A 66,329-nucleotide genomic window follows, 5' to 3' on the forward strand; every position below is an offset into this window, starting at 1 on the left:
ATGAGAGCTCCAAGACAGGAGGTGGAGGATGGAAGGATGGATGGATGGATGGATGGATGGATGGATGGATGGAAGAGTGGATGGATGGATAAGCAGGCTCTGTGGCTGCCAACCTCTCCTTCTCACACCACAACTCCCTCAGTCCCAGGCACCCTAAGCTTCAACATGCTCCTGAACACGTGACAAGTAGAAGCTGGGCTGGGGGCCAGGTCCACAGCTGGTGTTGACCATTGCAGGTCTGGGGACACATCCCCCACTAGTATAAATGAGGGCAGCCTCTCAGCTGGAGGTATCACCGGATCACCACTGCGGTCCTTGAGGGTTTGCGGATTTACACCACTAACCTCCAACTAGTGTCGGAGGGAGGAGCCCTCCTCACCATTCTGGTCAGACACACTGGTTATTTCGGGAGAAGGGTGAGCCCCCAGTTTGGGCTCTCCTAGCTTCTCTAACTTGTAGCCCCAAGCCGGCTCCTCTGAGATCAGGTGAGTGCCTGAGCCACCACCACCCTGGGAGCACCCTGGCTGCAGGACCTGCCCGGCCAGAGACAATGTGGCTTCTCCTTCCATCTAAATAAGGCTTCCCCTCAGCTTTACCTCACCACTTCTCCAAATATTCAAGAGTCCTGTCCACCCTGTCCTTCCTCTTGGTGGTTCATGGGATGCAAACCTGTTTGGATGTTAGCAGGATGAGTTTTTTGTAAGAAATATAATCCAGGTAACCTTTCTCAGGCTCACTGGGGCGAAGCCTCCTCTGCCTTGGACTTCCACCCGCACTGGTCAGTCAACCTGAGCGAGCTTGCAGGGCGTAATCAAATGCAGAGGAACCAGCCCTTTGGCTATAATTAGTTTTGCATGATTGTTGGGAGAAGAAATCCATTTTCATAAACAGAAAGGATTTATGCTGCTCCTTCTTGCCTTTTTTTCCCCCTTCCTGAGTCCCAAAGCACTTTGCTCAGGGCTAGCAGGGAGTAATTTTATGAATGGTTTAGATTGAGCAATGCATTATTAATAACAGCCAATCAAGCAAGCAGCATATTATATATCATTTCAGGAGATTCGCTTAATTCAGTAAAGTTATTTATTGCTCTAAAAAAAACAGAGATTCTGATTCTTCCTTATACCTCTGGCTTGAAGGGGCATTTTCATGGGGTGCCTGTGGGTGGAAGGGAGGTCCAAGTGGGACTGTGTCGAAGCTGCCTGTTGGAGGTGGAGGCTGGTGGGACCTTTGGGGAGCCCTGAATCCACAGGGGTACCCCAGCTGCAGCCCTTTTCTTCAGGGCAGGATCCTGTTGGGTGCTGCTCTGCTCATCCCGCAGTGACAAACCCTTTTCTAGCCGGATGAATGAGCTTTACGGCAGCTCAGGGCAAAGAAACAGCTAATCTGGCTCCCGCAGCCCATTGACTTCGCTATTGTTTTACAAGACTTTGATGAGGCCGGTGACAGCAGACAGATGGGCTCTGCTCTCCTCCGGCTGTGCCCCTTGTAGAGGCTGCTCCCCGCGCACAGCCCTGTAGCAGACACCGGGGAATCTGCAGGGTGAGGCGGCATTGTCTGAATTTGGTGACAGGCCGTGTGGTGGCGGGGGTGTCCTTTGGGATCGCTCCCTCTAAACCGCTGCACGGTGCTGGGCCTGTCCCGGTTCTTCCCCCACCCGGGGCGGGCAGCAGGCAGGGCAGGCAGGGGAAGGAGCCTGCTGCCTGCCCGCGCTTCGCTGGCCCGGACGCGGCTCCAGTAGTTCACAGCTGTGTCCAGGCCACTGCTTGTTCCTGGGGGGTCCCCAGAAGATGAGGGCGTCACGTTTCCCCCCAGTTTTCCAAGCCTGGCAGCTCCCACCACACCCTCTCGGTGAGGAGACCTTCAGCACATCCCTTTCCTGCTCACCTTCACCCACCTCGACCCACCCAGAGGACCCCTCCATCCCCCCCCCTCCCCCTTGTGCCCAACACGGCAGACCAGACGCCCCGGTGACGGTCGCTAGTAGCTCCCAGGTACCAGAGGGACAACCGGTGGGTTCCGGGGATGCGTGTGCGTGTTCACCAGTGGGGGTGGGTGCTCACCAGTGCGGGGTGGGTGCTCCGGTGGGGGGGTGGGTGCAGCCGTGGGGGTGCGTGTGTGCGCACAAGCCGCTCGGCTGCACAAAGGGGACCCCTGGTGGTGCGTCCCCCTCACTGCCTTGTCGCCCGCTGTCCCCGGGGGGGGGGGACGGGGAGCGGGCAGGGTACCTGGTGCTGCCCGGGCAGGGCGAAGAGCACCCCGAGGATCTTCCCTCCCGCCTGGCTGGGAAAAGGAGGAGTGGAGACTCCCCAGCAATTCACACTGGCCTGTGCTGTGTGATTTATTTTAAAAATATATTTGATTGAGTTCTGGACATTTTAAGCCCCGTGCTGGGAGCAGGGAAGATCTGTGAGTTCTGTTTGATGCCGTGACGAGCATCCTTGAATTCCTGAAGAGTATCCCTGCATCCATGACCAGCATCCCTGGAGAGCATCCCTGGCACAGTTAGTCTGAGACCTGGCCAGCTCAGCTCACCCCACAGTCGTACTTATACCTCTTCCAGCTCCCAGAGGATGAGGTTGCGCTGGGCCAGGATCTTGGCCGCCCTCTTGCTGAGCAGCTTCTCCTGCACCAGAGGCCGCAGGATGGTGTAGCTCTGCAGGTTGCAGTGGGTGAACATCATCCCCACATCAGCACAGGTGGGGAGTCCCAGGGCTCCCCAAAGATCCTGCAAGGCCTTGGCTGTGGCCAGCGCGCTGCCCTCGTTGAGCTGCTGCTGCAGGTGTTTTCTCAGCAGGTTCTTCAGCTTGTAGGAAGGGGCCTTGGGCATCTTTTCTTTGATCAAGGACAACATATCCACATAACCACCCACAATGCGGCAGAAGTCCACTTTTCTACCCGTAGCATCCAGGGCCTTAAAGAGAGTGGGCAGTTCCGGTGCCCAGAAGTTGTAGACGATGAGGTTGGGCCTGGGGAGCGGGGAGAGGTACCAGAGGAGGTGCTGCATCCCCACCTCCATGGAGACACCCTGGGAGAGCAGTGCCAGCACCGACTCGGGTGTCTGAATCAGCGTCTTGAAGGTGTGCTCTCCATTGGCTGCCGCCATCTCTGTGATACGCTGGGCTGTGGAGGGGAAAGGATGGGGCTGGAGTAAGTATTTGGGGGTGCCCTTCTCTAGCCCCCAGCCCCCTGTGCCTGGGGAAGGCAATGCTCACTTTTCTGGTCAACCTTCAAGCTGAGGAACACCAAGGTGCTCAGCTCTGACCCATCATCCCAGGGGCTGGTGGGGCCAGTGCTGTGGTGGGGCGAGGTGCCGCTCCCGGACCACGTAGGGCTGGAGGGCTTCTTGACATCCTTGGGCTTGCTGGGAGCCTGCAAGAGATTGGAGAAGGTGGCCAAGTCCTGTCTGCCTGTTTGGACCAGGCTGGGAAGGTGTGAGGAGCACCCTTGGGTGTGTTACTGGCCACAGACAAGGACCTGGTTGTGTGCAATGCTATGAAACCCACAGGGTCTGATGTCCCAGCACTGCCAGGGATGGGTTGGGTATATGCTGTGTCTCAGGAGTGGGCTGGCCATGGGGAGCCCCACTGAGAGCCCAAAACCATGTCTGAGACAAGTGAGCAAGAGCAAAGCCCTGAATGCCACTCATCATAAGCAGGGGGCAGGAGGAGGGAGGATCCAGGCAGCGACCAGAGAGACACAACACACGGGTCTGGGGACTCGCTGTTCCTTTCTGCACACCTCATGTGGATGCAGCTCATGCAGGGCCATAAACGTGGCTGAGCAACCTCACCCCACGAGATACTTTTAGACTTAAAGATCTGGTTGGTGTCTGGAGGAAAAGGGGACTGAACTGGGCCAGAAAGAGGTTTGATGCCTCTCCAGGCTCAGCAGGTCCAGTGCCTACAGCAGTGCTTCCCATGGGTGAGTTAAAGCAGCCACAGCAACTGCCCCCCGCCCAGCCTCTGCAGGGATGGACATCCACAGCAAATAGCTCCCTATGGGAAGAGTAGGACAAAAATACATCCAAGAGCCTCTAAGCTTGGTTTTTCCTCCCTCTTTCCCTCACAGACAGTCCTGCACCCCTGGCCTGGGCACACTGCAGTGGTGGGGCGTCCATCTCCCTCCACACCTGCTCTCTGCATCTTCACCCGCAGCCCAGGAGTGGTGGAAATGTGGCTGGACCGATGTCTGCAGGCATGTGAGTAAAACCAAGTGCTCCCCAGCTCAGGAGATGTGGGATTGCTTAAATGCCGCGTTAAAATTAGGTGTTTGAAGGGCACATGGGGTTCCTCTGTCTGGGAAGGGACAGAAGGACGGTACTGGTGGTGGGGTGGTGGCAGTGCCCCATGTCCCCATCACCTGGCTGTGCTTGGAATGACACAGCTGCCCTGAAGGGAGTTAGATGAACCAAACTTGGCAACAAAATGTGATTGCAGATGCTCTTGTTACCCAAACCAGCAACATGAAAACTGAATTTCTATGCAAAAAGGTTTTATTGAAGAGTTAAGCAAAGAGGAAGGAAAATCACCCACGCAGAGACACATGCTCGTAGCACCACAGTGGCTGTGGGTGATGGGTCCAGGCAGAGGTGGGCACTGGCGATGCTCTTGCGGCTTCAGCTTGGTTCGCAGAGCAAGACAGTCCCCAGATGAGCCCACAAAAGTTCCTCCCCAGCCCCAAAATCTCCTTTTAGATGTCCAAGCCTCTAGGTAGGTCCTCAGCCCTTGCCCTATACCCCCTGAAGGCCGCAGGTTCCCTGGGCTGCATCCTGCTGTCTCATCCCATTGCTCCCTGTTTTCTCACTCAGCTTTTCCAGGCTTTAAAACGATTTTTCCCAGTTCTCAAGGTTGCACTTTTCTAGTGCCCAGCACCAGACTATCAGTGAGATGTTTATGCTCCTGGGATCTCTTTTAGCCTGCACCTTTGCTACACCCTTAAAAGCATGTTGTGCCAAAGGACATCTGATTCATGCAGGGATTTCTCACAGCAAGCAGCTAATCTCCCAAAAAGCTCCCCTCACTTTTTGGCACTAGCAGGGAGCGGGGACACGGTTTTAGCCCCACAACTCTTTTTTTTTCCCCCTCTGTTAGAGATGAATCAGGAGAGCAAGGAAAACCAGCAAAGGAAAAAATTAATAAAGAAGCCAGCAGTGGCCTGGGATTGTATATGGGAACAGCTTTATTGAAGAGTAAGAAGAGCTTCTGCATGAGTTTATACAAAAAAAATGGGGTTGTTAAACCCTCATTAAGCCAGCGCTGGAAAACCAGTCCTCCCCCCTGATCCCAAACTGGCCATGCTTGCTTCCATTTCCAAAGGGATCCCCTGCTCATGATGGTGACGGAGTGTCTCAGTAGGATCCCATGCCCTTGGTTCATCTAACCACCTCAGCCAGGGCCACTTGGTTGCAACACACCAGTTTGCAGCATCAGTGCTATGAAATGTCATCACAGGGAGCTTGGAAATGTCACTTTTGGAGATGCTCTGGTTGCTCCCATGAGCTTCTCAGCCTGTGTAGGCACAGGACAGATGAACTCTCATGGAATCACAGAATCATCAGGGTTGGAAAAGCCCTTGCAGCTCCTCCAGTCCAACCATGACCCTTCCCCTGACCGTTCCCAATCCACCAGATCCCTCAGCGCTGGGTCAGTCCGACTCTTCAACCCCTCCAGGGATGGGGACTCCCCCCCTGCCCTGGGCAGCCCATTCCAACGCCCAACAGCCCCTTCTGCACAGAAATCCTTCCTCAGAGCCAGCCTGACCCTGCCCTGGGCAGCTTGAGGCCATTCCCTCGGGGCCTGTTGCTGGGTCCTTGGCTCCAGAGACTCATCCCCCCTCTCTGCACCCTCCTGGCAGGGAGTTGCAGAGGGCCAGGAGGTCTCCCCTCAGCCTCCTCTTCTCCAGACTGAACCCCCCCAGCTCCCCGAGCCGCTCCCCAGCAGACCTGTGCTCCAGACCCTGCCCCAGCTCCGTTGCCCTTCTCTGGCCACGCTCGAGTCATTCAATGGCCTTTTTGGGGTGAGGGGCCCAAAACTGAACACAGTCATCGAGGGGCGGCCTCACCAGTGCTGAGCACAGGGGTAAGATCCCTTTCCTGTCCCTGCTGGCCACGCTGTTGCTGACACAAGCCAGGATGCCATTGGCCTTCTTGGCCACCTGAGCTCACTGCTGGCTCCTGTTCAGCCAGCTGTCAATCACCCCCCCAGGTCCCTCTCTGACTGACAGCTCTCCAGCCACTCCTCCCCAAGCCTGTAGCGCTGCTGGGGGTTGTTGTGGCCCAAGTGCAGCCCCCGGCATTTGGCCTTAGTGAAACTCCTACAGCTGGCCTCAGCCCATCACTCCAGCCTGGCCAGATCTCTCCAAGCGTGGTTGCTACATTCAATTCACAGACTTGATTTTTATATGAACATTGATTTTTTTTTTTAAGCTGAGAAAAACCCTCCCAGTGAGGCAGAAAGAGAGGCTATAAGGACCAATTTGAAAAGATGGTCTTGGGGGATTGGTTGGTGAGGGATCCCACGCCAGAGCAAAGCAAGGTGGGGTTTGCTGCCTGGGAGAGAGGACCCTGGCTTCTCCAGAATCCCAGGAGATACCAGCAACAGAGGACTGGATTTGGGACGGCACAGATGCCGTGCCACCTAGAAACAACTGAAGGGGAAGAGAAAGACGCAAGCAAGTCTCTGACTGATGCAGGGAAGGGAGAAGGCTTGCGGCTGAGCATGGCTGGCGGAAAGGGAAAGGCAGCCCAGACATGATGGGGTGCAGCTGCCTCTTCTGCCTGCAGCGTGGCTCAGCAAGGAGGGAGGTCTGGACTCACCGCCGTGTCTTCCAAGCTGTCCTCCGAGCTGGAGATGATGATGCTGTTGTCTTCTGCGGAGGGAACAGGGGGATGTGGTAGGTTCAAGACTGATTTTGGATCACACAATTTTTCCCGTGCGAGGACTGATCTTATCTCCTGAGTCTTGCAGCTTCTACCAGGACCATTAACACCCAGCCCTTGGGAGCTCTTGGATGTACCCCAAGGTGGAGCCAACCTCTTCAGTGTTGCTTCACGCCATGGACCCTGTACCAGACTCTCCAGAAGATGCATTTCATCCTCCCTCCTGTTTGCAGAGCTGAGCCCAGGATCCCTTGCTGCAGGATGCTGCAGCAGGCTGGAGTGGGGCTGGGTGAACTCGGAGAAGAAAATGTGTTTTGCTAAAAATTACAGTGTATTTTGCTCCAGGAAAATCCAGAGCTCCTGGAGCAGGAGGCTGGGAAGTCTCTCTGCACACTTACCCTGCTGCTGTGCTCTTCCCTAGGCTTGGGCTTTGGCTACCTCGGAGACATGGAGCCGGATGGAGCATTCACGTCCACCCCTGAGCATTGCTTTTGTATTTATGCCCCAGAAAGCAGCTCCCACCCTCTGCTTCTCTGACCCAGGGGAGGTTGGTCAAGGCTCTGAGTGCATGGGGTTGCACAGAAGTTGGAGAAATGGGGGACCCACCTAAGGCAGGGGAAGAGATGGGGTAATGAGGAGGGCCACGTCCCCGGTCCCCACCTGCATCATCAACGTGGCTGCTGGTGGCAGGGACACTGCTGCAGTTCCGGTTCAGCATGGAGGTGCTGGGCTCCTTTCTGCCATCCCACTGGTTTGAACTGCGATCGTTGGGGACTGGTGTGTTGTTACACTCCAGCTTCAATACTTTGGGTGAGATCTGGCTGCCCCTTTCCACGCAGTTCGACCTCCGCTTGGCCCATGTGGTGACGGGGACAGCCTGGAGAGAGGAGAGCACAGGGGATGTAAGGTGCCGGGGTGGCATCTCCTGGTCGCCAAAGGCCTGGCCAGGGTGGTGCTTACCGGGCTCATGTGCATCTCCTCAAGGCTGATGGTGAAGGTGGGTAAGACATCCGGGCTCTCAGGCTGGACCGGATCCTCTTGCTGCAGAGAAAACGCAAAGCAGCATTGGGGTGAACCTTGAGACTACAGGCCCCTCTGCAGGGCTAAGGTGTCCCCGAGCATCAAGCAGAGCCAGCCGGGGCACAGAAACATCCTCAGCATGGGGGAAACTGAGGCACAGCCTGGCTCTCTCTGGCTTGGCTCAAGGCTTGTGCCTGAGCTGTGCATGTTTGGCAGTGCTACAGCTGGTGGAGGCTGTGGTTTTCCCCAACAAAAATAAGGGATGAAGCAGCAGGCTTGGAGAAGCAGGATGGGGTAGGAGCACGCCTGGGTAGCATGAAATGATGGCTACAAAGGAGGTACTTCTCTGCCTAGGCAGAAACATCTCTGGGAGTTTGTTGTTGATGAAAAAATGGGAGTGATGGGCTAGGGAGGGGAAGGCAAACCCTTGGGGAAGGCTTGCAAAGGTCAGAGGAAGGGGGATCCACATTTCAACCCTCCCTGCACAGCAGCGCACCGGGACGACACACAGACATCTCACCAGGTTGTTCTCCAGGGCCACCTCCACCATGGGGACAGCTTGGGAATTAGTACCTGTAATGGAGAGAGCAGGGCTGCAATCCCAAATCGGAGTGTCTGGAGCTCCCACCTCGCCCTGATAGCAGACAAGCTGGGAAAAATCTACCTGACAGCTGCAGCAAGGAGGGGGCAGCTCTGATCTTGTTTTCCTTTCCCAGCCCTTTGGTTTGGGATGGCCCAAGGGATTTAGGAGCCTCTGGAGACCCAGAAATCAGCATCAGCAGAGCCTGTCAGATTGGTGGGAGACCAGAGAGAGGCTCTGGCCATATAAGCAAAGAAGCAGTTGTTGGCCTCGGGAAACAAGCACCCTACAAGAGTGAATCTGGGCTCATTTTACTGCAGGGAAGTGGCTCTGAACCCTGCAGGACCCCGAACTGGGTGATGGCTTTCTGAGCTGGCCCAAGTCCCTGCTGCCCGTGGGGTGGCTGGATCCATCCCCATGGCAAGTGCTTCCTCACCTGGGTGCCCCGTGACGCGCTCCACCAGCGCCTGCAGCCTGGCTCGGCACTCAGCAAAGTCCCCGGGCTGCGCTCGGTCCCGAGCCACCGGCGGCTGCAGCTGCTGCAGCTCCTCCAGCGAGTCCTTGATGAAGGGCTGCATGTCCATCACCTCCTGCTCCGTGGCGTAGAGGTTCACCTTCTCCACCAGCCGCTCGCTCGCCTCCATCCGCCGCAGCACCCCCTCCACGCGCTGCAGCTCCCGCGCCAGCTCCTGCCGGCCCTGCTCCTGACGCGCCTCCACCAGCCCCAGCAGCTCCTCTTCCTCCTGCCGGATCAGACGCACCAGCTGCTCCACGTGCTGCCGGATCAGCTCCCGCATCTCCCGCTGCGCCTGCTCCAGCCGGGCGGCCTCAGTCTGCAGCACCTCGAAGGTGGCCTCGAAGCTGCTTCTCTTCTCCTTCAGCCCCTGGCTCATGGTGACCAGCTCCTCCCGCCTGCGCTGGGTCTCGCTGTGGATGTCGCAGAAGGGGGCGTGATGGCTGTCCAGCAGCGCACACGAGCAGCAAAGTGCCTTCTCACACTTGTTGCAGTAGATGCTGGAAGGAAATGGGAAGATCCTTCAAAGCTGGTAAGTGAGCATGAGGAGAAAAGCGTTTTCACTGTGCTGGGCATGATTCTCCCTCCCCAGGGACAGCTGAGGAGTTTAACAAGAGCGGAAACTGAGCACAGGGCCGGGAAGAGCTTTGCCTCCCATCACCAGCTGCAGATGTGGGCATGAAGCTGGGTGTTCAACTCACCTTTGTTCCCCTCCCTCCTCCTGGGGACCTGCCAGCCCCACACCACACCCTGCTCCTGCCCAGGATCGCACTGGGTTTGCAGCAGTCCTTCTCCAAAGGCAGGTGATGAAATCCCCTTGGCTCTGCCCTCCTGGCAGAGCAGCCCCACAGCCCTTGGTGCAGGATGGGATCCGGGGACAAGGCATCGCTCTCACCTGGAGATGTGGCCCTGGTCGGCGTGGCTGGGACGGGAGCAAAAGAGATTGCAGGACTTTCTGCTGTCTTCCAGGAACTGATGGGCTGACTCCGCACGAAGATCCTCCACCCTCTTGGCCTCATGGCTCTTCTTCTTGAAGAACCACTGGTGGTCCTCAAAGCACTTGGTGCAGAGGAACTCCTCGCACTCGGTGCACCACATTGCTGCAGCTGCCCCCCGGCACCGGCAGCAGTTCAGGCCTTGGCCATCTTTGATCTTCTTGTAGATGCTGAGCCTGGCCTGCAAGTTGGTGAAGAGCAGGTTTTCCATGTCAGGGATGCCACTGGCCTGCGGGATGGCTGTCTGGCACACAGGGCACTGCCCAATAGGCTTGTTCTCGCTCAGGCAACCGAAGCACAAGGTGTGAAGGCAGGTGAGGAGCTTGAGGTTGGGCGATTCCTGCTGGCAGCGCTCGCAAAGGACAAACTGCAAATCATCCTCCACGGCGGGACGGTGGGCTGGAGGGGAGCGGAAGGATGTACTCGGCTGGGGTCCCGTCTCCATGGGGGCAGCAGCACCGTCTCCATCTAGGTGGGATGTGGGAGAAAGGCCCCGTTGGAGCACGTGGGATGGAGGGGGACGGAAGGCTCAGTCCCACCGCTGGAGGCCGTGCAGGCCACCCGTGGGCAGCCCACTCTAACCTCTGCGCTGCAGGGAAGCGATAAGGGAGCAGCAAGGCGGGTGAGTGGCTCTTCTCTATCCCTCCTGCTGGGGGCGAGTGGGTGGCAGCACCCCAGCAAGGCAAAGGGTGCTCTTCTGGGGAGCTTCTTTGCTGGTTGCAAAGGGTTGTGCTTCCCCCTACCCTCAGTGGGGGACCCTTGGAGGCTTTCCTCCCCCCTCCCCAATCTCTTTCCTGTCGTGGAATTTGAGATTTCAAAGTCGGGGCAAAGGAAAACGAAGGCTGCAAAGGGACTTTCCTTTTTCTCTGTGGCCACCGCCCCTTCCTGCGGGAAGGCAAAGAGGGCAGGAGAGGGCAGGGGAGGGCAGGAGAGGGCAGGGGAGGGCAGGGGAAGTCGAGAAGGGCCCTGTTGACAGTCCCCCCGGCTCCTGCAAAACACCTCCCGGGCAGCACCAGGATGCTGGCACCAGCCCTGTCCGCAGAGGTGCCCCCCTCCCCACCCCTCACCCCCCCAGGGCCTCCCCCAGCCCGGCAGCGCAGTCAGGAGCCCCCCCGAATAAAGAAGGGACGCCCCTTCCCGCCTTCCCCCGTCCCATGGAACGGTTCTGAACCCGAAAAAAAAACTCCCGCCACCCCCCACACGCAGGCAATCCCCGCGGCTCCCTTTGGGGCGGCCCTGGACCGGGCTTTGCCTCCCGTCCCTTCTCCTCCCTCCCGAAAAGCGGGGAGCAACCCGTTACCTGCTGGGGGGCCGGCGTCGGGCGGCCGGGGGGCGGCGGGGCTGTCGGGCATAAGGGCGGCGGGGCCGAGCGACGTTCACCGGGGACTTTCGTTTTCCTCGCCTGCCTGGAGGGGGAGGAGGAGGAGCAGCTGACGGGAAGAAGGCGGGGAAGGCAAGGCGGGAGCTCCCCGGGCGGGAGAGGTGCGCGGTGTCGGGGGTGGGAAGGGAGCGCCCCGCGCCCTGCCTAAGGATACCGGCACCGGGGGGATGCTGGTACCGGGCGGGGGGGGCTGCATGCACCGGGGGGCTGCATGCACCGGAGAGGGGTCGGACGGCAAAACTCTGCTTCAGCTGCTAGACAGGACCCCCGAGCTGTGCTGGGGTGCATGGCTGGGTGCCGGCTCAGCTGCAAGGGCTGCTGCTGCGCCTGGGGCAGGGTCTCAGGCCCCCGCTTCAGCCGAGGGGGGCTTTAAACCTGCCCTACTTCCACCCCCTTCCCCGGCAGCGCTGCTCCAGGCTGCTCTTTGGTCTCTGCTACCCTTTGCAGGCAGGCGAGATGGGATCCGGGGCGGGTTTAACATGGTGAGAAAGCCACGCTGGAGCAGGAATCACTGGGAAAAATACTTCTACCGCTTTCCCATGGGGCTGGGGGGCCATCCGGAGCCCCCCCAAGGTGTGTGTGCGATGGGGACGTAGTCCTCTCCACGGCAGCCGCCAAGCTGGCCCTCTCCGGAAAAACTCCCGCAGCTGGGAGCTGGGAGCCGTTTCGTCCCTGTGCCGTCAGCAGCCACATGACGGGCGGACCAGGAAGCGCCAGCGGCTCCCTCCTTCCCTCCATCCCCGCCGCAGCATCCTCACCGCGGCCTGCGGTCCCCACGACCACGGGGCTGGCGGCCGGGGACACCCCGCGCAGATCTCCCAGCTCCACCGGGCTGCGAAGCGGAGGGTGGCTGCGGGGCCACTGCTTTTGGCTCGCGGCTCAGCTCCTGCCCAGAGGGTCGCTGGGAAGATGTGAAGCCCCCAGCCCCCCAGCCTGGGTGAGACCCCAGCAAGGAAACCCCCTGAAGGATTTGATTTCTTCTCACAAGCATCCTCTGTGATAACGGCAGGGCTTGTCAGCTCTGCGCTGGCATCTCTCCGGTTGCGCGTGAGGGCAGGGAGGTTTGCAGGCAGGCGGGCAGGGACGCTGGATCGGGTCAGGGACAGGCAGAAGCCATGCTGGTCACAGAGGTGGCGGCGGTGGCAGCAGGGAGCTGGGATTAGAGGGCTCTGAGCACTGGGAGTGGGGCCCTGTGCAAGGCACCAGCACCATGTTCAGCCGGTCAGGATACCAGGCCCTTCCCTTGGGGGACTTTGACCGCTTCCAGCAGTCCAGCATTGGGCTCTACGGAGCCCAGAAGGGCTTCTTCTCCTTCGGATCCAAGCAAGACCCTCTGGGGCCAGCCGGAAATACCACAGGTGAGTCCCAGCCTTAGAGGGGAATTGCTGCTTTCCTCCCTATTGCCACATTTGATGTAGGGTGTTGCGCTGGCTGGGTGCCTCTCACACTCCTGGCTTCGCCAGGTTGCAGGGTGCATGGGGGGCGAGGATTAGATGGGGGCTCACAGGCAGAGCAGGGGGTTTTGGAGCAGGTACATCCCCCTTTCACCCCCCTACAGACTCCTCCCAGGGTTGGCTGTCCTGGATCTGTCATGGCATTATCACCTTCTTGGTCTTCTTGCTGATGGTTGTCACCTTCCCCATCTCAGGATGGTTTGCCTTGAAGGTAAGGGAGGAAACAGGTCAGGAATGGTATGACAACCTATCCTCCATGATGAGGACCCTTCCTGGCTGCCCCTGCTCTCACTGCTCCTGGCACTGCACTGCAGGACCCAGGGTTTTGCTTCTGCCTTGGTCTAAACTTTCCCATTCCAGATCGTGCCCACCTACGAGCGAATGATCATCTTCCGTCTGGGCCGCATCCGGGCACCTCAGGGACCCGGCGTGGTCCTGCTGCTGCCTTTCATCGATCACTGGCAACGAGTGGATCTGAGGACAAGGGCCTTCAACGTGCCCCCCTGCAAGGTGAGCTGCCTTGGGCCTCAGGGCAGGATGGAGAGACATCTCTAAAATACCCAGAGCAGGTGGATTTTGAGATGGTCTGACCCTTTGTGTCTTGCATGGACCCAATGTTCAGTTCCTCCATCATCATGGTGAGGTGAGGGGGTTGTAACTGGTGCTGTGAAGCCAGAATCCTCACCTGCCTGCAGTTGAAAAGCTCCTCTTGGTTTTGTGCACCTTGCTCAGTGAGTGTTCCTGATTGGAGACATCTCAAAAACATCAATCCTTGTCCTTCCCTGATGTCTTTCAAGAACAGCCCCATGCTGGAAACCGTCCTCACCATTCAGACTAGCCCAAACTTAATTATTTGGGTTGGTTTTGTTTCTAATAACCCTCTTAATAAAGACATCTAGAACCAGTTGCTAGCTGGGAAAAAAGTGAATGCCTTTGTTCCCAGGCTCTACTCACACGGGTGGAGCCATGGGGCAGAGACGGGGAGAGATCCTGACTCCCCTCTGCCCCAGCTGACTTCCAAGGATGGGGCAATCATCTCCATGGGTGCTGATGTCCAATTCCGGGTGTGGGACCCCGTGTTGTCCGTCATGATGGTGAAGGATCTCATCGCGGCCACCCGGATGACGGCGCAGAACGCCATGACCAAGACCTTGGTGAAGAAGAGCCTCCGTGAGATCCAAGTGGAGAAGCTGAGGATCGGGGAGCAGCTGCTGGTGAGGACTGCCCCAGTCCTGCACAGAGCACCCCAAGCCCCCCAAACCCTTGGGTTTTTGGTGTGGAAGTAACAGTAAGGAAAAGATGGAGCTGCTGAAAGTCCTTGGACCTGGCCAAGGAAGGGAGCTGGGAAAACATGGTGATTAGTGGGGAGCAGATGCTTTCAGCCTACAGATCTCCGGAGCTCTGTGGCTTATCTCTAAGGCGTCTGACCACACAGAAAAGCCCACATTTTGATGGCAGGCTTAAATTTGACTTCCATATCTCCACCAGGAATATCTCTGGAGGGGGTTGCAAACTGGAGAGGGCTTTTGGGGAGAGAAGCAGGACAGGGCAGTGGCAGAGGGGCAATGAGTAGTGCCTGCAGCTGACCTGAGACAAGCCAAGATCTTGTGGATTGAATGTCTACAAGAGATGATATAAAAGGAGGCTGGGGGGATATACTGATATCTCTGGGGTGTCTGGGGTGGTTTGGAGGCCAGAGATGCTGCTTGGTGGAGCACCATAACAGCACATGTTGTCTAGGGGGAGCAAGGAAAGGGGCCAGCCTGGGAGCGAGCCATGGAAAGGGGAACAAGACAGAGCTCTCCTCCCTGTTCTGACCTCTTCCAAGCTGGAAGAGCAACTGGAGGAGCAGGGTTGAGCTTGAGAGTGGACAATTTAGAGGAGGTGAACTACTGAGCGTGGCCCAACACTCCACGTCTAAAGCTGGGGGATAGCAGAAATATAAACTATGGGATGCCCATGGTTGGGGGTGCTGTGGTGGGTGGTCTCCATGGCCATACCCAGCTCTGCCTGGGCTGCCAACATTTCTCCCTTTCTTCCTGGCTCTGCAGCTGGAGATTAACGACATGACCAAGTCCTGGGGCCTGGAGGTGGACCGAGTGGAGCTGAGCATGGAAGCTGTGCTGCAGCCACCCCGGGAGAACCTGGTGGGCCCTCTGGCCACCATGCCACCCGTGCCTGGGCTGGAGGGGCTGGATGGCACCATTCAGCAGCTGGCTGCTCATTTCTTCAGCAACAGCCTGGCTCTGGCGGGCAGCGGGACCAGCGCTCCGGAGGCAGGTAACCAACCCAGGGCCACCACTTTGCTGGGGGATGTTCCCTCTTGCCTGATGACCTTTGTCTGTTGGCTGTTTCACAGAGGAGTCAAAGTCTAGGAGATAACACATTCGTACGAGCACAGCAAAAATAGGCTGGTATAGGGAGAAGAGAGAGGATGGCTTCAGGCACAGCCCCACACAGCACGTGGCATAATACAGCCTTTCTAACAAGACATTTCAGATAGGACTGGGGAGGGTGGGAGCAGATCCGCAGGAGCCTGGGCTCAAGACCAACTCAGATGCCAGCATTTACGTCAGGCAAACCCAAGCCTGAACTTGCCGAGAGAGTCACATCTGAGGGCGACATGGATTTTTTTTCTAGCACCAATTTGTGCCCTGCTATTTCTTTCAGGGATAATTTTCCACCCCTTGATAACAGGGGAGGAGTAACCCATGACAGACAGAGGAGCAGGCAGTAGGAACTGTAGAAGTGCATTTCTTTGCCCTGGAGACCTTTTCTATGGGTCCATGCAGACCAGCAAAACTCACCTGAAAGTGTCCCCTTCAACTCACTTCTGTCCCATTGTCCCCAGCAGACAGCGTGGAGACGGTAAATGAGGTGGAGCCTCCCACCACTTCCCTCCTTGCTGCTGCTGGCAGCGCCTGGCGGAAGCCCAGCGCAGAGGAGCTGCTCTCGGCAGTGGAGCCTGTCCTCTCCGAGGCCCTGGTCGGCCAGGTGGGAGCATCCTACCAGGTCAACATCACCCTGCCCAGCGGCACCCGGAGCACCTACTTCATAGACCTCTCCTCAGGTCACTGCTCTTTGGGGTTGTTGTGTTGGAGGCGGGAGGGTGTTTTGTGCCTCTGCCCCTTTTGCATGCTGCAAATCCCCCAGGCTTGGGGGTAGGGTGTCCCAAACCAAGCCCTTTTGGTACCTCCATGAAAGGCACCCCAGGGTCCATCCACTGAGCACTGCAGTTTGGCAACTGTGACCTTGAGTCCATGCTCCCTGGAAGTCCAGAGTATAATATGTTTTGGGTTAAATCATTAATTTTCCTTCAGAAAGAGAGCACTGATAGAAAATTGGCAGCCGGGTCTCCTCAGGGCTGGCCAAAAGGGATGGTTCAGAGACCTCAGTGCTTATTGCCTCTTGTATGCCACCAGCCCAAAGAGGAGGTGATGGAGGGACATGTGTGGGCAGTGCCTTGGGCCATTGCCATGCTGGAAGATGTCCTCCCAGCACTCAGTGCATTCCCCCATGGTTGCTGATTGTTTTTCTGGTGGTGATGGCAAAAGTAGGACAGGGTTTGGAGGTGGACCACTGTAACAGGACAGGGGTGGAGCAACACAAGAGAAATTTATCTCCATAAGGAGTAAGGACTCCTGTCTCAAAAATGCCCCTGCCAGGCCCTTGTCCATCATCACTGGCCCAACTCAATCCTTATGAAATGGTGGGGGGAAATGCCAACAGGCAAGGCTGGATCGATCCTGAAACCTGCTGTTTCTTCCTCTCCCACCCATCATGTCCTACAGGCAGCGGGCGGGCTGGCCGCGGCGTGCTCGAGGGCAGCCCCGATGTCATCCTGGAGGTGGCGGAGAAAGACCTGCAGGACCTCTTCTTGGGTGACCTGCGCCCCTTGAGTGCCTACATGAGCGGGAGGCTGCAGGTGACAGGCGACCTGCACCTTGCCCTGAAGCTGGAGGAGCTCGTCAAAGCGATGAAGCAACGTAGATAGAGCATGCATGTGGGTGTGTGTCTGTGTGCATGTGTCTTTGTAGGTGTGTGAAGGCGGGGGGGACATACAGGGGTGCTGCGTGGTGGGGCCCTTGCCCCGCTGGAGCTCTTGCTGTCCTCCCTGTGGAGGCCACGGGAGTTGGGTGAAGACCTGAGCAGGAAAACTGAAGCTGAGCTCCACTGCCTGTCCTTGCCCTTGGCTTTACCTCTCCTGCCCAGCCTTTGCCTACGATGTTATGGGATGGGAACCAGCTGGCAGACCGGCATGTGCCAGTTTGCTTCCAGATCCCTTGGCCAATATGCCACCAGGGGACAGGCTGATGTTCTGGTGCCCCCACAATGGGCTGCACGGTCGGGCATCTCAGACTGGGAGGGCTATGAGCTGAGCAGATTGGCTAGAGAAGAGCTTGGGGACACTGTGGCCAAGGATGGTAGTGATGGGGTGGGGTGGGCAGCCGAAGCAGGGCACGAGGGCTGGCTGGACCAAGTTGGAATGCCACCAGCGGGCTGGAGTTGGGGTCCAGTGTGGCACTGCTAGTAGCAGTTATACTGGCATTTATGGGGAAGGAGCAGACGTGGCGATTTGGGGAATGACCTGCCTGGAGGTACCTGAGCCTTCCCGACACAGCGGTTCATAATAAGTGATTGCGCTAATTTGTGCTTCAAAGTGCTTTTGCATGCGTGCTGTGAGTCTGTCCGCGGGGGTGTGTGGACTGTATAGAGGCATATATACATATTTATTTATTTTGTAAGCTTCCTTTCTATCAACTCTTAATGGACAATAAACCTGGTCTGCACCCTTGCGCCTGGGCAGAGATGGGCTGATGACTTCTGCAGGCCCACGGGGCTGCACCCCTTGGTGCCTCCGTTTCCCCAAGGGACCCCAGGGTGCTGCGCAAAGAAGCCACATGCTCCAGGGCCTGGGAGCTGCTGCCAGTCAAGGAGGCTGTGTGGTGTGACTCCATCTCGCCATATGGTCCTGATGAACACGTGAAGTTCTGCCACAGCGAAGAAGAGTTGTCAGGATGTGGTGTGGCCTCTCCGGGGATGCTCAGCCCTTCAACAGCACCCAGCACCCCAGGGGTTAAAACGTCTTGGAGCTCCAACCAGTTGTACCAGCCCCCAGGATATTTTGCTGCACCAGTGGGACAAGCCTGACCAGTCTTGCTGGCCTGGCCTGTCCATGTTAGGGGCTGCTTGCCAGGAGGGGGATCAAGAATTGGAATGTTTCCAAAATAGAGATATTTCAAATTGAAATGTTTCACTTGTGCAATTGGGCATCTTCAGAGCCTGGGGTGGGCCAAGCTTTGGAGATCCTACAGGCATCAAAGGCCCCAAGGGGAGGTGACAGTAGTGTCCCACTGCGCCCTCTCCCTTTGGGGATGCCAGGCTAGGTGAACCCCAAGTGCTCCTGGTGGTCCCCCTTCCGTGGTGGTCCCCCTTCCGTGGTGGTCCCCATGGTGCAGATGGCCAGGGGGTAGCGAAACCCTGCAGGAAAGGGCAAAGGAGAGCCAGGATACAGCCCCCCAGGACAAAGAGGGATGCGAGAATCCTCTTCAAGGAGCTGGGGGACAGTCCCAGAGCCCCTTCACAGCCGCGGGGTGCAGAGGGGTAGGGTGGTGGCAGGAGGTGAGACCTCCTTGGCAGGGAGCGAGGCAGAGCACTGGGGCCATGCACTACATTTCCTGGAGGATGCTGCTCCTTGAGGAAACACCTTGGGGTTTTTTTGGGGGGGAGGTCCCCTCCGGGTTTCTTCCCTCCCGGATGGTCAGGAAGGGCTGAACCGACTGTGAAGCTCTTTTCGGCGGCGTGGGGGCAGTGTTGGTGTAACCTGAGCTGGGAGCTTCCCGCCGCGAAGGAGGAGTTAACTGGCAGCGCGGAAGAAACCGAAAGTGCAGGCAGCGCAGGCAGCGCAGGCAGCGCAGGCAGCGCAGGCAGCGCAGGCAGCGCAGGCAGCGCAGGCAGCGCAGGCAGGCGGAGGAGCTGCCCGCCCCGCCATGGCCACCGCCGGCTCCGGCCCCCGGGTGAGCGCCGGCTGGTCCAGGGGAGCCCTGGGGGGATGCGGGCGGGGGACTCGGGGGGTCCAGGCCACCAGGAGGTCCCCGGCCCCAAGGCAGAGCCTGGGGAAAGGGGGGCGATGGGCAGATGGGCATAAGAGTTTTGGGGTGTTCCCCCCCCACCCCTCGTTTGGTGGGTGTCGGGTCCCCAGTCCAGCCCCGCCAGCCGTGCGAAGGCACAAATCCGGGACGGAGGGAGGGGGAGGCCATAGGATGGGCTGAGGGAGTGAGGGGGGGGGGGGGAGATGGCTGGGAAGGTGGTCCCTGCCCTGCCACGCTGTCATCCAGTGGTTCCTGGATGCTGCCCCTCTGCTGCCCCTCCCCACCAGCCCCATAGCCAGGGGAACCTGCCCGTTTCCTCTTTGCTAGAGGAAGAGGAAGAACTCAGCAGGGCCCCGTCCATCCAACCTCACCATGGTGCACAGGTCGTCTCCAGACCGCTCACAGGGCCTTGGCATTGCTGGTGGGAAGTGGTTGTTCACTAGTTGCTCCAAGTAGGGTTTGCAGGTCACCCCTCCCTGCCAAGATGTGGTTTCAGAAGCTCTTAAAGACGCACCCCAGCACTCACTCCTCTTCCTCTCTCCCTCCCCAAGTTCCTAGAAGATGACTTCCAGTTCATCCTTTGTGAGGGCTGCCAGCAGGAATCACCCAACCTCAAGCTCCTCACCTGCCTCCACACCTTTTGTCTCAGTTGCCTGAGCGAAAGCAACCCAATCAAGCAGTGCCCTTTGTGCCAGACAGCCATCCTGCAGGCCAGCGGCATCCCCTCCACAGACAACCTGCTCTTCACCAGCCTGCAGGCCAGGCTCAAGGTCTACAAGAAGATTGTTGATGGAGTTGACTTGTTTTGCGACAACTGCGAGACAGCCGGCGAGTTCTGGTGCTCTGAGTGCAAGGAGTTCCTCTGCACCAAGTGCTTCGAGGCCCACGAGCGCTACCTGAAGAGGGAGAGCCATGAAGCCAAGAGGGTGATGGACATCAGGACAGGGTCTGCTAAGGACTTCCTTGAGGGCACTAGGAGGATCAGTAACTTGTCCTGCTCCAACCCAGCCCACAAGAACCAGACTGTAAGGTAGGTCTAAGGAGGTCTGTCCCCATCTGGGTGGTTTCTTGTCACAAATCTCTTTGGATTAGGCCATGATGGGTGTCCCTGTACTGATGCTGCCCTGAGTGCCACCATGTCATGGAGAAGATGGGTGGGAAGTAGTGACCAGTGGGCTCTAGGGCATGGAGGGAGGGTTTGGATGAAGCTGGGTTCGAGTTGATGATGGGAGTGTGGGGACAAGTAGACCAAGGGAGAGGTGTGGGGGGGTTGTTAATTGCTAGGTAAGGAGTGTGAGGTTGATGGAGCTCAGCAAGAAGGTCTGTTGCTTCAGCTGCTCTGATGGACAGCAGAGAAGGGTGTGTTTTGCTGATGGTGCTAGACCGGCTTGGAGAGGACTTTGGGGAACAGCATGGCTGCAGTGCAGGACAAGGTTTATATGCCCTCAGAGGAACATCAAGTGAGAGGGGAAGGGGCTGGAGCATCCATGGAAGCCAGCACTGATGCTAGCCACAATGACCCAGATGCAGCCCTTGCCTCACTATGTCCCTAACCCACCACTTGTCAAGGCTACCAGGACTTATGTGAGGAATGGATGATGATCTCCACTCCCCACTTCTTATATTCTTCTCTTAGGCATCTTAGGGAGGTAAGATACTCTTTGACCTTGTATTCTTATCCATAACCCCAGTAAGCACTCATGGAAGGGCATAGAGCTCATTTCTTCACTGCCCTTGCAGAGTGTGGATGAATGTCTACCATAACGCTTGCACAGTCACCACAGTGACTTTAACCAGACCAGCAGATGAGCAGAGACCCTGTGGAGATAGTGGACCAACACATTTCTTTGCAATTGGGAGAGTATAAAACCAAATGCCTGGCCCAAACTTGGTGGTAACTTAAATTCAATGAATGAATAAATTTGCAATTTGCTAAATGAGCGAATTGCAAATTGTATGGTCCAAATTACTGCTCTGCTTGTGCTTGGCCTCACAGCATCTACTGCAAGAAGTGCTGCAAGCCTGTGTGCTGCATCTGTGCGCTGCTGGACAGCCATCATGCCCCCTTCTGCGACATCCACAGCGAGACCCAGCGCAGGCGGGAGGAGCTGGTCACCATGAGCCAGGGGCTGAAGGAGAAGAGAAGCAGCTTCGAGGCCACCTTCGAGGTGCTGCAGACTGAGGCCGCCCGGCTGGAGCAGGCGCAGCGGGAGATGCGGGAGCTGATCCGGCAGCACGTGGAGCAGCTGGTGCGTCTGATCCGGCAGGAGGAAGAGGAGCTGCTGGGGCTGGTGGAGGCGCGTCAGGAGCAGGGCCGGCAGGAGCTGGCGCGGGAGCTGCAGCGCGTGGAGGGGGTGCTGCGGCGGATGGAGGCGAGCGAGCGGCTGGTGGAGAAGGTGAACCTCTACGCCACGGAGCAGGAGGTGATGGACATGCAGCCCTTCATCAAGGACTCGCTGGAGGAGCTGCAGCAGCTGCAGCCGCCGGTGGCTCGGGACCAAGCGCAGCCCGGGGACTTTGCTGAGTGCCGAGCCAGGCTGCAGGCGCTGGTGGAGCGCGTCACGGGGCACCCAGGTGAGGAGGCACTTGGCCAGGTGGGTTGGGAAGGGCGGGACCGAAAGCAGAGTTGAAGGTTGTAATCCCCAGGTAAACCATATTCTCCACGGGTTTCAAGTCTCCTTCTACGTGGTGACTTGATGGACCTGTGCCTCCAGCCTTTGCTCGTGCGGTGTGCGCACTCCAACCTCTCCCAGGGGCAGGATGCAGTTGTTGCCTCCATCACTTCCAAAGCAACACTTGGCTCTTGCCCCTGCGGAGTACAACAGTCCCCCAAACCCAGTTCTACTGGGAGATAACATGGTGAATCACCTGAGATGGAGCCATGCCATGGATTGAAGGACAAGGCAGGTGAGTGGCACCTGGAGGTGGGGCGCGTGGAGCAGGGGCTTGCAGAGGCTGGTGTTGGTAGGGAGGAAGCAGGTGGAAGGGTTGGATCAACTCTGCATCCTCTCTGAGAAATGTTTGTGGGGGTGACATCTGCAGGTCCCTCAGGGGTCATAACCATCCTCCAGCCCTTAGTGTCCTGCCACCCACTGACCACTTCTGCTCCTCAGATCTCCAGCTAGTTTGTCTATGTCCACAGCCATCTGGGGTAATTCCCCTTTTGGGTTGTTGATTACCGCCTCGGGATGGTGTATCTAACCAGAAAGGCGAAATGTTCCTGGGGAGCACTCCCTGATAGGGATGGCAAGAGGTCCACGACTGCTGCTGGATTTGCCCAGGTCTCCTCCCAGGTCTTCAGCAGCAGTGCTGTGGTGGAAATGCTGATGGTTTGGGAATGGTGAAGGCCTTGGCATCTGTGGTGTGTGCAGGGATGGTGTGCTGGAGAATCCATGTTTGGTCAGAAGGTGGTAGCATTCTCCCAGAAAATGGGGGTTAAAAAAGCAATGGGAGGAAGAGACTTTGTGGGGTCTTCTGCTCCATTCCCCTTCTGCTGTCTTCAGACCTGGGCTATGACCAGTGTCCTCCTTGGCCTCTGTGGGTGTCTACCGTTGAGCTCCCCAAGCTCATGGGCTATGGGCAGTCCACAGAAGAGCCCAGGGCTGATGTCCTGAATGGAGCTTGGGGTTTCATGGGGACAAGGTGTCTCCCCCCCAACTCCTCGCGTCTCCATTGCATGCCCCTCCATCTCCCCTCTCCACCCCACTGAGGCAGGCTGGGAGGACCCTCTCAGCCCTGATTGTCCCCTCCTGCTCCCTTCAGCTCCTCTCCCTGCAACAGGTACCTCCACTCCCCAGCACGACTCCCCGTCCAAAGACGAGACCACCCTGATCCCGGACCTTGAGCCTCCCAGGGAGCATTGCCAACCACCTGGAGGTCTCCCCGCGGGGCTGCCTGCCCACCACCAGCCCTGTGCCCCCGTGCTGGACCCAACCGGTGACAGAGGACACGTGTGTCCAGACCAGAGAGGGGATATGTCTCCCACCCGACCCACATCTCCAGCCCTTCTGATGCAGAGGGATGAAGAAGCAGACGAAGGCTCAGGGTCAGCCCATGGGGACACTGTGCCTCTTCCCAGGAGCATCCAGGACTCTCTGACCTTCCTGCAGGAAGATTTCAGTGGCTGGGCCAGGTCCAACGTGCAGCAGGTGGATGAGCTCCTGAAGATCAGTGATCAGCTCCTGAAAGCTCGGCGCAGGGCAAACAGGCACCTGGTGTCCATGACCCGGGAGATGCAGGCCATGTCCCGCTCCCTGGCCACCATCGCCTCTGCTGCGGGACCCTTGCTGCAGCCCATGGCCAGCCCAGGGGACTTCCCCACCACAGACGTGGACTGGCCATTGCTGCCCTCCAACGTGCTGGAGTTACTCCCTCACAGCAGCACCCCACAGAAGCATGAATCGCTGGTCCCAGTGGCTGCCACGGCCCCTTCCCCCAGCAGACACCCTCCTGCCACCCCCCCTGGCAGCTCAGCATTCTTGGAACCCCCTAGCCCAGCTGCCAAGGAGGAGTGCCCCAAGTCAAGGCACCCCACCAAGGGCAAGCGTGGTGGGAAGAGCAGCACCAGACTTCAGAAGCGGAGGAAGAAGTGACGGTCTGCAAACATTTGCCATGGACTGTAGCTGCTTGAAAAATCCTTTAAAAGGTCCCCATGGAGACCAGGCTCTCCATATCTTGCTATGCCAATAAATCCTCCTGGGATGAACAGTGCATTAGTGCATTAGTCTTTTGCTGGGTTTGGGAAGGCAGCATCTCCCCCACAAACAAGCCCTTGACGCTGCATGGCAATAACTTGCTCAGGAACAGCATGATCCTACTAATTTTCTTTTTTCTTTCCTTCCCAGCATGTGTGACCTCCTGGCTTTTGGGTCTGGGAGGGGTGGGAGGGCAGCAAACCTGTATGGGAGAGCTGGAGGAAAGGCTTTAGTGCAAGGATGAGTGAATGAGCTGGCTGGTGGCCAGGCAGAATGGGCACCTCTCCACTCCAGCCTGCAAGCTCACTGATGCAGTTCGGCCTCAGTGACCCTCCTGGAGCCACCTGCACCTTCTGCAGAGCCTTTTCTTGCTGCTCTCAGATGTCCCCAGCATTGCTCACCTTCTCAGCTCAATATGTTTTTCTTCTTTCAGCAGCTTCTCCAGCTTCAGCCATGGAAAACTCCCACCAGGTGAGAGTGGGCATTGCTCTGGGATTTTTGCCTCGTGGGGTTATCTGGCAAGAATTTGGGGTTACCCCCCGCCCTTGCAAGGTTGCTTGAGTTCTGTCATTTGGTTGCTGTTTTCCAAGTTCTGTTTGGAAAGAGGAGATCAGCCAGGCTGGCTGGGCTTAGGGCTGCAGAGCCAGGGCAGACCTTGTCCCTTGAAGGCACCTTTGTGGCTAAGATGCAAACATCTCAGCATGAGACATGCTGCTGCATGCACCGCAAAGAGCTCTTGTAGGCATGGTGGCTTGCAAGTCGTTTCCTGCCTGCACCCTGCCCTGCCCTGCCCACATCAAGGGCTGGCAGTGGGGAGATGCTGCGACTGGTTGTGATGGATTTGGGGCCCCCAAACATGTCCCAGAAGAAGGGCAGAGCCCTACTCAAGCAGAAGTGGCCTTGAACAACGTTGAAGGCAAGCTCTCTTCTGGTTTCCAGTCCCATAGTGCAGAAAGGACTTGTCTAGCATCAGACTGCCTGCCTTTGCTTGTGACAAAACAGCCATCACAGGACCAGGGCTGGGGACCCCCAGGCTGCCCCTCTGCAGAGCATGTCCCCAGCCACCCCAGCCTGGGATCAGAAGGGCTTAACCCTGCCTGCAAACCCTGCAGAGTCTGAGAGCCTCAGGGCTGAGGCAAGAAGATAAAGATGATTTATTCCCCCAGCTCAGGAAGGGGAGGTTCCCATCTTCTCCTATGCAGCTGTTAAGCCAAGCAGAAAGTTTTCCTGATGCTTGTCAGGCAGAGAGGGGACCTTAACCAAGGTGGCTGGAGTGACCACAGCCCAGGATAGCCAGGGCCTTCATGCCAGAAATGAGGATGTAGTGGGTGACCCCAGAGCAGCAGAGACCATCTGGGCAAGCAGAGCACTTGTTTTGTGCAGGGACAAACCCATGTGGTCAAGCTTGTCCTTTGCCATTGGAGAACAGCCAAACATCTCCATCCCTGGCAACGCAGGGCTGCTGTCACTGGGCTCCTCTTTGCACACTTAGGTCTCCAACTCTACCCCTGCGAAGAGGAAGAAAGTCCAAAATGCAGAAGTCCTGACACTGCCAGTGAAGGTAGCAAAGGTTGAAGACAACGATGATGAGTGGAACCAGATGGTGCCGCAGCAGCCAAGCTGCTCGGACCAGCCTGGGACCAGCTGTTCGGTGTCCCCTATGACCCTCTCCAAGGAGGACAGCCTGCTGGAAGATGTGCCAGATCACAACGGTGGCCTGAATGACTCAGGTAAGCAGTGTCCAGAGCAGTGAAGCCACGGATAGACTTTATGGGGTGTAGGCGTTGAGGCAGGGCAGTTTGCAGCATCTCCATAAACCTCCCAGGACGGTAGTTCTGTCCCAGCACATTGTCTTGTTCAAAGACAAGATGTGTGGTGGAGATTGATGGAGAACCAGACGTTGCTCCTTCAACTGCTTGCATACTCTTAGGCTACGTGATGCTGCATTTTGGTCCTCTCTCCCCTGTAGGATCCTGCCCAGTGTGTACTCTGTGGCTTGAGAGAGAATCAGTCCTTTTTCAGGTTGTGCCTGAGGGCAGAGTTTTTCCCTGCTTGCTCCACACCCACCTTGCTGGTTGTCCAGAGTCACTTTTGACAAAATTGGTGATGCTGATCAGGGGACCATTGGCCCTGGCACTTACTGCAGGGTTGGACAGCCCCACGTCTGAAAGGAGACATGTCTTTCCTACCTTCACAGATAGCGATATTCTCTGTTTGGACAGCTTTGAGGAGGACAGCACCGATGAGGAGTCAATGGTGAGTGCAGCTAAAGGGCTTTCAGTGCTTGGCCCTGCATTGCTCAGTGTTTAAGCCATGAAGGCTGGGCCACATGGTGCTTCCAGACCTTTGGGACCATCCCATAGAGGCTGGCAGGGAACTTGTGAAATTCTTCCTGAGTGCCAAAATAAATCCCCTCTAGCTCTCCTCCACTTCTGTGGGAACTGGGTTGCCCAGCATCTTGGAGACCTTGATAGATACCATCTTGGTGACTCCAGGGTGGTGAGCAGCCAAAACAAAGGCCAGCAAGAAGAGGCAGTCCAAAACCTCACCTTTCTGAGGCTATGGATGGATGGGGTTTTGTTGTTACTTTGCGACACCAGTCAATTCCCGTGACAGTCTGCACGACCAAAAGCTGGTGACTAGCTCTTCACTAGAGGTTTTAGAAATGGGCAGCTTCCCTTCCTTGCCTGCTGTTTGCTGGTTTAGGCTCTTGGCTCACAGCCAGAGGGGTGATGTCGATAACCCCAATTTTTCTGTCACTTTTGAGCAGAAAGACAGTTGGGAATGATCCAAGCGAGCCGTCCCATGCGGACGTGCATGGAGTGTGCATGTCACTATGTTTTGTGGTGCTGGAGAAGGCAAGTCTTCATGACCAAGCTTATTACAGCCTAAGTCCTCTAGCAGGCATTTTGAGTAGATCCCTGAGCTTTGGTAACATCCAGGACACACGAGTGCCCAGAGCTGCTGCCCTGGTTCTTCCTGTGATGTTTATTAAAAGCAAATGGTGTGCTTTTCCAGGACTCCAGTGTGCTAGATGATCTCAGCAGCATCCTTGATGAGAGCACTGGTGAAGACTACCTGGGCCTTCCCATCAGCAGCCAGAACACGCTGGACACGAGACAAGGATCCCTGGTCTTCTTTGACATGAAGATTTTGAGTAAGATCCTAAGTGAGGAGATCCCATGGTGCAGCCAGCTCCGATCCCCTCATCTGTCAGTGTCTCTTTTTTGGGGGGGGAAGTTCCGGCATGTCCACCATGGCCTTGGCTGCGTAAGGGAGAAGACAACATCCTGAGCTCCCAAGAGGCCTTGCCTTTGAGTTTCAGGGCATGTGGAGCCTGTAGGGCCATAGGAAGATTTCTCTGAGATTGTTCAGCCAGTTAACCAGCCCTTGTGCTGTTGTGTCAACATGGGCTCCCCTGCTTCTCCTTCCCATCGGCCAATCTCCCTTGGGTGAGGTGGATTTTACTTTTAAAGCTCCTCTCCTTAGTCCACTCACAAAAAGCTGTAAAGGCCCTCATATTCATGGTGGGGGGAATGATCCCACTGCAGGAGGTGTTAGTGTTGATGGAAGGACACTCCTGAAGGACACGAGATGCTGGAAGCTGAAGGTGTGACTGAATGGTGAGAAAGGTGAAATGGTAGATCAGTGCCCCAGCTGCTATTGATGGTGAAGACTGTTGGAGGCTGAACAACTCAATCAATGTTTTATTTTCATACTGAGTAAGAGACTAATTCTGCCTTTCCTCCCTCTCCGATCCTCCTTTCCTTCCCCCTCCTCTTCTCTAGAAAATGAAACTATTCAGATGACAGTCGTAGATGGAGAGAAAGTATTCCCAGTCCTGATTCAGCCAGTGAAATATTTATCCAGCTTGATGGCCAAAAAGAGTGTCTATGAGATCGGCCTGAGGAATCTGCTGTGCCACCTCAACACTGTCCACAAGCCCATCCTGGGTGGCTTTGGTCTCTGGTCACTCCCCTTTCCCACTCTCTTGGAAGCGTTGACGGTCATGAACAAGAAAGAGGAGTTCAGCTCTGTTGTGTATGGATTCCTGGACATCTTGCCCCTGATTAAGGAGGAGATCCCTGAGAGGGATAACTACAAGCTGAAGAATCTGGCCAACACTTACAACTGGAGGCACTTTGGTGACTTCAGTGCCATGGAGAACGCCAACATTGTGAAATATTTGTCCGAGATCCTGGACATCAACCTAGTGAAGAAACCCAGGCAGATCCTCAGTCAAGCCAACCTGGAGTCCTTCATCTCCCTCCAGCCCTTGCTGGATGAGAAGTTCCTCACCAAGCCATCAGCCCAAACATTGGCCACCCACAACATCGGCCTCTCCAAACTCTGGTTCTGCTACCTGCACAACTCTGAGAATGGGCTCCAGAAAATGTGCCGTTTCATCAACGCTTGCCGGCACAGCTCTGAAAAGAAAGTCCGTAACCTGAGCAAGGTCAAGGTCTACTTCCAGCGCCAGGAGCTGAAAGCCGTAGGACTCCAGCAGGCAGCGATTTCCCAAGAGATGTAAAGAGCGAGGAAAACTGTTGAAAGATGCTGGTACCTCTCCAGTATTCATAATCCTCTAACCCACAGGGATTGAGTCCTGGAGCCAAATCCTGGCTCACATCAGTAGTTTTGCCTTCAATATTTCATGCCCACTCCTGCCTAGGGTGATGAGCCTGGGTCTCTGGGGTGTAACAGTCTTTTGCTGTCCTCTCTCATCTGAACTTGTGCTAAGGTGAAGAGGTGAGAACACCAGCTTGGCTGGGAGATGTCCTGCCTCGGATCCGACATTCTGCAGCCACACTGTGCCTTTGTCTCCCTTCTGGGTGGACCAAGCCAATTCTTGAAAGAAATCTTTCAAATAATTTCTGGTCTGTGTTTTTTGGGGGGTCAATGGGATTTGAAGCCAGCTGGAGCAACAGCAGGTGAGGAAACTGGTTTGGAAGGACCAAGAGTGGTGGTCATTGCTGGGGAGGGCATTGGGCAGAGCTGCTCTGTTCCTGTGAGCTGCTGTGTGGGACACGGCTGTGGGAAAAACTGAAAATCCTCCTTCGGTCAGCAGGATCCTACCTCTCTAGCATGGGATATGAACCTCCTAAGTGGGCACACAGGGTTATGATTTTCCTACCTCTTCCCCTGCTTTCCTGGATCAAAGACAGACAGGGAATTTCTTGATCAGGGGATGAACCTCATTGCTCTTCGGCTCCTGTGCCTGCCTACAGATGCAGAAGAAATAAATAATTTTCCTAGTTTGTTTTGCATTGAATTTTTTTCCTTTTGCTCCCAGTTTCCACAATACCCACTGGCAGGTGTGGTAGGTGGTGTGGTGGTGGCCTCCTGAGCCTACGATGTATCTGAGATTGAGCATGAGCGTGGGACGACCCACGTACGTGAGACATGCAGCTATCCCCGAGATGATAGGTGTTGGCTTGAAGACAAGCAAGAGAGCATCAGGAGGTTCTGTTTGCTCAGGGAGGTGCCTAGAAAGCCTGTCAGCCTGCTCCTGGTGGCAACAACCCAAGTTATTTCCCTTCAGATGGTGCATAGCTGTCCTGCTGGCAGCTATCCCATTTGGATCATGCCAAAACAGCCCGATTCAGGCACAGAGTGAAACATCACCCGAAACTTGTGGGCATCACACCTGGTCCTCACCTGCGTGAGCGAGAGTGCACCAATGTTTACCCAGAGGCAGAGGCAAAGCAAACATCCTTGTGCTGTCTCTAAAACCCCATATAAGGACTCCTGTCCAAAGCTGTGCTCCTCCCTGCTGTCACTTCAATACACAAACTGCTTTTACTCCTTATTTATAGTCTAACCAGGCACGAGGAAGTTTGCAGGGTGATTCAGCTGGGTTAACCTGCCCCGGTCCCCTCCCTCGGGACCATGGAGGGGACAACCTGCTGCTGAATCATTCCGGGAAGGAGTGGACTGCCCAGACACTGTGGGGACCATTTTGGCCCAGGTCTTATAATTCGAATAATTATTATAAATATTTATTATTTCTAATACCTAACAGCTCTAATATTATTCCTCATAAGGATTATTCTATTCATTATTTTACTACCACTCATTTCAACACCAGTTCTGCCCAGGAAGCCAGTGGCTCCAGGGGACAAGTCTGTTCAAGAAACAGTTAAATGACGATGCGTGTACAAGCATTTTTCTCCTTTTGCTAAAATCCAGGGAAGCACAAGGGTGACCGTGCTGGTGTGGGCACCACCATGTGGAGTCTGGTCCTGCAGGAGCAGGGATGCAGTTCGGGGCAACCGATGGGGATCTTCTCCATAATCCTCCCTTTTCCTTGCATTCTTCTACTTCATTCAAGTTTAAATTTTGCCTTCTTCCTCCAAAAAATCTACTTTTGCTTGGTAGTAAAGAGCCAGCCGTGAGTCCCCAATTGCCCTTGACATTGGTGGCTCTGTGAGGATCGTCACCACCGTGAAGGAGCTGGGGACAGGGACAAGTTTGGGCACCTGAAGAGTGGATTTGCCTTGGGAAAGTGTCACCCCCTACACCATCCCCCAGTGACCCCGCTGGAGAAGGACCCCCTGATCTAGAGGCAAGACATATGGTCTGGAGGTGGGACACATCTCTGTGGAACTTACAGAGCTGGTTATTACCAAAAAACAGGGAAAATGTGCAGTTGGCTACCTGGCAAACTCAACATCTCTCCTGTGGGCAAGGGAACCAATCCGGCACCTCATTAGATCCCACCACGATGGGTTCCCCAGGGAGTTGGGTGCTCTCAGGTGTTGCCGATTGCCCTTATGGGAGGTGTGCTGAGCATCACCTGGGGTGGGAGTGGCTGTAGGAGATGGGGGCTATAAAAGGTCCCTTGGCAGCAGTTGTTCCTTATGCTAGACCCTGGTAGGCAGGATGAGGCCTAGAAGCAGCATGGGGTTTGTGCTTTTCTGCTGGATTTTTGGGGAGGTGCTTGCTTATGACCCTTGGGGCTTTCCTAGAGGGGATGCAGAGCTGCGGAGGTATGAAGGGGATCATTCCTTAGGGTGGTCCCGTACTTTCTCCCAGCCCTCTCCCTGGGCATGGGTGGATGTGTCCCAGCTCCAGGCTGCAGCCCCGCTGCACCCCGTGGCCGTGCAGTGCCAGGAGGCACAGATGCTGGTCACAGTGCACCGGGATCTCTTTGGCATGGGGCGCCTGGTCAGGGCTGCAGAGCTGACCCTGGGCTCTGCCGCCTGCCTGCCTGTGGCCCAGAGCCCTGCTGAGGGCACAGTGACCTTCGTGGCTGGACTGCACGAGTGTGGCAGCACCCTCCAGGTAAGGCTTTAGGGGGGATGGAGCCCTGAGGGGAGGGCGGGTCTGCCTCTTGGCTTACACCTTGGTGCCTTGGGATGCTGACGCTGGCAGGAGTTGCGGTGTAGTTGGGCTCAGGGAAACTCTCCAAAGCCTTTCCTGGAGGCTGAGCATCTCAGTCTGCATTTCAAGGTCAGCAGAAGCCGTGCTGTCCAGTCCAGGGACTAGCTGTGAAGTTGTGCGAGCAGGGGAGGGCATGCAAGAGGCAGAGACATTAGTTTTTTCCTGATGAATACAGAGGTATGTAAAGCTTCCAGGACTACTTAAGCTGTTGCTGCCACCTTCAGGGTGGAGCCCAGATGACCTGGTGCTGGGAGCCACTGCAGTGAGACAGCAGTGGATGCTTACCTCGGGAGGCATTTCCCTGGGTATAGCACGAAGCTACTCCACAGAAAACTTAAGTCTGAAGTGGTGTCTCTCTCCTAGGAGAGGCTTGGGGCTGTGAGAGTGAGCAGGTGTCCATCCCCCTGCCCCATGTCACCCAGCAGGTATCTTCATTAAATCCCCCTAAACAGAAGTCACCCTCTGATACCCTGAGGGACAGACCTTCTGGCTGTTGTTCTGGGGTATGGAAACTAGAAGGAAAAAACACCTTTAAGCACCTCTGCATATATTTCTGCTGCTGGCCAGAGGCTGTCCTGGGTCAGGCTGAAGCAGCTTCCCAGGCCAGAGCATCCCTGCATCAGGACAAGTGCCACTTGCCTGCCTCTGGTGCAAATGCTACTGGCTGATGATCAGAAGAAATATCTCAGTATTGTCTCCAGGCTTAAATGTGCTGCTCTGTGTTCATGGCCAAGGAACAGGGCTATTAATGACCAGATAATGTGTCTTGTCTTTTCCCCAGGTGACCCCTGATGCTCTAGTCTACAGCACAAGCTTAAATTACAAGCCAGTTCCTGCTGGCAACCCTGTCATCATCCGCACCAGCCCTGCTGTGGTTCCTATTGAGTGCCACTACCCGAGGTGAGCTGATGCAGACAAGTGCCAAGCAAACCATTCTGCTGCCCCTGAGAATTTAACTATGGGCATCTCTCTCCAGGCGGTACAACGTGAGCAGCGATGGTGTCAAGCCCACATGGGTGCCCTTCCATTCCACCCTGTCGTCTGAGGAGAAGCTACCCTTCTCCCTGCGCCTCATGAATGGTAGGTTTTGGGTGAGGGTCTCCTCTGGTGCAGGGCACCCTGAGGTGACCATGCTGCCACAAGATGGCACAGCTGGTGTTGGTATCACCCCTGTGCTCCTGGAGCAGCTGGGGTTTGGTACCGGTTTGGTGAATACCCAGGGGCTTGTGCCTGTTGGGGTTTCTGTGAGTGGAAGCAGTGAAGCACAAGCTGCCTTCCCATTCGTAAGCGTCTGGTGACTTTTCTTCCAGATGACTGGAGCGCTGAGAGACTCTCCACCATATTTCAACTGGGAGAAGTCCTCCACTTCCAAGCTGGTGTCAACACAGAGAACCATGCACCTCTGAGGCTCTTTGTGGACAACTGTGTGGCTACCCCAAGCCCAGACAGGAGCTCTTCTCTCCAGTATGCTTTCATTGACTTCAGTGGGTAAGAGCTGGCTGTGCTGTTATTTAGGGAGGTGTTTCTGCAGGTTATGGATGTCTCTGGTAGTGGCTTCCTGCTGGCCTTTGCTTCTGTGTCTAGGTGCCTGGTGGATGGGCAGCTGGATGATGCCACCTCGACTTTTATATCCCCAAGACCCAGGCCAGATGTGCTTCAGTTTGCAGTAGATGCATTCAAGTTTGCAGGAGACTCCAGTGATCTGGTAAATACATGCTAAAATAAGTGTACTCCCTTGTCTAGATGGGGTTATAGCCTTAGTCTGTTAAGAAAGCTAATGTGGCTTTGTCTAGAGTTACATTCTCAAGACAACTGCTACATAGCAACCTATGAATGCGGTCACCCTGTATTACTGCTCCTTGATAATGGCCCTCTGAGCTAAGGATCTTCCTTGGAAACCAGTTCTGGTACTAGTCAAGACAAGCCCTTCTGATGGGCTTCAGTAGCTGAATCCTTAATTGGCCTGAAGGAAGTAGAGGGGCTTGAGCTGCCCTGGGGAGCTGGTGGTCCCATTGGAGACTAAGTTCATGATGCATGGGAAAGCCATAAAGGCAAATGACAGCCTAACCCCTCTGCTCTGTCTGGCCTCCCCAGATCTACATTATCTGCCACCTGAAGGTCTCTATGGCTGATCAAGCTCCAGACCCTTTGAACAAAGCTTGCTCCTTCAACAAAGCCAGCAATCTGTGAGTAGTTGGAACAGAAACTTGCCCAAGGGTGAGGAGTTTGGGCTTCCCATCTGGTGTCACCTTCCAGGAAGGTGGGGTTGGTCTGGCTGGGAGGGTTTTGGTCTCTCCTAGGAGGCCCTGAAACATGTGAGGGATTCCTGTCATAGAGTGGGCTGGTGACCAGGCTCTCTTCTAGCTGGGCCCCTGTGGAAGGCACCTGGGATGTCTGCTCCTGCTGTGAGATGAGGAGCTGTGGCTTGGCCAGGCACTCCAGGAGGTTCCATGCTCCCTCCCGATGGCAAGGAGGACGTGCCCGGAGAGAACTGCCCTCCCAGTTTGGTATGTCTCAGTGTGCCTCCTGGTCTGTCACCACCATACTAACTTGCTCAGAGCTGGTGGCTGGAGCTGCCTCGCTACCCATTGGCTCCTCAGTGCTAATCCAAGACTGGGAAGAGCTAGATGTTCAAATAAGATTGAGTGCACAGAGGTCCTCCCTTTCAGATCCCTTGGTGAAAGAAGCAGATGTTGTGGTTGGACCTCTCTTCATCCACAGTCGGCAGGATCACCCAGTTAGGAGGATGCCTTCACAAGGTAGGGCAAACCCAGGGAAGGGGGATAGTTTGTGTGGCAGGTCCTGGGTCTGCCCATAACCACCTATTTATTTCTCCTTCCCAGATGCAGGTCACTTGTGGATGGTATTGGGGCTGGCTGCAATTGCTAGTTTGATCATGCTGATCCTTGCTGTTCTAGGAGCTCTGACTATCTGTTGGAAAACCAGCAACCCTGTTTAAGTCACTGGTTTCAACTTTCATAGTCTCATAGGCCTTCCAAGTATTTTTTTATTGATATAGGCTTGGTGGGGGGAGTGAAGAAGTCTTCCTGGAGAGACAGATGAATCAAATCTTCATGTCAACTTTAACTGTGCTTCTTTCTCCCTAAACCCAATTTGAGCATCTCATTCTCCTGAAGCCCTGTCTTCAGCAGAGCTTTGTACAGCCTTCCACCCCCATGAACTTCTCCCACATCACCTAGTTGGGAACTAATGCAAAAAAATCACCTCCCACCTGCTGTTTTCTTGTCTGTAGAAGCATGGAGCTGTATTTAGCCTCGATGTTTTACCTTTCTGTGGAGCTACTTGGGTCTGCTCCATTCTGGTAACTCCTTAAGTCAAGTGGGGAAGCTAAGGGTTAAATAAAAGTTGGACCACTCTCTCCTTCTGCCTGAAGCTGTTTCTGGGAGAGAAATTAAGTTTTGATGGATGAGGAAGGGAGCACAACTTGAGGGTTGGTGGGTCGGGCTTTTCCTGGGACAGACAGTCAGGAATTCCATTCTCTGCCCCAAGGACTGTTTACATAGTTCTATGTAACAAGCCTTGGCTGAAATGTATAAACAGTCCTTGAGGCAGAGAATGGAATTTCTGCCCCCACTTTCACCCCCACTCCCCTCCAGAAAGGGGCTTTCTAACATGCCTGAGTCACATTTACTCTTTTCAAGTGCTGTGGGCTTTGGGTGGTTCTGCTTAGCAGAGTAGCTGTAACAGCAAGATGTTCATGCCCCAAATCCAAGCTCTGTTGCACTTCTAGCTGGGAGAGGCTCCTGCTTTAGGCAGCAGTAGGAACTGGACCAGCTGAACACCTTGGGCTGTGATGTTTGTTGTCAGAGCAAATTCAGTGCCTTAATTCACAGAAGACAAACCTGTGAGAAGCTGCTTGCAGCATGGCTGCCTCTTGAGCTGGTTTTGTAGGGGACAGGAGGACTTCTGCAACCTCTTAGCCTGCTCTAGGGGAGCTTGGGCAGATCTCTTGTCCTTCACAGCCAAAGTGATGTATTGTACAACCTGATGTGGCTTTGGGTCTCATCCAGTACCCTGGAGACCCTCAGCTGAATGCCTTTGATAGATTGTCACCTTACAGTGGGATCTTTGGCACAAGGTTGAGACTTTGGGTTACCTAAACCCCAGTCCCATCCCTTCCCTTGGCTGCTCATAGAGCTAAAAGCAAATTAGCCCTCCCTCAGATTACAAGATTAGTTCTGGGTTGGATCAGGGACTTTAGGTTGGGGTTGTCTTTCCTCATCCATATAATCTGACTCTCACTGGAGGGGTTTGGTCCTGGTCTTGCAGCAATGTGTGAGGTATAGGGCCTCTTGGGGGAAGAGCTGGGCGAAGTCTTCACCATCCCCTAAGAGCTGTGAGGTATCTGTTTTGGGGACAGAAAGTAGAAAAAGAGGGCTTGGAAATGTGGGTGGAAGTGATCACAGAAGGTGTTCAGTCCAAAACCAGGTGTATCAGCCCAGCTGGGGCTGGTAAGGTCCATAGGTGAGGATTCCCCCTCCTCTGTGTCCAGCCCAGGGCTGCACAACCCTCCTGGACCTTCCAGACCACAAGTTATGGCTGATGATGTGTTAAATCTTCACATAACTGATTCCTCCTTGATCAGTATCTTCTCTAGACACTCAGTGCCCTGACCATCCCTTGGCACACATGCTCTGAGTAGGGACTATCTCTCTGGTTTGTGAAGACACAAACCTTTTAGTGAAAACCCTTCTCAGTGCAGCTGCCCTGCATCCCTTCAACCAAAACACCTCAGCTGACTCCAAGAAGGAAGACAAATATCAGCCAAATCTGGTTTACAAGGAAGCTGGGAATGGGGAAAAGCTCTCTATGTCCCATTCCAACAGCACTCCCAGCTCTGGCAAGGCTCAAGGACAGCACTGGTCTTGGTGAGAGAGTTTTGACTTAAAACTTTGTTATAAGGAAAAAATGAGATATGCTTTGAAGTCTCTTTTATACAAGGGGGGAAAAAACACTGTGTTTTGTGCTTGTCCAGTGCCCTGGGACCTTCTGGTCTCTGCCTCCTCAAAAAAAAAAAAGCTCACACTCTTTCCCAACTGTGCTGGTCTATAGCCAATGTTGTGTTGTGCTTGGAATAAAGATGGGACAGCTGGTCCTGGCAGGGGCCAACCTGGGAATAAAAATCCCCCTTTTCACAGTGGAATGTTTCCTCTGCCCTGAGTCTGGGCAGGTTTCTTCATCTGAGATTCACCTCTGCTAATCTGAGCTGTGCAAACACAAGGTGACCCATCAAAGGACTATTCTCCTGCTGAGATTAAGCCCTGGTACCCAGAGACACTCACCCCAGAGCTGCCTCCTGAGCTGTGGCTCTCGGGGATGCAATGGGGTGAGACCAGACATCTCCCACAGTCCTTGTGGCCAAGGACCTGGCCAAGCAGCGATGCTCTCTCCTGGGAGGGGGGCAGGCACTTATTTACTGATTCAGCAATGCCTGCTGCTGTTATCTCCATGACGCACGGGACTCAGCCTGCTGGAATCCCTGGCATTTCTACGCAAATGCCAGTTTCAAGGTATTTCAAACATGGAGGAGAAGTCCTGGACCGGCTGACAGCAGCGGGGATGGGGCATCAGCTCTTGGGTGAAAGGAGGAAGGCTTTATACTGGCCTATAAAGCTTCACACAGGTGGTTTTGGGGGACGTTGAGTCAGACGCAAGCCAGTCCCAGCTCCAAACCCAGTGGGATTTCTGCTAAGAGTGGGCTGGCTGACATCTGCCCCCAAACCTTTCCATTTCTTTTCATTTTCTCAGAGATGGCTTAGCTGCTCCAGCTCAAGCCTCCAAATTAGAGGCTTCCTAATATCCCTAAGACTTGCCAGGGACATCCTGAAAGATGGAGAGGGATTTGGGGTATGAAAAGGAGCATTCCTATTACAAAGCCAACAAGATGCTCACAGAGCCCTAACAAGGAAAACCAGTTAAAGATGCTCAAAAGAAGGGACAAAAACTCCAATAATGAAGCTTGAAAACATGTAGGGTTTATTTTTAAGCAGCTTTTCCCCAGCTGTGAGGAGTCAGGCACTGCCTAGCCGTGCTTGTGGGGAGTGGGATACAAACCCACAGGGTGCTGTGGTGTGAGGAAGGGAGCGATGGGTGGAGTGCCTTGCCTCTGCCGCCTTCTCCCCCACACCCATTTCCTTGAAGGCAGTGAAACAAACACAACCCAAAAAGCTGTGGAAGAGCAGAAGAGGTAAAAAAGAAAGGTTGTGGTTCTGCAGCTAATGAACTCACTGCTGAGGCTGAAATGGGGGTTGTTTGGCCCCGGCTGAGAACAGCCACACTTGTGTCAGTGGTGAGGGCTCTCTGTCATCTGGTGATGACCGAACATCCCAGTCCTGGCCCCACTGAGGAGCAGGGGGATGCGTAAAGCCCCTGTTTGGGCTGGAGCTGTGAACATGTGGGCTCCCGGCCACCTCCAGCACATCAGCATCCAAGCGGAAAACCAAAGTCCCAGGGGGGCTGACAGTGCCGGGCAGGGATGGTCCCCATGGAGGAGATGGGAAGCACCCGGACTGGGAGCATGGACCCTGCTCTCCCTCTCCTGTCACCTCCCCAGCAGCCTTGAAACGCCCCTTATCACCCTATAACCTAAACAAGCCACTTTGTACCAGTCTCCCCGTCTCCAGCTTCTGCTGAGTTTTATAAACAACTTCCCCAAAGAGGCTGACGAGGATGTTTTCTCTTGCCTTGGGCAGCCCAGGAACAGGGGGTCCCGGCACCCCGGAAATGACTTGGTTATGCCTCCCCTCTCCCCGCACCCACGAGGGCTGGCCTTTGGGTGCCATTGGTCCCCAAACAGGAGCCCAGGGGCGGATGGCTCCTGCTCCTGGGGGGATATAAAGGCTGGAGGAACAGCCCCGGCTCTCTGTGCCGCTGTTTGCTGGAAGAAGGAGAGATGGGACCTGAAAGCGGCTTGATCCTCTCTCTTCTCTGCTGGGCAGTGGGCGAGGTGGCTGCCTACCCACCCTGGGATTTCTCCTGGGGTGAAGCAGCAAGCCGGGGAGCACGGGCAGACCCCCACACCTGGTCCTGGGTGGAAGACCCCCAATCTCGAGCCATCTCCAGCCAGCATCCCGTGATGGTGCAGTGCCAGGAGGCTCAGCTGGTGGTGACAGTGAACAGGGACCTCTTTGGTACTGGCCGCCTGGTCAATGTGGCCGACCTGACGCTGGGGCCAGCAGCATGCAAGCATTCCTCGCTGAACCCTGCCCACAACACCGTCACCTTCACTGCCGGCCTCCACGAGTGTGGCAGCATCGTGCAGGTAAGACCTTTTCCCCGCAGTTCTTCTCCCAGTCCCGGGATCCTGCCTGTCATCCCCCCTCCCCAAGCAGCTTCAGGCTGCAGGACCGTGCACGGGGCATCCCCTGTGATGTCAGGGGAGCTCTGGGTGCCGGACGCACAGCACCATTGAGGAACACCCTGGGGGAAGGATGAGCAGGTATATGACCCAAACCAGAGTGTTTTTGCCCAAAGCTGCTTTGCCCTTTCAGCTGGAGACATGCCGATGATGCAAAGCCCCCATGTCAGACCCATTTTGCTTGTGTTTTGGCCCATTAAGAAGTTTAACTCACAGATAATGCAGCAGGGCTCCTTCTCCATCCCCTTTTCCCTGGCTTTTCCCTCCTTTCTTTGATTTCCCCAGCATTTTTCAGTTGGGAAAGGATGGTCACATGGCTCAGTGGTAGTAGGAGGTGGGGTGGCCTCACTGCTGGTTTCTCACTGCTTTTCTGTCCAGATCACGCCGGATTCCCTCATCTACCGCACGCTCCTCAACTATGACCCTAGCCCTGCCAGCAACCCTGTCATCATCCGCAGCAACCCCGCTGTCATCCCCATCGAGTGCCACTACCCCAGGTGAGGCCCCCCCCATCCTCGGTGCCCCCTGCCCCTGTCCCTGGGGACCAGCACAGGGCCATATCCTGATGTGCGGTGGTCCTTGCCCAGGAGGGAGAATGTGAGCAGCAACGCCATCCGGCCCACCTGGGCTCCCTTCAGCTCCACACTGTCAGCAGAGGAGAGGCTGGTGTTCTCCCTGCGCCTCATGAATGGTAGGTGGGAAGCCACCCCAACCTGCAGATGGGGGATTTTTCCACGCTTTTCCCAGTGTGGGGGAGCTCAGGGACCCAGCATACCACTGGGGAGGCCAACCTACCCTATGGCAAACACCAGCACTCCTGCTTTTGGGCTGAGCCTTGGCTCTGATCCCACGGGAGCTCGGGGACAGCTGGAGTCACCCCCGCTTTGTCACCCCGGTGCTGCCTTGCAGAGGACTGGAGTGCTGAGAGACCCTTCACTGGTTTCCAACTGGGTGACGTCCTCAACATCCAAGCTGAGGTGAGCACAGAGAGCCACGTGCCACTGCGGTTGTTTGTGGACAGCTGCGTGGCCGCCCTGAGTCCCGGCACCGATTCTTCACCCCACTACACCATCATCGATTTCAATGGGTGAGTGCCAGGGACCCACCAGCAGCGGCACTGGGGGGACACACACTAGGATGCTGACTCCCTCCACCGTTCCACCCCAGGTGCCTGGTTGATGGGAGGTTGGATGACACCAGCTCTGCCTTCATCACCCCCCGGCCCCAGGAGGACGTGCTGCGCTTCAGGATTGATGTGTTCAGGTTCGCGGGGGATACCAGGAACCTGGTAAGGCTCTGTGTCCCCCCCTGCCAGCCCCAAACCAAGCCAGTGTCCCCCACCAGTGGGTTTCCATCTCTCTCCCTTGCCCTACCCACAGATCTACATCACCTGCCACCTGAAGGTGACCCCAGCAGACCAAACCCCAGACCCCCTAAACAAGGCTTGCTCCTTCAACAAAGCCAGAAACACGTGAGTAGCCACCGCACTGAGATGGGACATGTCTAGTAGGTCCCCACCAGCGTCCCACAGCACCCCAACATGGCACAGGGATGCGTCACGGACCCTGATTTGTGGGACAAATGCTCTGTGGTTGTTGAGGGGGCTTCAGTGATGATGCTCTCACTCTGCTACAGCTGGGCACCCGTGGAAGGCACCCGGGACATCTGCAGCTGCTGTGAGACAGGCAACTGTGAGTCCCCTGCACTATCCCGAAGGCTCAACCCCCTGGAGCAATGGCCCGGCCGCCGCTTCCGCCGCCACAATGCCAACGGTAAGATCCCCACGGGGATGCAGGAGACACCCCGGGGTTGCAGGATGAGCCCACCTCATCCCTCCTTCCTCCCCAGGGAAAGAGGCTGAAGCCGACGTGGTCATCGGCCCCGTTCTCCTCTCGAGGGACCTGGGCGCAGTGGGAGAGCAGAAGGAGAGAGGTCAGGGTGAGTCCCCACTGGCCACGGCACTGTGGCACAGACCCGGTGATGAGTCTTAACAGCCCCCCTTGATTTTGCAGGTGGGGTGACAGCAGTGCCTGGCGTGGGGACAGGGCTGATCTGTGTGCTGGTTGGCGTGGGGCTGGCCGGCATGGGGCTGGCCGGCATGGGGCTGACCCTCGGCGTGGGGCGCAGGAGGTGCACCCGCGCCTCGGCCTGAGCGTGGGGCAGGAGCCGAATAAAGCCTGGGAAGGACAAACCGCATCCGTGCTGCTCCCTCTGCGATGGCAACCTGGCAACATGCCTGGGTGGGGTGGGCTGCCGGGGGGGACCATCCATCCCCACACGTGGCCGTGGGGTGCTGGAGCCCCCCCAAGCTCTTGGGGACGTTCCCCCATATCTCCACTCGGGTTACAGCCCTCCCTGGGGCTCAGTTTTGGGAGGTGCCTCACTCATGGGTGACACTGGGGACAGTCCTCTCACCCCAGAGGAATCCCAGCTGTGTCCCCCCGGCCTTCGGCCCCCTCCGGGGCGGGGAGGGCAGAGCAGGGTGCGGGGGGCTCCAGCTCAGCCGGGGAAGGACCCCAATTCCTTCGGGAAGGCGCGTTTGGGGGCGTCCCTCCTGGAAAAGGACAAGTGACAGCGCGCCCCCCGCCGTGCCCCCCCCCCTCCCCGCCCCCCCCTGTGGTTTCGGGCGCTGCCCCGGCTCCTCCCGGTTCCCTCCGTCCCCCTCCACTCCGGTCCTCCCCCGGGGAGCCCCGGCGTCGAGGGAGCCGCCGTGGCCCCGCTCCCCTCGGTGGTGCCGCCGCCCCCAGCCCCGTCCCAGCCCGGAGCGGGCGGTCCCGGGGAGCTGCGGGGCGGGAGCCGGGGCCGCTCCGCGAGCAGCTCCGGGCGCCGGCAGCGCTGCCCCTGCGTCCCTCCCGGGAACGGAGCCGGGGCCCGAAGGGGCGCACCGAGCCGTGAGCGGCCGCCTCGAGCCCGGGTGAGGGGCGCCGGGGACCGCGGGCGGAGCGGGGCCGGGGCCCGGCAGCCCGGCGGGGCCGCGGGGGGTCCCGGGCCCGGCGGCAGCGGGGCTGGGCGGGCCGGAGGCGGGCGGGGGGCGGCTGCGGGCTCCGCGGGGGCTCCCCGGGCCCAGCACCGCGGGGAGCTGCGGCCCCGGCCCGGCCCGGGCCCCCCCGCGGCGGGACGCTCCTCACAGCTCCCGGCCCTGGGCCGCAGCCCACGGCTGCCCCGGCTCCGCTGGCGGACGCGCCGGCCCGGCCCCGGCCCCACGGGCGGTGGCTCAGCCCCAGGATCTTTATTTCCCTTCCAGCCCCACAGCATTTCTTTCAGCCCCATCCCGACATTAGTAACAAGCGACAAAACAAGAGGAAACAGCCTCAAGTTCTGCCAGCAGAGGTTTAAATGGATGTTAAGAAAAATTTCTTCATGGAAAGGGTTGTCAAACATTGGAACATGCTGCCCAGGGCGGCGGCGGAGTCACCATCCCTGGGGGGGTTAAAAGACGTGTAGAGGTGGCACCTGGGGACATGGTTAGTGGTGGACTTTGCAGGGTTCAGTTAATGGTTGGACTCAATGAACTTAAAGGTCTTTTCCAGCCTAAATGGTTCTATGATTATTTCAGCACCAGCCCGATGGCGTTTCTTTCAGCCCCAGCCCCTGACCCACTATTTCAACTCCAGCCCTACAGGATTTATTACAGCTCCAGACCTTTATTTCTGGCCCAGCTGCAGGGTCTTTATTTCAGTCCAAGCCACACACTGTGTATTTCAGCTCTAGCCCTACAGGTTTTTATTTCAGCTCCTGCACTATGGTATCTATTTCAGCTCTTCATTCCAGCTGCAGTGACACAGTTGGTATTTCAGCTCCAGCTCTGTGTTGTCCCAGTTCCAGTCACGCAGTTGGCATTTCTGCCCCAGCCCCAGGGTCTTTATTTCAGCTCCAGCCCCGCCGCGTTTATCTCGTCTCCAGCTCTGTGACATCTCAGCTCCAGACCCTGCCCTACAACCTGTATTTCAGCTTCAGCTCTACTCTTTGAGCTCTAGCTCCACATCTCCCCACTGCCTCCATGTGAAAGCTGCTCCAGGTTCTCACGGCAGCGCTGGGGCTGTTGAGAAGGTCGTAAATCAATCACCGTCACCACTCAAGTATCAGTATGAGCTGTCACAACTGTCCCAATAGTGGCTTAATTATCACGTCAGCCCCCCAGTGCGTAGCTCACCCACTGAGTTCAGCCTGGTACCTGCCGGCCTCACATGTTTTGGGGGCAAATGCAACCTCAGGTGAGGGTCCCATAGCCCTGCCCGACACCCCCCCACCTGCCCACAGCCCCCCAGGCTGGTGTTTGGGGGCTGGGAACAGCTGCTCGGCCTCTGGTTCCCCATCCCAAAAGGTGCCACTTGGGCTGGTCTGAGCATCAAAAACACCCGCCCTGAGCCCAGCACACCCCTGGCTTGTTTTCAGCCCCAAACGCAGCACTTGGCTCCCTTCCCATGCTCTGAAAACACAGCACATACTTTTTTTTTTTTTTTTTTTTTGGCTGCTGAACCCCCTGATTGAGCCAGGTTTTTCAGCCCCAAACGCAGCATTTTCACTCTATTTCAGGGGCTGGAACCTCCCGATTGCTGCGGCAGCCCCAAGGCAGCTCCCGGCCCCGGCAGGATGGGGAAGGAGGGGGGCGGGGGACGCTCCCCGCAGCTCCGGGCCCCGGGTGGGGAGCGCTGGGCCCGGGGGGCACCTCCCACGGGGGGGAACCGGCTCCGGGGCGCTGGGCGCAGCTCTGGCCCGCCCAGGAAAGCTTCACCGCACCTCTGTATCTTCAGGTTCGTATTTTTTTGTAAACAGTGTGTCTGTAGGATGATAATAAAATAATAACAGTCTCATTATTATCTTTAACTATACCGTTAAGGCTCAGCCCCCCCGAGGCGCCGGCCCGCGGTCCTGGCAGCGCACCCCCGCCGCCCAGGGGACGCCACGACCCACCCCCGGCTCCGGCCCCGCTCGGCACCCGCCCCCAGCCCGTCGCCCCGGCGGGCAACAGCCGGCGGGCCAAGCCCCGCTCCCACACCGGGGACGGCCCGGCCCGGCCCCGCACCCCCGCGCCGGGACACCGCCCGCCTCCGTGCCCGGGGCTCCTGCCGCCGCCTCCCACTCGACCCGTGGGCCCGACCCCGGCGGACAGGGCCTCGGCCGACAGCGCCTCCGCGGCCCGGCCGGCGCCGCCCCGCTCCCAGCCCCGCGCAGCGGCGGCACCGCCCGCCCGGCCCCGTCCAGCCAATCCCGCCCCGCCCCTCTCCGCTCCAACCAATCCGGCCCCGCCGCCGCCGCCCCGGGAGCGCGCGGCCCCCGCAGCGGGTGCTCCCCAGCGAGGCCGCCCCCGGCCCCCGGCCGAGCGCCCAGAGGCGGAAGGGCCTGAGGTCGCAGAGAGCCCGCGCCCCCCCTGCGGGGACCGCCGGGGCGGGGCCACATTGAGGGAGCGGGCCGGGATTGGACGTAGAGGAAACGGGGCGGGGCCGGATAGCAGGAAGGGGCAGGGATTGGGTGTAGAGTAGACGTGGGAGGCGGGGCCATATTGAAAGAGTGGACTGTGATTAGGTGTAGAGAAAAGAGGAGGGGCGGGGCAATATTGAAAGAGCGGATCGTGATTGGGTGTAGAGGTGAACGGGAGGGGCGGGGCCATATTGAAGAAGAGGGCCGAGATTGGGTGCAAAGGAGACGGGGGCGGGACCACTTTGAATGAACGTGTCGGGATTGGGTGTAGAGGAGCTGGGCGGGGAGGGACCATATTGAAGGCACCGGTCGGGATTGGGTGGGTTCGAGACGGGCGGGGGCGGGCCGGTTAGGTCGGATTGGGCCAAGGGGAGATGGGCGTGGCGCGGCCTCGGGCCGGGATTGGCGGCGCGGAGCGGCCGTCGGGGGGGTGGGCGGTACTGCCCCCCCGCGGGCCGCTGAGCCCGGAGGGCAGCGCCGGGAGCGGGGCGGCGGCCGGGCCGCGGGGCCGCGGAGCCCCGGGCAGGCGGCGGGAGGGGGAGGCCCGGCCCGGGCGGGCCGTGTCCCGGGGCGGGGCGGGGCCGGTCCGGTCCGTGCCCGGCGGGGGAGTGGGGCCCCGGCCCGACGGCTGCTCCCCGCTGGGGCCGGGCAGAGCTCGGGGGCGGCGAGGGGCACCGGGAGCACCGCCGGCGGGAGCGGGGGCGGGTCCGGAGCCGCCCGGGAGGCGGGGGGGTTCGGGACATCCCCTGGGCGGTGGGGCTGCGCGGGGGCGGGGGGGGCTATGGATTAAATAATAATATAGAGATAATGACACTACTGTTATTATTTTATTATCGTTTTATAAACATAATGTATAATAATAAAATTCATAAAGTGTAACAAAGTGCAGTGAAGCTTTCCCGGGTGGGAAGGGGCTGCCCCCGCTGTCCCGGCTGGAGCGTCCTCGGCCGGGCAGGAGCAGGCAGGGCCGGCCCCAGCGAGAAGCCCATCCCCGGGGCCCAGCCGGGAGCTGGTCCCACGGAGGAACCCCGGGCCGCCTCGTCCTCCTGCGGACGGGTCCCCGGCTCTCCCGGGCTGCCCGGCCCCGGGCCGGCCGCTGCCAGGTCCGTGCCCGGGAGGGGCGGGGCTAGATGGGGCGGGGCTAGATGGGGGCGGGGCGACGGGCGGGGGCGGGGCCTGCTGGGGACAAGGGGGGACTGGGGGGGGTCAGGACGTGGCACTGGGGGGAGAGGAGACGTGGGGAGACGAGGGTTGGGGCGGGAACGCCGGGATCTGGGTCAGCTGATGGCTCCCGAAGCACAAAGGATGTCACCAAGAGGGTGGCCGTGTCCCACACCCCCTCCCCGGCCAGGAGGAGCACTGTGGGGGTGTCAGGGAGCGCATCCTTCCTCCTCCCCCCCACCATGTGCGGTGCCTTCTGCTCCCCAGCATCCAGGATTCAAGGACAACATCAAAAAGCCAACGTCTATTCCCGTGGGTCACCTCTCAGGGGAGATCCCCATCCCATCCGTGGCCCCGGAGGGCTGTCACGGTGTCACGCGGTCTCAGTTAAACACCAAACCCTCAAAAGCAACGTGTTTTAATGATTTCTGGTTTTAAAGCTCGTGAAAATAATAATAATAAAAAACTCAAGACTTCCAGTCATCTCAAGGACTCCCTCCCTAGTTTTAAAAGCCGAACAGATGGAGCAAGCCCCCCTGTTAAGGTGACGGGATTTCCAGCACCTTCAGTCCCAAAAGCATCCCGTCGTGGCAGGTACCTCGAGAAGAGGGGTCGAGCATCCCTGCCAGGGCAACACCTCCAAATCGGGGCTGTCGTCTTCTTCCCCAGGGAGGTGGCATTACCGGAGACCCCCCCCAAAAAAAAGGCCGAAGGGGTTAAAGACTACAGAGCTCTCTATTGCTAATATGCGATTTACATCATTTATACAGCACTTAGGGGCCCCTGCCTTTATTCCAGCTAAAATTCAGCATCGGTTTCCCTTAGAAAATGGAAAAAAAATGAAAGTTAAAGAAAAGTTAAGTATAAAAAATATTTCAAAGATCCATTCTCGCTTCTCCTCCTTTTAACATGAAGAAATTTTTTTTTTTGAGGGGGGTCTCAAGGAGCTGCTGCTGGGCTCCGGGGTCTCCAGTGGGACAGAGAAGCCACTTCAGGCACTTTCTCAAGAGGGGGACAGAGGCTGGGGCAGGTGACATCCCTCTGGCCCTGCTCCCATCAAGATCTGAAAGAAGACACAACAAAAAAAAAAAATCCCAGGATTTGGAGAATGCGCTTAGGAAGACATTTTTAAATGTTATACCAAAGGCAGGGGTGGTCTTTTGAAACTCAGCTTCCTTCTTCCCTAGAATAACAAGGAAATTGAATATAAACATCCCAAAAGGGAGTGAGACACCAACCCCCAACTCCACTGCTGGCGAAATCCAGCTGCTTTTTTTTATGCTGGCAGAGAAACCCTGATGAAAGGGACAAAAAAGGGAATTAAACTGCTCAGATCCGACCCCCATCTCTGGTTTTTTTTGATGGCCAAGGGAAGAACAGAGCACAGATGGACAGAGAAGGACAGACAGGCATCTCCTTACTGGGAAATCTTGCAGTTTGTCGTGGCAACATAGCGTCCGGTGTAATGGATGTTGCACCTCACCACGTTGTTGGTGAAGTCCGACTCCAGGACGATGTATTTGGGGTTCACTTGAACCTAAAAATGGGGGAAAGGGAAGAAAAAACACCCCTAAAAATTAGTAAGAGGGTGGACCAACAGCACACAATCCATGTTAAAGAGATAGCCCTGAAAAAGGTGCACAGTCCTGAACCCAATGGTTAAGAAGGTCCCAAACCAACCCTAAACTGGTAACGTTTGCCCCTAAAAATCTCCCCCAGTGACCCTGGCCACCTTTAAGACGTAATTCCCTGGCTGCACGTCTGTTATATCGATCCACTGGCAGTCGATGTCGGCGTTGTAGGTGTCATAGCAGCCCGGGCTTAAGCCCTGCGGGGAGAAAAGGGGGTTCAGGGTGTGCTGCGGAGTGCTGACACCCGAGGAACCCTTTAAACATCCCCACCAAAGGCACCTGAGTATGGGCCGTGCAGGCGTAACGCTTCAGGTTGCCGAAATCACAGGTGGTGTCCTCCAGGCAGAAGCTGGCCTTGTGGCCCTCGGCCACCTTCCTCCCCGTGGTGGCATCCAGCAGGTCGTAGTGGCTGAACTCATCCATGCTGTGGTAGTGCCTGGGGATGGGGGGGGACGGACCCACAGTCAGAGTGACCACCCCAAATTACTCCATCCCCTTCCCCAGTGTGATTCTGGGGGCTCCTCATCAATCCTGGGCTTGTCAGCCCCCTCCTTGGGGACATTAATTGGAGGAGCTTGGTGGCTTTAGGGACAAAGAGGCAAAGCAAGGTGACACCCGCCCCCCACTCACCCAGAAAGATCTCAAAGCAAAGCCACAAAAAGGGGGAAATGCCATTAAAAAAGCCTTAAAACTACCATGAAAAGGAGGGCTGATGGAGGGGAGGTGGGGACACTCACTGATGACAGCTGTGCCACTCCCAGCTGTGCCGGGGCCGGCTGGGCAGAAAGTCGGCCGTGCCCTGGTTCTTCACCCGCTGGGGAAACCGCAGGAGCACCCGCACGTCGTAGTCGGTGGCTTCAGCGGTGTAGGCGGTGCTGAGGACATTGGGGAGAGTCAATGCCAATGTCCCCCCTGCCCTCGGCCCCAGCCCCAGGGGACAGATTCCCCCCGCCCCGGCCCAATTTGTGGGGTGCAGGCTCAGTCCTGGCACCCCTGGGGAGGGAAATCCCCAGCAAGCGCCTGGGAGAACTTCCTCTGTGGAAAAGGAAATGATGACAAAAGGAGAGGAGAGAAGGTCCCCTGCGCTGCAGCACCTGCCAGACACCTTTGTGCTTTGCTTTGCTCTTTGCTTTGCTTCAAATTTTGCTTAGCTCTTCCCTTTGCTTTTTCCTTTCTCCTCTCTCCTCTCCTCTCCTCTCCTCTCCTCTCCTCTCCTCTCCTCTCCTCTCCTCTCCTCTCCTCTCCTCTCCTCTCCTCTCCTCTCCTCTCCTCTCCTCTCCTCTTCCCTTTCCCTTTTCCTCTCCCTTCCTTTCTCCTCTCCTCCAGCCTTCTCCTCCTTCCCCTTTCCTTTCCCCTTTCTTTTCCCCTTCTCTCCTCCATCCTTTTCTTTCATCTTTCTCCTTCTTCCCCATCCCTCTTCCCTCTCCCCTTTCCTTCCCCTCTCCTCCATCCTCTCCCTCCACCAGCACATCCTCCATGCCCCCCCACCTGCCCGCTACCCACTGCCCCTTTGCCCCAGGACCCCCCTCTCTCTCTCCGTGTTCCCATGTCCCCTGCACCCCAGGACACAGCCTGTACCCCATGGCTGCTCCTACCTGGCCAGGCACTTCTCCTCGGCCGCGCAGCGCAGTGAGTACAGGTGAGCTCGCTGCACGTAGGTGGACGCTTGCACATAGTTGGGGTCTGGCACCAAGTCAGGGAGACCTGCCAGGAGGATGGGGACAGCCCTTAGGACGGACACAGGGCCTGGGGACAAGGCTTGGGGATGCAGTGGTCCCCTCCTAGAAGGAGCCAGCCCCGACCTCGTGGGGAAGTTTTGCTTCAGCCACCACCACATTTTTTTAATTTTAAACTGCAGACGGAAAATCCTCCCTTCCCCCCCCCAGCTCCTGCTGGCAAATCCCAGGCCTCCATTTTCCTACAGCAGGATTGCTCAACCCGTCCTCCTGGAAGCGATTACACCCAGCCCTGCCCGGCCACTGTGCCCGGCCGCCCTGAGAGAGGTTATAGGGGTCCCCCCGAGCCCCCCCATTCCCACCTCCGCAGCAGCCAGGGATGGGGGGGTGACACGACCCCCAGAAATGGTGGTCCCTATTTCCTGCCCTGTTTCCTGTTTTTCACCCCAAAACAGGGGTGTAAGCATGGGCTCTGCAAACCCTGGGCCCCCCGCGCCATCATCCCTCCTCTCCTTTAATTCCCAATGTTGCCCCATGCTTGGGGCCAAGCCGAAGCGAGCTGCAGACACACAGACAGACAGACAGACAGACAGCTGCAGGGATGGGCGGGCGCTGCCTTGCTTTCCAAAAGCATTATGGAGTCCAGCTGGAGCTGGCAGTTTCCACCCCCCACCGCCCCCAGCAACGCCCTTTCACACCTCCCCTTCCCAAAGGCTCCTCTGGGACCACGGACCCGGAAAGCATCCTTCACACCTGCCCCTCAAGAAGGACCAGGACGGAGGGGATGCTCCCCAGGCACTATGTGCCTCAGTTTCCCTCCTCAGAGGCCTCTGCAAAGCCAAGCCCTGCTCCACAACAACCTCTGCTTAGCATCTCTCCTCCTGCAAGCTCACCAGTCTGTCCCCATCCCTATCCTCAGCCCCATCTTCATCCCCATTCCCAGCCCCAGCCCCAGCCTCACCTCTCAACCTCATCCCCTTTCCCAACCCCCTCCCTATACCCATCCCCATCTTCACCCCCATGCCTGTCTCTCTCCCCATCCACATCCCCATCTTTATCCCTATTCTCACCCCCATTCTTGTCCTCATCCGTCTCCTCATCCTCATCCCCATCCCCTTCCTCATCCTCATTCCCATCCCCTTTCAGGGGACCAGAGAGCTTCAGCCACACCAGCTCCTCCCCTTGCACCCAGACACTTTCCAGCACACTTCCTTTTTTTTTCCCTCCTATTTTTTTATCCCTATTTTCCCTTTTTTCCATGGGCAAAAAGAACAATGCCTTCTTGTTTCTTGGCCTGCCTTCCCTCGAGGGATCACGTCACTCCATTGGAGCTCGTTTCCTGCCCCGCTTGCTTGGTCATCGCTGCTGATGTAATACCCAGGGGGGGCCACGCACGCCAGGGGGGAAAATCAGAAAAGCTTGGAAAGACTTTTTCTCCCCCCTTAAAAAAATTAATAATAAAAAAAGCGACTGAGAAAGACCCCTGGGCCCCGTCCTGCTTGTGAGAGGAACGTTTGTCATTTATGAAACAGTTTTTCCTCCCCACTGTTGTTTATAATAAATTCTTGGACGCTCCAGAGAGAAACCCGACGCCTTTACCAACAGGGAGTTTTATTTTCCCCCCACGACGGAGCTTGCCCTGGATGGCCCCATTGTTATTGTAGGGTCTCACGCCTGATTTTCAGCTCAGGCCCAGCAGCAAAGGGTCAAACCGCAAGTTCCGGCATTGTTTGGGTTAACAGGATGGCAGAATGTGGCCCCACCACCTTCCAAATGTCCCCTTATCACAGCAGGGTGCTGAACTGTCCCCATCCAGGGCTGGCCAAACGCTGATCCTTTTTGCTGAGCCAGCACTTTTCCATCTCCTGCAAGTCAGGGGACCTGGCAGCCCCCCACTATCGCCTCTGAAAAGGGACAACCACAGCAAGAAAATGTTTGTTTTTCCTCCTCCGCCCCTCGGCCTGCCCCGGGTTGCTGCCAGAGAAGATTTCCTTCTTCTTCACCGTGAAAATTAGAATAATAAAAAAAGGCAGGCCTGCTCCCCACCGCGCTGTTTGTGCAGGTGTGCTGGGCTTAGCCAAAAAATCCCAGCTCCAGCAGTTTTCCAAGAGGGTGGCTGCTTGGCCTCCCTGTGCCCGGCAGTGCTGTGTCCCAGCCCTGGAGATGCAGGGACCACCAAAGGGGGTGGCTGTGAGCAGCAGGGACAAAGATGTGGGGACAAACCCACGCGACCAAGATGCACCCCTCCAGCCCAGCCCAGCCCTGCAGCATCCCTTCTCCAGCACCTCTGGACTCATCCCTTCATCCCCCCCATCCCCCCCCCGAATCTTCTCAGGTTCCCCAGTTGGTTGTTAAACGCCTGAAGACAGCAACAAAATCAACCCAAACCCACCGCCAAGCCCACAAAAGGGTGACGTTCCCAGCAAGATTGTCATCTCCTGGCCCAGGTGCCTCATCCATGAGTGACAGCATCCTCGGGTGTCATCACAGCCACCACGACTCTTAGTGGGTACCAAAATCCCCATCACCCCATGGGATTTCCAAATCCCATCCCATTCGAAAACGAACCCCAGGCAACCCATTTGCATGAGGGCAAGGTGAAAAACCCCACTGGAGATGGAGCAAAGCAGAGGGGAGGGGTCCAGGGCAGGGGTCAGGGTGAGGAAGCCCCTGGAGATGGATCCTTGGGGGTTGGTCGAGGGCGGGGAGCCCCGGTGGGAACTGGCACCTTGGCTGAACCCCACGAGGAGAGGTGGGCTATCTGCCTCCATGGCTTAGACGCCATGGGTTCAGCTTTCACCATCCTCCTTTGCATGAGATGATTCAGGCCCTGAGCAAGATCTGGGTGACACTTGGGTCCTCTGCAGCGGTCCTGAGCAGGAGACATGAAGACTTTTGGTGTCTCCTCCCCATCTTTTTGCCGAAGCCTGATTTGCTGCATTTATCCCCCTCCCTTCGCCAAGGCACATGAGATGTTCCTCTCCTACCTTCACCATGGCCTGGCCACCTAGAGATTTAGGAATGGAAACTATTTCAACTCTCGTCTTCCAAGACATCTTCATCGGCTGGCTTGGTAGGAGGGAGGCGGATGACCCACAACACACATGAAAACCCCAGTAAAGCCCCTCATAAAAGCAGGTGGGATCTAATTGCTTAATTAACCCCCCCAGGTGCCCCAGCGAGGGGCTGGGAATGCCACACATTCCTGACTGAGCCATGGGATTAGGAGGCTCTTAAAGAGCTTAGGCGCATAATTAACATCTGATTCGGCTTTATAAAGTGTTTTGACCAATTAAGAAACCTGCCTGAAGGGTGGCCCTGAAGGTGACAGGCTTGGAGGCTTTTCTGGTGACCCCCAGGGAGGTGACAGCTTTCCACAAACAAACCTTGGCTGGAAAGAGCAGCAGGTGACCTGAAGGAGAGGCCGGGCAGTGGGGTGACCCCAGAGAGCCACCTCCCTGGGCTGGCGAGATGATTTTTATTCCCTTCTTTAGATTTATTAAGGAAAAATGTGAAGAAGGAGACTGAGGGGCTCCTGCACGGAGAGGTGGGTGTCCCGTTGATGGCCTCATTGGCCAACGAGTGTTGTCCACCCACCCATGGGTACCCCAATCCCCCTGGCAGAGTCACAGCACCAGCACCTCCTGGCCCAGCTTCCAGGGATCCTTGAAGGACACATCCTTTGCCAACTGGGAGGAGATAAGCTTGGCAGGCATCTTCCCATTTCCTTCTATCACCTCGGGTCATCTGCAGGGAGCCGTCCCCAGGTGACACGGGACTGCAGCATCCCTCATCCCTGAATCCCTCACCCCTCCATCCCTCGCCTGGCAGAAGCGGCTGCTCCCAGCAAGGTGGGCAGAGATCAGGAGGAAGATCCTCTCTGTACAAACCCTGTCCCCAACTTCTTTCCCACACATCTTCGGCGAGGCCAAATGGACCTCGGGCTGACCTAGCCCGGCTGCTCTCGCTGTGTTTACTCGATCGCACGCAACGGGGCAGGGCTGGGATGAATGCTTCCCCCAGTACAAACCCTCTGGGATGGGTTTTTCTCAGAAACCAGGGATGGGGCTGGATGGGTTATGGGGTCAGATGGGTCAGAGGCTCCAGCTGAGATGAGTTTCCCAAGGGACAGGCAGGGAACAGATCCCCCAGGCTGCTGCTCCTCACACCCTCCAGCCTTGCTTCCAATTTCACCATGGAGCAAAAACACTCTCGGCAAGCCTCAGCCAAAAGCCGCAGGATTTCATCAGGATTAGGGTCAGTGGGATGTGAAATGACAGCGTCCCTGCTGCGACTTTGGTCCCCTGCTGCAGCCTTGATGCAACCAGCACGGGTGGGCGATGGGTACGACCGGCCCCGGCTGAGGCAGCACAGATCCACCTGTCAACCGAGCGTGCCCCAGCACGGGGCACACAGCCAGGACGGCACTGTCTTACCCCAGGAACACGGCGTGTCTCCAACCCACAGTACGCTGTCACCCCACAGATGCAGGATGACCTGGGACATGTCACACGGCCACCCCAGGAGCATGGTGTGACCCCAACAAGCCATCCCATGCAGGGATGGCCTGGGACATGGCACAGACCCACCCCGTGAGCACAGCATCCTCCCATCCCACAGCACAGACCCACCCCACAAATGCAGGACAACCTGGGACATGGCACAGACCCCCCACAAGTCCAGACCCTACTGGAACTTGCTCCTTTGCACCCCTTCCCTTTCCTCCCTGGTTTGCACCATCATTCCCAAAATATGTAGGGTCTCCAACAGCCTCTTGGCAGCCCCTCGGCCACATTTGTCCCCATAGCACCAGGGCAGCATCCTTGGAGAGCGACTGGTACTGGACACAGGCACCTCAGGGATGTCTTCTCCCCAGGTGATGAAACATCCAGGCACCATCCCACCCTGGGGAGCTGCCACCCGCCCCAGGGTCCCCCCCAGACTCACCCCGTCCACCATGGCTGGGCCTGTAGACGCTGCCCACGCTGACCCGGGCTTGGCTATCGGGCACAGCTTGTGGCATTTCAGGGCTCCTGGCAGGCAGGTAGGGCTCGGGGCGAGGAACGCCGTAAGGCTCCAGCGCCCGAAAAGGCGGCTGTGGCTCGTAGGGTGGGTACTGGCCCCCGTACCCTGTCCCGGCGGGAGGTTGTAGGTTGTCCGCTGCTGCGATGCCGTGGCCGGCGGGTTGCTGGTTGGCGTACGAGTCCTGGCTGCCCTGCTCTGGTGAGCCCCCCGTGTCGTGGTACAAGCTATGGGAGTACCGGCGGTCCAGCCCATCAACTGGTTGGGGGGCAGCGGGCACGTAGGGGCGTTCGGCCGCCGGGTAGTAACCCTGGGCTCTATAGGGGTTCTGCTCCTCCCCGTAGTCCTCGTAGCGTGCCCGGGGTTGGAAGGGGTACACCACGCTGGCGCTTGCCGCCGCGGAAGCCACGGCCGCCCCGCCGGTGCCGGTGCTGCGGTAATAGGTGTACGCCTCGTCGTACGCCCGGGGTGCCTCGTAGGGCTCGTACTGGGGGGCGAAGGGGAATTGGGGGTACGCCGGCTGCCCGACGGAGGCGTAGGCGAAGGAGGAGGAGGAGGAGGAGGAGGATTGGCGCGAGCGGCCGGCAGGCCGTACCCGTTGCGAGGCGGTAGTGTCGCCCACCGGTCCCTCACGCCAGTTTTCGGGCACCTGCCCGAACCCGAAGGGATGCCGCGTCTGCCCCCGCACCGTCTCGGAGCCCGGCCGCGGCGGGACGGCCGGTGCCTGCCGCCGGACGCTGCCCGTTCCTCCGGTCACCGCTCCCGCCAGCAGCAACCGGTTCCCTCCGGGCCTCTCCTGCCCCGCCGGTACATACTCGGCGCCGGTATTAAGCAAGCTGTAAACGCGGCCGTTGTTCTCCCACTGGATCAGCTGCCTCCACGGCTGCCCGCCGCCTGCCTGCTCCTGCCCGCCCGCCAGCAGGCAGAGCCCGCAGCCCAGCGCTGCCCACAGCCCCCAGGCTCCCCGCCGCGCCATCCCGGTAGCGGTTGCCCGCCGGCCCCCGGCCCCGCGGCGGCTTCCCCCAGCGCCCGCCGCCCAGCCCCGGCGGAGCGGCTCCCGGGGCGGGCGGAGCGGCCGCGCTCCCCGGCGGCGGCGGCGGCGGCGGCGGCAGCGGGGAGGGAAGCGGGGGGGGGGGGAGCGGCGCCGCCGGGTCCTAGGACCCGCCTCCGGCACGGATCCTGCCCCGGGGGAGCCGCGAGGGAGGGCTGCAGGGTGCTGGCCGCACGCAAAGTTCCATTCGGGATAAAAACCCTGAGATTTAGGCTTCCTGACACTGTTTTAAAACCCGGGCACGTTTCATACCTTCAAAATTTGGGGCGAATCCTGCGGGGTTTTGGTCCTAGGAACTGCCTCCGGCATGGATCCTGCCCCCCAGGAGCTGGGGCGAAGGCTGCAAGGTGCTGACTGCAAGCAAAAGGCATCCACTCGGGATGAAAACCTGAAATTTCTGCTTTTTTACACTCTTTTAAAACCCTGGCATGACACGTGCCTTCAATATTTGGGCTGAATTCCATGGGTTTTAGTGTTAGGCAATACCTCAAAATAGGGGTCGGCTTGATGGGGCAACACGATGCAATCCTGCCCCTTGCCACTGCTCAGAAGGACCCCATTTTCCCACAAAGGAACCCAAATTCACAACAGTGGCCATCCCACTTGGAGACCTGATACCAGGGTGAGGGCCTGGACAAGCACCTTCACTCCTTCAGGAAAGCTTTTGATATGTTTCAAAGGGGAAACTGTGCCAAAAAATTGGAGCTTTCCCCCAGAATTTGTCTCTTTGTGACAACTTGGGTTTTTTTCCCTTGATATTGTATCCCCAGTGAGGACAATATACTGCACAATATATTTTTAACAAGCTCCAGGGAGAAATAAAACCAGAGACTGATTGGTAACTTAGGTGTGGAAATATTAAATAAAAAGGGGAGACCTGAGGAGTGAATCTGAGGGTCTCCCCAACCCTGCTGCCTGCTGGATCTGGCCCATGCAAACCCCAAAACCATCACCAGTCCGGGGCTGTCGCCTCCTCCACATCACCAAATGAAGGGCCTGTGCAACCAGAGCCCCGGGGCCTCGCCACTTCATCCTCCCTGGGTCCCCCCGAACCCCCCACCTGCCTTTTTACAGCCCCACAACCCCATCCTGGCATCATTAGGGGGTTATTTCAGGGCAGAAATGAGGCTGGGAAAAAGCATCTCAACAGCTTTCCTTCCATTTTCTACCCTGGGGAAACTGAGGCAGCACCCCAAAAGCTGGAGCAGACACCCCAACCCCTGCCAGCCCCCAGTTGCTAGAGCGGCCCTTGTGCCACTCCGCACTTTCCTGTTGCTTTAAGTCCCGGCCGTAGGGACGTGTGTTTTCCACGTGTAGATTTTTCCTTTTCCCCTTTTTCCCCCCCTCCCGCCGCTTTCGTTCCCAGCCCCAAAGCTGGGGATGGAGCCAGGATGAAGGCCGGGGGCCAAGGCCAGCCTGACCACAGGGGATCCCAGCACCGGGTCTTACCGGAGGACCTGAATCCCCACCGTGGGACCCCCCAATTCTCTGCATCCCCCAATATTTCTTTGCTTTTCCTTGCTCCCCCTGCTCCCGCCCGCGCTCCTCCCTTCTCCCCGCAGGGACTGGAAATACCAGAGTTGATGTAATAGGCAGCGCGGCGCTGGCCAGGAAGGAAAGCCTGGCCTAACCTCCTCCTCCCACATCCCCACGGCCCCACGGCTGCCTGTCATGAGTGGGGACGGGGACACGGGGAGCTGGCTGCAGGTCGCTCCCCTCGGCATCACCCCAGCCCTGCACACAGCCAGGATTTTGGGGAGGGATAGGGCTTGCTGTGATGTAGGGGGGGACAGGGTTACCCCCACCCCTGTGTGGGGCAGGGAGGGATGATGAGGGGGAGTCCCCTATAGTTTTGGTTCAAGGGTGGGGGTCCTGCGTGGCTCCGCACACAGTCCCACTCCCCAGGCCGTGAGATGCCACCGGGATGTGGTGGCTGAGGGGACAGGCTGCCAGACCCATAACCCTTAAAGGGGAGGGGTAAGGACATGAGGGGTCCCACCCCCCCCATCCCCACTGTCCCCACGCGGGTTCAGCATCCCCAGAGAGGACGCAGGAAGGGGGTGGCCAGAGGGGATCAGTCCCAAAGCAGGACCCTGAGCCACCAAGATGTGACACGAGGGGCTGTGTCCCGCTGTATTGGGGGGTCCCACCCCCACTAGATGGTGCCAACAGCCCACGCTTGCGGTGCCACGGGGTGACAGCGATGGCGACAGCCACCCCTGCAGTGGCTTCTCTCACCCCAGCCCCACGGAAACTCCTTCCAAAGGTGGGGTGGGAGAAGGGGGCAGAGGGGCTGGATGCCCTGAACCATTTTTTTCTTCCTTCTTTCTATAAGAGTCCCATGGGGGTGGATGTGGGTGCCTGTATCCAGCACCGGAGCAGGGGGCATCTCAGGGGGGCTCCCAAAAAGAGGGCAAGGTGAAGCCATGGTGCTGGGGAAACTGAGGCAGCGCTGGCCTGGGGCAAGCCCCCAGCACAGCTTCAGTACCTCCATGCTGGGTTCAAACCCCAAATTTCAAGTTAAACCCTCAACCTGTCCATTCTGCTTTCCCTTTGCAGAAATAATTACCAATATGGTGAATTTGTTTCTTTCCCAAGTGACTGAATTATGTAGCAACTTAATTACTTAAACATTAGTTACGTATTACTATTATTTTTAGAAAATTTGGAATAACCAGTCATTTGAGTGATTGGGTGCCATCTTATTAATGGGGCATGGCTCCTCTGGCTCCATCCATGTCAAACTGACCCAAAAACTCATTCCCAGGATTTTCCTGCCTCCATTTTAATATGGATTTTCCAGGACTGACTTGATTTTTCAAGTCAGCTAGATGAGGGAAAACGTGGGGAAGAAAAAGGGGAATTTAACTGAACTTGAATCTTTGACCCAAAACAGGTTGTTTTGGGGAATGACAGACTTTTCCCACAAGCAATTTTTGACAGTTTATGACAGAAATCCCACCCTTTTCCCCAGTTCTCACCACACCAAGGACCACCAAGCCACAGGAGCAAGGTCAACATCCCCCATCTCTTCAACCCCTGTGCTATGGAGACAAGTGGACGGGACTAAGGCCCTCCAGCTCAGCCGGTGACAGAGGACAAGGACAACCATGCCTCCTTGCCAGAGACAGTTTGTTGCTATTAATTTTCCAACAAAATCAGCCAAACTTAGAGATGCTACAGCCTCACTGGACAAGGAAACCTGCTTGTACTGTTGCTGTAGAGGAATCACCTCCTTTCACCAAGATTAAAAAAAAATAAAAATAAGATTAAAAGGAAATAGTCAAAATGACTGTTCTGCATGTCACTCTGATCACTGGGAGGCAGTCAAGAGGCCTTGAATGCTATGAGTGTGCCAGGTCTCAGTCGCCCTTTGGGATGGACTACAGGGGAGCTGGGATGTCTCCTGCTCCATCCCTTCACCCCCATGCCTGGGTGGGTGGCTCTGCATTTACCTTCCTGCCCTGGGCTGCTGGAAGGGAAACTGAGGCATGGGGAACTTTCCCCTGGCTGGCACAGGGTACCCTCACACCGCGACCTGAGCAAATCCCACCCAGTATTTTGGCATCCATCAGCAGACGGAGGAGCTGGCAGTCAAGGAAACACAGTGAGCACCTTCCTCCACATAACTCATCCGAACTCTCCAGCCAGAGCCCGTAAGCACTTTCAGCAGAGGAATGTGTTTGAAACTTCATTTATCCACCAACCTAAATAGAAGGCACTTTATTACTTTTATCTCTGCACCTCCGTTGAAATACTCATTGACTGGGTGTAAACAGGCCCTTAACTTCTTCTCTGCCAGCTGCTGACAGCCACGGAGGTCAGCTGCTACAATTGATGTCTTCAAAATCCCCTGTTCAACCATTCGCTTCTTGATTCTAAGTGCAGGGTAATTCTAAGCCAGAGAAAAGGTGGATTTGTCATCCCAGCTGCAGCCCCAGCCATGGAACCTGCCAAACCCTGCTGCCCCACAAAAATCCCCCCAGGCTTTATATTCCTATTTTCCCAGGGCAGGTACAGGGGAAGAGAGAGCATGAAGTGATGCTATATATCCTTCAGCAGTTAGTGGCAGAGGATTTTTTTGAATCTTTTCCCTAGAAGCCTTTTTCCTCCATGAATTTGTCTGGCGATGGCATCCCGTGAGAAGGAGTTTCAAAGCTGAACAAGGGCTGTGCAAGCTACTTCCTAGAGCTGGTCTTGAGGCAGCAAGGCAAGAAACGATGGGGAAAAACATATGGTCTGGGGTAATAAAACTAAAGATCAAGCTTCAGTTGAGGTGGTTCTTTTCCTTCTTTCTCTCCAACCTGGGCAATATCACAAATAATGCAAAATTCAAGAGCAATTACATGGAGAAATCTATGGGATGGAGTAGGGAGGTCCCAGCCCTGCCACCACCTTGCCTGGGCTTGGCCAGCTCCTTCCCCAACCCACACCTGACCCAGAGATGACTAGGGAGGGTCTGAAAGGGATGGTGGTTCTTCTCCAAACACATTGTCCCCTAACTTGCTTTATAGTTTCCCAGTATTTTTGAACCCTTGCAGGGCTCCGTGCTTTCTACACTGACATTCCTCTGTCACAGTTAGCAATTACAGGTGATTTTATTTTCCCTCCGTGTTCCTAACAGAGCTTATAATTAACTTGCTTCTGATTCGCATCCCTTTTTGCCTGCCAGCCTCATCAGACATGTCAGAAAAGTCCTTCAATAATGTTGCCTTGGGTTTTTTTATAGCCAAGCGCAGCTTGGGATGCAGATCCAGGGGGTTTCTTTCCCCAGAGGATGAGAAACCCACTGTTCCCAGGAGATGCTGTCCCTCAGCATCCAGCCTGCAGGCTCAGCCACAGGCAGGTGAAGCTGGCAGGACCCATGGCTTTGCCCAAATCCCTGGCACCCGGTCCCAGTCTAACCCACACTGAGCAGCCCATCCAGAGTGGCAGGGTTTTGAGCCAAAGCCAGGGGAGGAGAAATACAGTTTCTGAGACCTCTCTTGGGAGCTCAATTTAACCTTCAGCATAGGACCAGCCACTGGGGATAATAAAGGTGACTGGGAGAAACATCTTTTTAATCTGCAGGGCTGCCTGCTTCCAGCACATGTGCAGGAGCGCCTGCATTTTGCCAGAGGTTTCTCTTAGCTCTTGTAAACTGAATAAAGTTGTCATCACCCAAATCTCCATGATTCTGCATGAGGAATGTTCCCTCTCTTATCTCCTCAAAACTGCTGCCTTGGGTTTCCAGCCCTTTTGGATTGCTTTAATGCTTTGCAACCCAATGTGGCTATTCGCTAAATTGGGAAAACCCACCACATTCCTTGAGGTGAGAGTAAAGTCAGGAAGCTTTTCACTTTTGCAAGCCAAGAAGCTTTTCACTTTTGCTAGCCTTCCCAAAGGGCATTATTCTCTGATCTCCTGAGCCTGGTCACCGTCATGGTCCTCAAGTGGAAGACAGCCCTCACTGGGGGACAACACTTATCCCAGACAGGGAAGATGGGGGACATCACCAGGGACATCACCCTCCACAGCTCTGAAGTCCTTCCCTTCCAGCTTCCCCTGCTCCCATGGTCACAGCTGGATGTCTGAGTCCAGGGATGGATTCAGGGGCAGAGGAGATCTTCATCCAGCACTGCACAAGGTGGGCAGAGGGTCAGGAGCAGCTATCAGCTGCTCCTGCAAAAAAAAAGGCTTTAAAGTTTCCTTTGGGAAGCCAGGGTAGAGGTTTTCTCCAGCATCGTCCCACCTGGAGGCATCAAAGCAGCCATGGGTGCACCACTGGGTCTGGCAGGGCTGCATGCACCCAGCCACGCAGGAGAAGCACCCCAATGGCAACCAGCCAGCAGAGCCCTCGGGCAGGTTTTCTACCTTCACAACATTGCTCTGTTGATTTCCACAAGGTAAAAAAAAAAACATTTCCGCTCCCCCAGACCCATTATCCTCCACCAACACACCATCATTGTTAATGATGTCCAGCATGGCAGCACCCAGGGACCAAGCAAAGCCAACAGCGCCTGGCTGAAGGCCAGCCCTCCCTGGCTCTGCCCATTATCCCCAACAGCCAACCAACACCCTAAAATAACACGAACACACTATTCCCATGGGCAAATACCTTTTTTTTTTTTTTTTTTTTTAAATCTTAATCCAAGCATCGAGGGTTTCCGTGCCCAGAAGGGGTGACCCGAGGTGGCTCAACTGTCCTGGCATCAGCAGATGGCAGCCTCGGCAGCCTAAAAACCACCCACTGCCTAAAAACCATCCATCCCCACAGCATCAGTCAGGGGTCTCAGCATCACCCCGGGGGTCTCAGCACCCTCCCCAGGGCTCCCAGCACCCTCGCAGGGGTCCCACCCCAGCACACATGCTGGGCACCCTGTGGGCTTTGCTCATGGATGGCAGGAGATGGAATTAATTAGGGAGGCAGAGTGGATAATAACATGTTTTTTAAAGCATGTTGTTTGCAGCAGACTTCTCTGGAGTGGGTTATTTATAGGATGCGTCTATAACCTAAATAAAGCAGCTGAATTTTGCCATGCCGCTCTGGGGAATGATGCTGGCCGTGTCCCAAGGGGGTGCAGACTCCCCCACTGATGCTCTCCAGGCACCCCCAGCCCCTCCACGGGTGCAGCAGCACATTTCAAAGCAAGTCACTGGCTTGAGGACCCTGACCATCTCCCTCTCGGCAGTAACACCAGTTATATGAGCCAGTTTAACAAGGGGACCCTTGTCAGGGTACTGCAGCCCCCCTGAGGGACCCCAAGGAGGAGGAGGATGCAATGCTCACTGTAAGCTGGACCAGCGGCTTCACCACAGCTTCATCCCGGTCCTGGGCTGCTGCAAGCAGGGAGCAGGAGCCAGGGCTGTATCCTGAGCAGTGTAGAGACAGGGCAAAGCTGTCTCTAGGCCACAGCTGCCTCAGCCACAGCCCAGTTGTGAACTGGGAGAGTCTCAGACACCTCAACCCCAGCTCAGCCCAAGAGAGCCACCTATCACCCTCTTCTTTGTGGTCTTCTTATTCTTTCTCCTCATCCTCACCCTTTATTCCTTCTGGCTGCTATCAGGTAATTAATATTTTCCCCAAGTTTAACCCATCGCTGCCCTCCTGCCCACAGCTGCCCAGCCCCTCCTGGGTAGGCTGGGACAGTGGTGGCAGCTGCCACCAGCAGAGGATTGTCTCCAAACCCCGACAGGATGGCACATGCTTGCAATGGGATCCCCCAAAACCCTCATTTAATTCACCATAGTCAATGGTGGGGTTGTGGCCATGCTCCCCTGTGCCTCATTTCTCCCCCTTGCCTGGAAGAAACCCCAAAACCACCAGTAGGAACCTGAGACGATGGCAGGGAAGATAAATAAACCCCAACACATCCTTTGTCTTCCTACAGCCGCTTTAAAGGGAGAAACACCACCCACAGCCGTGACAAATGTCTTTGTCTGGCTCACAAGTGGAATAGCTAACACCCAGGGAGCGGTGGCTGCTTACACTCTGGAGTGGTAGGTGTATAAATATATAGTGAATAAAATGAATAGTTTTGTTTGTTCTGCTCTTATCTAATTTAATAGCTTCTGGGTGAGCAATTACTCTCTGTAACAAGAGCAAATAAGCAGCATTAGTGTAATTGGTTGAGTATTACTCTGCTTTATGCTATATAATGCAACATTAGGACCTCTGCACTTACTCTTATAAAAAGGTTTTTTGCTCCAGTCAAGGCTGGAGGGATGCTCAGTGTGGGTTAGCCCTGGTTTTACACACAAAACCCAAAACCCAGCTCCTTTTTGCCCTTCCCATCTAGGAAGACCTGCCTTTTTTTTTTTTTTCTTTTTTTTTTTTTTTTCCCCTGTAATATTTGGTGCAGAAGATCTGCAGGATGAAATCTCTCCTGGAGGAACGGGTGAGAGGTCTCACTATGAGTCTGGATGCATGTCACCATGATACTCATCCTCTCCACCAGCCAAAACAAGGCTGAAGCTGGCCTGAGCAGGCTGAAAACCTCAGCCCTGCACATGGCTGAGTTTAAAAGTGAAGGAAAAAAAATTTGCCTGTCAGGAAAGCAAGAGAAATCAGCCCATCATCTTTGGCTGGACCAGCTATGTACACAGGTTTAAATGGTCATTAATGCATCCCTTCCTGCTTGAAATCATATCTGGGTTAATGTCCTCGCCTGCGCACTCCATGATGGACATCTCCATTAGGAGCAATTGAAAAAGCGACAAGAACTGTCTGGGGAAAAAAAGAGAAATTGGCTTTTGGGTTGGGGAGAGGTGGAAATTCCATATAAATCTGCTTATTCGCTTTGTTTTTGATGAGGAAATGGAAACAACAGCTCTGGATCCATGTGTGCTTGTGGAGAAGGAATTGGGAAATGGGAGCTAAAAACCCCCAACCACAATAGTTTGGGGATTTTTCAGGGGGGGCACAAGCACCTTTTTTTTTTCTCCAAACCCAAATCCTTAGCCCCACGCTCCTGGGAGCTGCCACATCTTTGCCCCATGGTGGAGGTGTTTCCTCCAGCTGTTCATCCCTGGGAAGCAGAAGTAAAGCAGGTGGAATCTTCCAGGTGCCCCTATTCCCCTTTGAAACAGTCCCAGCAGCTCCCAGTGTTTCTAGTTGTCTTCACTGGTCTTGGAGGAAAGAATTGGAAAGCTGGAGGGCACTGGCCCTTGCTGTGCCTCAGTTTCCCTCCCTGTGGAAAAGAGAGGGGGAGGAAAAGGGAACATGTGGACACCTTGAGTGGGCCCAGAGGAACAAAGATGTAGCATCCATCCTCTCCCTTCGCACACACCCTTGCTCTGAGTGCTGAGCATCCTTAGCCACTCCCATCCCATCCCATCCCATCCTATACCATCCCGTCCTGTCCTGTCCCACCCTAGGGACCCACTTCTGTGTGCAGGGATGGGCTGAACCTGACCATATTACGTGGTGTCACCCCTGGAGAGAAGGAATGGAGACAATCCCTGTATTTGATGCCCCCCAAGCTCCCCCCACGACAGCCCTGCCCCTCATTAAGGAGGGGGCACCCAGTTGGCCTGAGGAGGAGCTAGGAAGGATGGTTTAACCCCATTGCAGTGTCCGTCTACAGGAAGGGTGGATCGTTCCCTGGTCCTATGGTGAGAGAGGGGTAGCTTGTAAGCAGATGTATCCGTCTGCAAAGAGCAGCATGAAGGGAACTGTGCAAACTGGTCCCCAGCAGCATCCCTGCAGCCCTGAAAATGCAGAGGTCAAGTATGGGCAATTGCTGGACTGAGGTGTTTTGTCACCATGGGGAAGGATATGTCTCAGGTGCAAAGAAACATGATGCTGTGGCTCCTCTTACCTGCACTGGGAGCAGGTGGGGGACCCAAAGCAAGCTCTCATCACCCCAAAAAACAACAGCACCCCAAAAAAAGGCCTTTTGCAAGCAAAACACTCGTCCCCTTTAAACCATTTAGCAGTGTTAGCTCCCAGCTGGTACAAGGCTGATTATCAATATGGTCTCATTTATCCTGCAAAAGCCGCCTCATGCCACGAAGCCACACGTCCACCCGTGCCACGGCATCTAAACCCAGCCCAGAATAGCATCAGCCCCAAATCGGCTCACGTTTATTGACTAGCCTTGTTAATCCTACAGAGAAAAAAAAAAAAAAAACAACCTAGGAGGTCGGGGAATTTCTGCTGCAAGCCCAAGCTGGCTTCATTTTGATAAAAGCAATTTATACTCTGCTAAATACCCAGAAGCATTCAATGAGGCCGGCAGAACAAAGTTTGAAACAGCCAGAAAGATGAGCTGGGGTTTTCTGGGTGGGATGCTGAGGGCACAGCCAGGCCAATGTGGATCTATCATGGACCAGATGGATGCAGAAATCACTTTATTCAAGTTAAGAAAGACAAGCTTTGCAGAGAGAGGGGTAGGGATAGATAACAGATACAACAGGGGAAAATATATAATCCAGAGTAAGACAATGAGGTTTCAGGTACGCGGCCCCTGTTTCTGGCAAGGAAATGATGGGTTGCGAGCATCCCAGACCTGGGTTAATGCTTCTACAAGCTGAGAGCTCCCGTTTTGGTGCGGTGCTTGTCTGGATGCTGAGGTGCCCATGATGGTGGTGAATCACCCCGAAACATGGCCAGCACCTTGTTACCCATGCTGCAGAGCCCACCGGGTCTTGGGGCTTTCCCAGAGCAAACTCTCTGCCCCTCTCATGATGGAGAAAAGCACCATCATGACCTTCTCCAACCACAAACCCCATCTGTGCCACCACGCTCCTTCCCTTCCATCCCACCCTGGCTTCAGGTACTGCCCAATGGCACGTGGGCTCCTCACCTCTGCGGCCTCAGGGAAATCAAGGCAGCTATTTCTCTGTTGCTGTAGGAACACCATCACTTGCGGTGTGAGAACATTTAAATACCTCTCAGGGCTGGAGAGAAACCTGCTGCTGAGACATTTTTGATCTTCCCCCCCCCCCCCCCCCCGAGTCCCCAGCTCCAGCTCAGGCTTTGCTGCCTCCTCTCCAGGCACGATGATGTCTCCCGTTGCATCTGCCAATGTCAGGAGGCTGCACGGGGATGGGACAGCAAGCAGAGACACAGGGAGAACCCCAAACAACCCAGTGCCACCCTGGAGAGTCTCAGCTCGGGGCCAGGGCCGCTGGCTGAGTGCCAGCGGATCAGCATCTGTCTCAGGGATCAGGTGAGAGTCGACCAGCAGCCTTGTCCCCTCCTGCCCAGCGCGGAGGGAGTTTGCTTCTGCAGCAGAAAAGGAGCCACCAAGCACCAGCCCAATCTCCACAAACCAGGTCCCACCACCATCTCCAGTGTGTTTCACCTTCCCACCCTCCCGGTGAAACCAGAGGCAACATTGCCCATGGAAAAGCAGCCTCTTGAGCCCGGTGCAGGAGCTCAGGCATCACCTAGGGAAGGGCAATTCCCAAGGGAAGCATTCCCCCATGCCCCCCCGTCCCCAGGGATGGAGCTGCTGCCACTGCTCGTTCCTGCTCACCAGCATCCTGGGCAAGACAACCCCAAAAAAACAACCCCAAAACCAAATCCTGCTGCATGCTTTGAAACAGGAAGGAAAGAGGAGGAGGAGAAAGTGAAACAGCAAGGCTCAGGAAGCATAATCTTGTTAAAAATCTCAGCAGGGACGTGGTATAATTAAACCTAGCAAATTCATTGCAGAACAATCCCTTGGTTGGTTTGAGATGAATTGGGAGCTGGTGCCCATGGCATCATCATGAGGAGGGAGCAGGTACATCTGGGTACTTGATGGCAAGTGAAGAGAGGTGAAATGTCTCCTGTCTGCTGCTGCTAGGGCTGGTGTCTCTGCAAAAAAGGTGGCTGCTTGTGTAGGAGAAGGGGATTTGTCAGGTTATCAGGGTGGCAAAAGGGGACAGGGACCCTGCGGGCTCCAGTAACCCACACCACCCTCCAAGCTGGGATGGGGAGTGGGATGGGAATGCTCAGGTGACACAGCCAACCCTCCTCCTCTGCAATTACATTTGGGAAAACAAGGCTGAGATTTTCCTAGATTTTAGCTATGGAGTGAAATGAATTGAGTAAATAAATACATGTTGATTTGATCTGAATTTTTGCAGGGATCACCTTTTGTCCCTCATTTTGCAGAAGCACCACTGCAAACTAAGACAGCACTGACATGACTATATTACTCAGCCTTCCCTATCTCCTCTCGCCCTCACTGCAAGCAATGAATTCCTTCTGCAAGACAATTTTTGCCCTAATGAATACCCTGTCCATCTAAAATGATAAGCATTAAAAATCTCTTCGGTTTCAGCTGGAGAACAACATTTGGCTTAAAACATATAGGGATAAAGTGTCTCATGAAGATGGAGAGGGACATCTGTGCTTTGCCATCATGCTCTGCCTTGTAAAATGTCCCAGGCCAACAAAATAATAACAAAGCACCCTCAACTCTGCCAGCTCTTCTTTGCTGGAACCTGGGAGCTGCTACTTTTAGGATCCTGGATGGCCCTGGACTGGTATCCTGGGTTGGGTACCACCAGCATCGCAACACCTTTGC

The 66,329-nt window shown here is 56.3% G+C and overlaps 6 protein-coding genes across 13 annotated transcripts; 4 read left to right on the forward strand and 2 right to left on the reverse strand.

Moving 5' to 3' along the window:
* Positions 1-2,332: 2,332 nt before the first annotated feature.
* On the reverse strand, positions 2,333-11,396 carry LOC141965561 (protein PML-like). 3 transcript variants are annotated; one of them, XM_074917322.1, is made up of 10 exons: positions 11,287-11,396; positions 9,887-10,454; positions 9,320-9,491; positions 8,914-9,220; positions 8,418-8,470; positions 7,838-7,918; positions 7,484-7,754; positions 6,815-6,867; positions 3,213-3,369; positions 2,333-3,120 (listed from the first exon to the last, which is right to left on the reverse strand). In XM_074917322.1, the coding sequence occupies exons 1-10, from the start codon at positions 11,336-11,338 to the stop codon at positions 2,546-2,548; spliced, it is 2,289 nt and encodes a 762-aa protein (XP_074773423.1). In that variant the 5' UTR covers positions 11,339-11,396; the 3' UTR covers positions 2,333-2,545. The 3 variants fall into 3 exon arrangements, with proteins under 3 accessions (XP_074773423.1, XP_074773421.1, XP_074773420.1); XM_074917320.1 differs by having other exon boundaries at positions 7,538-7,754; positions 8,914-9,491; XM_074917319.1 differs by having other exon boundaries at positions 8,914-9,491.
* A 219-nt stretch (positions 11,397-11,615) lies between these two features.
* STOML1 (stomatin like 1) lies at positions 11,616-17,600 on the forward strand. Of its 5 annotated transcripts, none has more exons than XM_074916936.1 (7): positions 12,046-12,725; positions 12,926-13,032; positions 13,182-13,331; positions 13,832-14,035; positions 14,873-15,101; positions 15,673-15,891; positions 16,613-17,600. In XM_074916936.1, the coding sequence occupies exons 1-7, from the start codon at positions 12,578-12,580 to the stop codon at positions 16,813-16,815; spliced, it is 1,260 nt and encodes a 419-aa protein (XP_074773037.1). In that variant the 5' UTR covers positions 12,046-12,577; the 3' UTR covers positions 16,816-17,600. The 5 variants fall into 5 exon arrangements, with proteins under 5 accessions (XP_074773041.1, XP_074773039.1, XP_074773040.1 ...); XM_074916937.1 differs by having other exon boundaries at positions 15,676-15,891; XM_074916940.1 differs by lacking the exon at positions 15,673-15,891 and having other exon boundaries at positions 11,616-12,725.
* Positions 17,601-18,752: 1,152 nt separating this feature from the next.
* LOC141965488 (protein PML-like) lies at positions 18,753-28,762 on the forward strand. The gene is made up of 8 exons (XM_074917179.1): positions 18,753-18,838; positions 19,465-19,943; positions 20,910-21,487; positions 24,044-24,078; positions 25,100-25,337; positions 25,805-25,863; positions 26,626-26,764; positions 27,396-28,762. The coding sequence occupies exons 1-8, from the start codon at positions 18,812-18,814 to the stop codon at positions 28,136-28,138; spliced, it is 2,298 nt and encodes a 765-aa protein (XP_074773280.1). The 5' UTR covers positions 18,753-18,811; the 3' UTR covers positions 28,139-28,762.
* A 1,727-nt stretch (positions 28,763-30,489) lies between these two features.
* On the forward strand, positions 30,490-33,949 carry LOC141965491 (zona pellucida sperm-binding protein 3-like). The gene is made up of 9 exons (XM_074917181.1): positions 30,490-30,891; positions 31,772-31,890; positions 31,967-32,070; positions 32,301-32,478; positions 32,575-32,695; positions 33,085-33,176; positions 33,355-33,497; positions 33,660-33,749; positions 33,834-33,949. The coding sequence occupies exons 1-9, from the start codon at positions 30,490-30,492 to the stop codon at positions 33,947-33,949; spliced, it is 1,365 nt and encodes a 454-aa protein (XP_074773282.1).
* A 3,954-nt stretch (positions 33,950-37,903) lies between these two features.
* Positions 37,904-40,520, forward strand: LOC141965478 (zona pellucida sperm-binding protein 3-like). The gene is made up of 9 exons (XM_074917160.1): positions 37,904-38,272; positions 38,747-38,865; positions 38,956-39,059; positions 39,278-39,455; positions 39,536-39,656; positions 39,748-39,839; positions 40,004-40,140; positions 40,223-40,306; positions 40,381-40,520. Exons 1-9 carry the CDS (start codon positions 37,904-37,906, stop codon positions 40,518-40,520), a joined length of 1,344 nt encoding a protein of 447 aa, XP_074773261.1.
* A 4,832-nt stretch (positions 40,521-45,352) lies between these two features.
* On the reverse strand, positions 45,353-54,345 carry LOXL1 (lysyl oxidase like 1). Of its 2 annotated transcripts, XM_074917343.1 has the most exons (7): positions 53,205-54,345; positions 48,177-48,285; positions 47,319-47,456; positions 46,861-47,017; positions 46,683-46,778; positions 46,372-46,487; positions 45,353-46,013 (listed from the first exon to the last, which is right to left on the reverse strand). In XM_074917343.1, exons 1-7 carry the CDS (start codon positions 54,253-54,255, stop codon positions 46,007-46,009), a joined length of 1,674 nt encoding a protein of 557 aa, XP_074773444.1. In that variant the 5' UTR covers positions 54,256-54,345; the 3' UTR covers positions 45,353-46,006. The 2 variants fall into 2 exon arrangements, with proteins under 2 accessions (XP_074773444.1, XP_074773445.1); XM_074917344.1 differs by lacking the exon at positions 46,683-46,778.
* Between the last annotated feature and the right edge of the window lie 11,984 nt (positions 54,346-66,329).

The sequence above is a fragment of the Athene noctua genome, chromosome 13 (genome assembly GCF_965140245.1).
Source record: "Athene noctua chromosome 13, bAthNoc1.hap1.1, whole genome shotgun sequence".
NCBI lineage: Eukaryota > Metazoa > Chordata > Aves > Strigiformes > Strigidae > Athene > Athene noctua.

Excerpts from the sequence above, each read along its gene's own strand:
- LOC141965561 (XM_074917319.1), bottom strand. The coding sequence starts at position 11,338 with ATGCCCGACAGCCCCGCCGCCCCCCGGCCGCCCGACGCCGGCCCCCCA. Across the intron at positions 10,455-11,286 it reads CGACGCCGGCCCCCCAGCAG|ATGGAGACGGTGCTGCTGCC; the intron begins GTAACGGGTTGC and ends CATCCCACCTAG. Across the intron at positions 3,121-3,212 it reads CTTGAAGGTTGACCAGAAAA|CCCAGCGTATCACAGAGATG; the intron begins GTGAGCATTGCC and ends TCCCCTCCACAG.
- STOML1 (XM_074916936.1), top strand. The coding sequence starts at position 12,578 with ATGTTCAGCCGGTCAGGATACCAGGCCCTTCCCTTGGGGGACTTTGAC. Across the intron at positions 13,033-13,181 it reads CAGGATGGTTTGCCTTGAAG|ATCGTGCCCACCTACGAGCG; the intron begins GTAAGGGAGGAA and ends TTCCCATTCCAG. Across the intron at positions 15,102-15,672 it reads GACCAGCGCTCCGGAGGCAG|CAGACAGCGTGGAGACGGTA; the intron begins GTAACCAACCCA and ends CATTGTCCCCAG.
- LOC141965488 (XM_074917179.1), top strand. The coding sequence starts at position 18,812 with ATGGCCACCGCCGGCTCCGGCCCCCGG. Across the intron at positions 18,839-19,464 it reads CCGCCGGCTCCGGCCCCCGG|TTCCTAGAAGATGACTTCCA; the intron begins GTGAGCGCCGGC and ends TCCCTCCCCAAG. Across the intron at positions 25,338-25,804 it reads CGGTGGCCTGAATGACTCAG|ATAGCGATATTCTCTGTTTG; the intron begins GTAAGCAGTGTC and ends CTACCTTCACAG.
- LOC141965491 (XM_074917181.1), top strand. The coding sequence starts at position 30,490 with ATGAGGCCTAGAAGCAGCATGGGGTTTGTGCTTTTCTGCTGGATTTTT. Across the intron at positions 32,071-32,300 it reads CTCCCTGCGCCTCATGAATG|ATGACTGGAGCGCTGAGAGA; the intron begins GTAGGTTTTGGG and ends CTTTTCTTCCAG. Across the intron at positions 32,696-33,084 it reads CAGGAGACTCCAGTGATCTG|ATCTACATTATCTGCCACCT; the intron begins GTAAATACATGC and ends TGGCCTCCCCAG.
- LOC141965478 (XM_074917160.1), top strand. The coding sequence starts at position 37,904 with ATGGGACCTGAAAGCGGCTTGATCCTCTCTCTTCTCTGCTGGGCAGTG. Across the intron at positions 38,273-38,746 it reads AGTGTGGCAGCATCGTGCAG|ATCACGCCGGATTCCCTCAT; the intron begins GTAAGACCTTTT and ends TTTTCTGTCCAG. Across the intron at positions 39,657-39,747 it reads CGGGGGATACCAGGAACCTG|ATCTACATCACCTGCCACCT; the intron begins GTAAGGCTCTGT and ends CCCTACCCACAG.
- LOXL1 (XM_074917343.1), bottom strand. The coding sequence starts at position 54,255 with ATGGCGCGGCGGGGAGCCTGGGGGCTGTGGGCAGCGCTGGGCTGCGGG. Across the intron at positions 48,286-53,204 it reads GCCCAGCCATGGTGGACGGG|GTCTCCCTGACTTGGTGCCA; the intron begins GTGAGTCTGGGG and ends TCCTCCTGGCAG. Across the intron at positions 46,779-46,860 it reads CCTGCACGGCCCATACTCAG|GGCTTAAGCCCGGGCTGCTA; the intron begins GTGCCTTTGGTG and ends TTCTCCCCGCAG.